Source organism: Phoenix dactylifera, chromosome 7 (assembly GCF_051530095.1).
Source record: "Phoenix dactylifera cultivar Ajwa chromosome 7, Ajwa_hap1_PhDact_Kaust_v1.1, whole genome shotgun sequence".
Classification (NCBI taxonomy): domain Eukaryota; kingdom Viridiplantae; phylum Streptophyta; class Magnoliopsida; order Arecales; family Arecaceae; genus Phoenix; species Phoenix dactylifera.
The window spans coordinates 23493122-23564655 of NC_143196.1; the positions used below are offsets into that span (position 1 = coordinate 23493122).

Genomic DNA, 71534 nt, shown 5'->3' on the forward strand with positions numbered 1-71534 from the left:
TTAAAGTTTGGGGGTCTCCAGCCTACGTCCGTCGTTTGAAAGCAGATAAACTGGAAGCTAGGTCGGAAGAATGTCTTTTTGTCGGCTACCCAAAAGAAACCAAAGGGTATTATTTCTACCAGGTTAATGAACAAAGGTTGTTCGTCAGCAATAGAGCTGTCTTCTTGGAGAAGAAATTTCTTGGTGAAAGAACGAACAGCTCTAAGGTTGAGCTTGATAAAGTTCAACAGGTAGAGGATCAGACAACTAGAACTGAACCGTTAGAGTCTGATTTGATTGGATCAAACTCAGAACCCATTAAGGTTGCACCCGTTAGGCGATCCGGTAGAGTACCGCATCAACCAGATAGATACTATGGTTTTCTTGTCCGGGACGATGATCCCATTGGTCTCGATGAGAACGATGAGGATCCCGTCACCTATATGGATGCCATGCAAAAGTCTGACTCTGATAAATGGCTTGGAGCCATGAAATCTGAAATGGAGTCCATGAAGGTCAATGATGTATGGACATTGGTTGACCCACCCGAAGGATTTAAACCCATAGGGTGTAAGTGGATTTTCAAACGGAAAAGAGGCGCAGACGGAAAGGTGGAAACCTATAAAGCTCGTCTGGTTGCCCAGGGATTTCGTCAGCGTTATGGTATTGACTATGACGAAACGTTTTCGCCTGTGGCAATGCTGAAATCCATTCGGATCATGCTTGCGATTGCGGCCCATCTGGACTTTGAGATCTGGCAGATGGATGTTAAAACCGCTTTTCTAAATGGAGATTTAGAGGAACAGGTGTATATGATACAGCCTGAAGGTTTTATTTCTGCAGATGAGTCTAAGGTATGTAGGCTGCAAAAGTCCATATATGGACTAAAGCAGGCATCTCGGAGTTGGAACATTCGTTTTGACAGGGTTATCAAAACTTATGGCTTCGTTAAGAACGAAGAGGAACCTTGCATATACAAATGGGCTAATGGTACGGTAGTCTTATTTCTTGTACTGTATGTGGATGATATTCTCCTAATAGGGAATGACATTGCTGCACTACAGGGAGTAAAAATATGGCTTTCATCACAATTCTCCATGAAGGATTTGGGAGAAGCATCCTACATCCTTGGGATGAAGATCTATAGAGATAGATTTAGGAGGTTGCTCGGTCTGTCCCAATCTATGTACATAAATACTGTGCTGAAACGTTTCAGCATGGAAAATTCCAAGAAAGGCTATCTTTCGATAGGTCATGGAATTACTCTTTCTAAAGGAGATTGCCCCACAACTCCCCAAGAAAGAGAGCGTATGAGTAGAATTCCATATGCCTCTGCTGTGGGATCTATTATGTATGCTATGACATGTACTAGACCAGATGTGGCGTATTCACTAGGAGTAGTGAGTAGGTATCAATCTGACCCAGGAGAAAGCCACTGGAAAGTTGTAAAGACTATCCTCAAGTATTTGAGAAATACTAAGGATAAGTGGCTTGTTTATGGAGATACTGAGTTGAGACTTGTCGGTTATACCGATTCAAGTTTTCAATCAGACCGTGATGATAGCAAGTCTGTGTCTGGTTATGTTTTTACCCTGTATGGTGGGGCTGTCTGTTGGAAGAGTTCCAAGCAGACTACTATAGCGGACTCTGTGTGCGAGGCGGAGTACATTGCGGCATCGGATGCGGCAAAGGAAGCTGTGTGGCTGCGGAAGTTCATTGCTGAGCTCGGAGTTGCACCCTCCCTTAGTGAACCAGTCCTTGTCTATTCGGAAAGCATTGGTGCCATCGCTCAGGCCAAGGAACCAAGAGCTCACCAGCGCACCAAGCACATTCTGCGCAGATATCGCCTGGTTCGTGAGATAGTAGAACGAGGTGACGTTGATCTTCAAAAGATTGACAGAAAGGATAACTTAGCCGACCCCTTCACTAAGGCCCTCAGTGTAAAGGAGTTTGACTATCATTACTTGAAGATGGGTATACGATACTGTACTGATTGGCTTTAGTTCAAGTGGGAGTTGTTGGAAATTATGTCCTAAATCCAATCAATTGTTGATTGTAAATGTATTTGAATCAATTATAAATAACATGGTATTTATTCATCACCAGAACATCTTCACAAACTCCGATGTGATGAAGTCCTTAGGACTGCTTTGTGTAATGAAATATGATTTTGTCACACAGGTCCTTAAATGTTCATGACCGTATGATATACTATTAATAGGACGATAGTATTATCGGGCGTAGGTCATTGTGTATCATATTTGTTGGTTGTCTTCCAAACCAAAGAGTATAGAGATACTAGTATGGTATACAGGTGAATGGTAGTGTACGTTCACTGAACGTGACCAATTGACGGACTCTCTCTTGTCAAGAGTTGTTCCGAGTGGATATGGGTATATGTATCCTTTAGACCTGAGATTGCAACCGGTGGCTTGCAAGCAACTCACTGTACTTTGGTGCCGGACTACCTGAATTTCTAATCCAGCGACGAAAGGTTTCTGGGTCCAGTCAAGTACTTGTGGTAGTCAGTTGCAGATCAAGATGGGATTGACCTCCCTTAGAAATAAGGGTGAATGCCTTGTGTTTTCAATTAAGTAGTACCCTGGCCAGGGAAAGTCAAATCACTATCACTTGACTTATTGAATTGAAACATATTTCCGGATGGATCGTTTCAGGGTAGACAGACTCTAAACCCATCCTGGGCATTTTCTGGTCAAGAGGATGAATTATGCAGTAACCATAGTCCATAGGTTCTAGAATGTTGCTTTGCATCTATTCGGCCTATCCGGTCGTCGGGTCCCATTGCTAGATGGTTACTTCGATTAGTGCAGGAAGTGTTCTTGTACTACCGGCTTAGGTTCGAACCTGTGAGGTCACACGCTTAGAAGTTTCTGGATTGATCAAATGGCTGATTGACGATTGAGAATCGTCTAGAGGTAAAATAGTCAATGTGATTGACTGATTGCCCTAAGCAATTGTTGCTTGGAGAAGTTAATTGGTGATTAGATCACTGATTAGACTCAATTTGATTGAGTAATAGAGATTGGGCTTGACCAAATTCAAATATGATTTGAAGTTGGTAAAACCGTAATTGACACCAAAATTGGTTTGGTGAAAATGTCTAATTTGTCCCAACCAAATCAGATTTGGCTTGAGTCAAATTGGATTAAAATCAATTATGATCCTAGTATGACTAGGACTTCCTTCCCTATGTGGGACCCACATACTGTATGTGGGACCCACGTCCTGCCTAGGTGGGACCCACATACTGTATGTGGGACCCACGTCCTGCTTAGGTGGGACCCACATACTGTATGTGGGACCCACATCCCGGCCACCTCACCCCTTTGCATGCATGACACGTGGCGGAGCAGGACACCTCTTTTGCTTGCATGCGTGACACGTGGCGGAGCAGGACACCTCTTTTGCTTGCATGTGTGACATGTGGCGGGCCTGGACACCTCACACTCCTCCTGATGTCATCCATGACCTCATCTGCCTCATGAGGTCATCCATGACATCGCCCTCCAGGCCACCTCACCCCTTTGCATGCGTGACACGTGGCGGAGCAGGACATCTCTCTTCCTTGCATGTGTGACATGTGTCCTGGCAGGACACCTCACAGGACACCTCATAGGGACACCTCACCTTCTTCTTGGCCTATAAATAGGCCACCCCTCTTCCTTCTTCAAAACAGATGGAGAGCACCAGAGAAAGAGAGTGAGAGGAGAGAGTAGTTCTGAAGGTGAAAGCTCAAGAAGGAGTTCTTGAGCTGTGAAGGTCCATCTTCTTCCTTCTCCATTTCAGCCAACCTTCTGCCTCCCTGCGAGCTAGCACTCCCTGGGAAGTTGATCATTCCGGAGCTTCGCGTGGACGAGTCATCGAGGCCGGACGCTTGTGCGGCTGCGAAGCATCCTTGAAGGAACCTCCTTCTAAAGGTAAGAGATCTGATCTCTTTTATGGTTGAGATATGATCTCAATCTTCAAATCACAAGAAGTTGTGATTTATGCATATTTATTTGAATCACACAATCCTTGGGATCTGAGGGCTTTGTGATATTTGGTGTCAAAGCAAAGGATTAGTGGAGACTATCCGATTCCCGGAAACTCTCACGCGTGATCGTGTGACGAAGCGTGGCTCTCCACCCGGGGGCTCATATGATGAGTGCTTTGATAGGCACGCGCGGGTGTCACCCTATGTATTGGGACTGAGCCTGCGCCACATGTGATGTGCAGTTGAAGACTGTCTTCGACTGGTACCAGAGTTAAAATATCTAAAATATCAAGCATGTTTTGGGTTAAAATGTTTAACCCGTTCCTTCCGCATAAAAATTTTCTGAAATTCATGCTTAGCCCTCTGCATGCACACCATCAAAAACATCCATGTTGTCTCGCAGGAAGTTGACGAGGCGACCCCTCTCGTGCTTGCTAAGGCCGGAGCCGACCTGCACGGTTAGCTCGGGAGAGTTCTCACGTAGAGGAACCTGAATTAATAACTCACCGGGCTCTACCCGCTCTTTCTGGGGGTTGGCCCGTGCCTCCATAACCTCGGTTGAGGGCTGGTCAGTCGCTGGGGCAGGCACCTCGGCGGGTCGCTTTGCCTCGTGGGTCGCCAGGTAGCATCGCCTTGCCACCATTTGGTCTCCTCGGACTTCGCCGACCCCCTGGCTGGTGGGGAATCGCATCAGCAGGTGGTGAGTTGAGACCGCTGCTCGGAGGGCGTTGAGTCCTGGCCTTCCAAGGATGGCGTTGTAAACCGAGGGCAGGCGTATCACAAGGAAGCTCATGCCCACGGTACTTTCACGAGGGGCGAGCCCGGCTGTGACCAGAAGGTCGATCTCGCCCTCTACTGGGACTGAATCTCCAGTGAATCCAACTAGCGGAGCATTCATCCTCCGTAGCTGTTCCTTTGTCATCCCCATTTTATAATAAGCATCAAAATACAAAACATTCGCCGAGCTTCCATTATCAACCAGGATGCGTTTTACATCAAATTTATTTATGATCATGGAGATGACCATGGCATCATCATGGGGAGTTTCGACTCCTTCTAGATCGTCGTCTGAGAAGGAGATAGCTTCAAATGTGCGCGGGCGCTTCGAGGAGGTTCCTTCCCCTGAGGCTTCTCCAGCCGAGGTCCCTCCTCGGATAGTGTTGATGACGCCGGCGATGGGCCTGTTGGCATTGGAACCTTCAGGCTGTGCTGCTCCTTCGGCTGGCTTCTTCCCTTCGCGCCGGCCTTGCACAAACCGATCGAGCACCCCTCGGCGAATGAGTGCTTCGATCTCATTTCGGAGCTGATAACAATCCTCGGTATCATGGCCGTGATCCCGGTGAAAACGGCAATACTTCCGGAGATCACGCCGGATTCTGGTGTCTGGCTTTGGAGGGGGGAGCCGGATGCAATCCCGATTCTCAATCTCCATGAGGATTTCAGCCCGAGGAGCATTGAGGGGAGTATACTTTTCATACCTCCCTTCAGGTGCACGGGCCTGCAGCGGGAACCTCGGGCGGAGTGACCTCTGCTGCGGCGGTCCTCTCAACCGGGGTGGACTCTTCGGGCGGGGCGGATTCTTAGCTCGTCGTGGAGACGAGCTTCTGGGTCGGCCGCGTTCCTCGCGGCGCCTCTTCTTGGGATTCTGCTCGGTTCCACCCCGCCTAACTGCCACGGCCTCTTCCGCCTTGGCATACTTCCGTGCCCGAGCGAACATTTCGGTGAGGTCCGCTGGGAAATTCTTCTCAATCGAGAAGAGGAATCTGTAGGACCGGGCTCCAGTCTTCAGCGCCGACATGGCGATTGACTGGTCAAGCTCTCGGACTTCCCATGTTGCGGCGGTGAATCGGTCCAGATATTCCTTGAAGGACTCTCCCTCCTTTTGTTTGATGTCGAGGAGGGAGTCGGATGTCCGCCGCTGGGGCTGGCTGGCGGCGAAGTTGCCGGCAAACTGTCTGCCGAGCTGCTCAAAGGAGGAGACAGTACTTGGCTTCAGCCCGGTGAACCAAAGCCGGGCTGGTCCTCGAAGTGTCGCCGGGAAAGCCTTGCACATCATGGCTTCCGAGGCTCCTTGTAGGGCCATCAAGACCCGGTAACTCTCCAGGTGGTCAAAGGGATCAGCCTTGCCGTTGTAAGGCTCCACCTGGGGCATTTTGAACCGGAGGGGAACCGGTTCATCTTCAATCTCCTGGGAGAAGGGCGACTTCGTATTGAACTCGAAGTCGCCGTTACGTCCCGATTTTCTCCCGTGGAGTGCCTGGATTTGGCGCTCCAGCTTTTCGACCTTCTTGTCGAGTTCATCATTCTGGAGGATCGCTACAGCGGTTCCTCTGGGTGCAGGTTGCCCTGGAACCGACTCGGCTTCTGAAGGCTGTGGCCAGCCTCCGTGATCTCTGACTGGGTGCTCTCTCCAGAGGGAGGCCTGGACTTGAGAGTCCTGACCTCGAGGAGGAAGCCCGCTAGTAGGGGGCCCCAGTTGAACTGGAGCCGGGGGAGGCGATGCTGCTGGGATGCCCCTGGGTTGCAAGTTTTGAACGGCGGTAGCCAACGCCTGCACTTGCTGCACCAGGGCATCAAATTGTTCCGGTCGAACTTGAGGTGCTGGCTCAACCGGGGGTGATGAGTTCCGAACGGAACATTCTGGGCTTGGTGGAGGACGTCGAGAGGCGTTGGAAGCCCCTTTGCTTCTTAGCTTCATGGTGGCAAACTCGGGCCCTTCCTCTAGCGCCAACTGTTGCTGAAAATTGGACCCGGGGGCCGCCGCGAAGCCGGGGAAGGAGGAGCTCCGCTGCTGCAGGGGGCGGACGGCGGTGCGCCGGCTGGCTGCGTCCTCCGCCGCGGGGGGTGTGCAAGTCCGAAGAGGGGTGGTGCGTCCAGTCCTGTCCTGTCCTGCAAAAAAGCCGGTGGCCGGGCTCCCCGGCGCCGGCCCTCCGATGCCTAAGTCAGAGGGGGCAAGTATGTGGAGAGAGCAGGGAAGAGAGTCTGTGGAGAAGACAGAGAGAGCTTCGGGTTTTTCCTCCCGTTCTTTCCTCCCTCTTCCCCCCAGGTTTCCTTTTATAGGAGGATTTTGGTTACCTGGGAGGTGACAGGAGGTTTGTCCTGTTTTGTAATAATTGGGCACGATTTAGCCCATTAATGGCGTAATGGAGAATGGGACCGGATCAGACCGGAATCAGAGAGTTGTCACGGTCGATCGGACCTGTTGGAGTGGTTGAACCGCCGGCCGTAGCGGGCCTGGGGTCTGTGGATGGTAAGTGCATTTATTACCGAATGAACCGGCGGTCAGGTAGAGCCATGCGCTCTGATGGTTCAGTGATCCGGAGATCGTCTTGGGCCGTGTTCATTAAATGCCTGAGTGCATATTAAATGCCTGAGTGCATCGGAGACTTGAGGGAGTCTCATGCATTAATGGCAGGTCGTGCCGAACGCCTGCGGAGATCTTATGCCTTGATGGCTTGAAGATAGTGGCAGGTCGCAAGCCGTAGGAGTTGTCAGTCCCTTGGACTTTAGGCGGAGGTTGAACATTTGGTTAAGGCATCGGCTCGGCACCCTTGCCGAGCCAAGCTGGTCGCCCGATGGGGCACCCTGTGGCGGGGCTGCTTTGAGTACTCCTGGTCGGCGCCCTTTAGGCGAGCACCTTCTAGCAGAGCGCCTCGGCGCTGTCTCTGGTCGGCACTTTCTAACCGAGCAGCTTATTTTGGTTGGGCACCTCTTGGCGCGCACTCTGGTCGGCGCCCTCTAGTCGAGCGCCTTCCTGGTCGGCATTCCTTGGCCGAGCAGCTTTCCGGTCGGCGTACTTCGGCCGAGCGCCTCCGTGGATGTATGACTTGGGGTCTTTCCCCCAACATGAGGAATCAAGTTCGGAGGACGAAGATCATCAAGACACGGCCCAAATATGTCATATGGCCAATGACGATGAGGTGTGTCTTGCAGCTGACAAAGTTGAAAAACGTTGGTATCTAGATAGCGGCTGTTCAAGACACATGACTGGTGACGAAGATCAATTTGTCACCTTGGAACCAAAGAATGGTGGAGTAGTAACCTATGGAGACAATGGTAAAGGGTATATCATTGGAAAGGGTAAAATTTTCATTGCTCCATCTGTTTTTATAGAAAATGTCTTATTAGTTAAAGGTTTGAAACATAATCTTCTTAGCATAAGTCAGTTTTGTGATAAAGGATTTAAAGTTACATTTGAAGCATCTGTATGTATAATCACAAATTCTAAAGATAATAGTATTGTACTTGTAGGACAAAGGCAAAGGAATATTTATTTAGTAGATCTTCAAGAATTAGGCAAGAAAAATGGTTTATGCTTAATTACTAATGAAGAAAAGAAAAATGAAACTAGTTGGCTTTGGCATCGAAGACTAGGACATGCTAGTATGGAATTAATATCAAAACTAGTTAAGAAGGAGTTAATAAAAGATGTGCCAAAATTGACTTTTGAAAAAGACAAAATATGTGGACCATGTTCATTGGGAAAACAAACTAAGTCATCCTTCAAATCGAAAAATGTAGTCTCAACAACTAGACCATTTGAACTCATACATATGGATTTATTTGGACCTACTAGAACTACAAGTCTAGGAGGGAAGAAGTATGGACTAGTTATTGTAGATAATTTTTCAAGGTACACATGGATTTTATTTTTGGCACATAAGAATGAAGCATTTTCAGAATTTTTGAAACTATACAATAAAATCATAAATGAAAAGAAACTCACATTGGTAGCAATTCGAAGTGATCATGGCACGGAATTTGAAAATCAACACTTCGAGGAATTCTGCACTAAAAATGGAATATCACATCAATTTTCAGCACCTAGAACGCCTCAACAAAATGGGGTTGTTGAAAGGAAAAATAGGACATTGGCAGAAATGGCACGCACAATGTTGTGCGAGTCAAATCTTCCAAAGTACTTTTGGGCTGAAGCTATAAACACTTCTTGCCATATTCTAAATCGAGTCTTAATACGACCTATAACTAAGAAAACTCCTTATGAACTTTGGAACAATAGGAAACCAACTGCAAAATATTTTAAAATATTTGGATGTAGATGTTTTATCTTAAATAATGGCAAGGAGGACTTAAGTAAATTTGATGCCAAGTCAGATGAAGGTATCTTCTTAGGATACTCCACATCTAGCAAGGCATACAGAGTATTCAACAAAAGAACCTTAGTAGTGGAAGAGTCGGTCAATATTATATTTGATGAGTCTGATAGTGAGTCTGCTAGGAAAGAAAGTATTGTTGATGATGATACAGGAATTATAGACTTTGAAAAGTTGAATATAGATGACGTGCCAAATCAAGATAAGGGAGAAGATTGCGTGCCACCACAACCCCAAGACGTGCCAAAAGAATGGAGGTATGCACATGGACATCCCAAAGACTTAATTATTGGTGATCCATCTCAAGGGGTAAGAACTCGATCTTCTCTTAGGAATTTAAATGATTATCTTGCTTTTGTTTCACAATTAGAACCTAAAACTTATGAAGAAGCTGAAAAAGATACTAACTGGATAAATGCCATGCAAGAGGAATTAAATCAATTTAAAAGAAGTAATGTATGGACATTAACTGAAAGACCAAAGCATAATTCAGTAATTGGAACAAAATGGGTATTTAGAAATAAATTAGATGAAAATGGAGTAGTTATACGAAATAAGGCTAGACTTGTAGCTAAAGGATACAATCAGGAAGAAGGAATAGATTATGATGAGACATTTGCTCCTGTAGCTAGATTAGAAGCTATAAGATTACTTCTAGCATTTGCATGCTTTATGAACTTTAAATTATATCAAATGGATGTGAAGAGTGCATTTTTAAATGGTATTATTGAAGAGGAAGTATATGTAGAACAACCTCCAGGATTTGAAAATCATGAATTGCCAAATCATGTGTTTAAATTGCATAAGGCATTATATGGATTAAAGCAAGCACCTAGGGCTTGGTATGATAGACTAAGTAAGTTTCTCATTGATAATGACTTTTGTAGAGGAAATGTAGATAAAACTCTATTTCTCAAAAGAAAGGACAAAAATCTACTAGTGGTACAAATATATGTAGATGACATAATCTTTGGTGCCACTAACGATACTCTATGCAAAAAATTTGCTGATTTAATGCATGGAGAATTTGAGATGAGTTTGATGGGAGAATTAAGCTTCTTTTTAGGATTACAAATCAAACAAACCAAAGAAGGTATTTTCATTCATCAAACTAAGTATACAAGGGAAATACTGAAGAAGTTTGGTAATGAAAATCATAAGAGAATTGGCACTCCAATGAATCCCACTAATAAGCTAGACAAGGATGAAAAAGGGAAAAGTGTAGATATTAAGCTCTATAGAGGACTAATTGGATCCTTGCTCTATCTTACGGCTAGTAGACCCGACATTGTATTTAGTGTAGGGATATGTGCTAGATATCAATCGGATCCTAAGGAGTCACATTTAAGTGCAGTTAAGAGGATCCTTAGATATTTAAGAGGAACCACCACCATTGGATTATGGTACTCGAGAGACTCATGTCTAGATTTGCTTGCATACTCAGATGCAGATTTTGCCGGATGCAAATTAGATAGAAAGAGCACAAGTGGCACATGCCAATTCTTAGGAAACAATTTAGTATCATGGTTTAGTAAAAAGCAGAATTCAGTAGCACTATCCACAGCCGAAGCTGAATACATAGCTGCTGGTAGTTGTTGTGCTCAAGTATTATGGCTCAAGCAACAACTAGAGGACTATGGTGTTAAACTAGAAAATATTCCTATTAAGTGTGACAATACGAGTGCTGTCAATCTCACTAAAAATTCAGTTCAGCACTCTAAGGCCAAACACATAGAAATAAGGTACCATTTCATTAGGGATCATGTGCAAAATGGAAATGTATGCATTGAGCATATATGCACGGAAAAACAATTGGCCGATATATTCACAAAACCACTGAGTGAAGATAGATTCTGTATGCTCAGAAGGGAATTAGGTATATGTGATCCTTTTATTGAATGAATATGAAAGGAAGTTAGTAGTCTCATGATACATTCTTCTAACTTCAAAAATCCCATGAAACATGAGTCAAATTTGTTGTCTATAAATTTCTTACTCATGTATCAATGTCCCATAAGGAGCTTATAAGGATTAAAAGCGAGGAAAACTTTTTAGAAGCAAAAAAGGAGAGAAAACCAAGTTCTGCACTTGGGTCGACCCAACCCAGAACAAGGGTCGACCCAACGTTGAGTCGACCCAAGAAAATTCTTGAGTCGACCCAACGTCGGGACCCCACTGTTAAAAGGGGGCCCGAGAGCTCATCTAGGGCACTGTTTGCCCTTTGTCTTCTTTCGAAAATCCTTGTCCCCACTCTCCAATCTCCACTAGACTCCTCCAAACAGTAGATTTCTTTAAGATCTTAGAGAAATGGGTCCCAAACGAGCCGTAGCCAAAAGATCCGGAAGAGTGAGCCGAGTCCAACAAGAGGAAAGGCGCCCTACCGAGCCTTCTCCCGTGTCTCCACCACGTGAGGCACGTGCGGAGGTCCCTCCTCCTCCTTCCCCCTCAGTGCTCCTTGCAAGATTTGCGGGGAGGCCGGTTACTACCGGAAGAAAGATCCATTCGGAGTTTTTCAACCAAGAAGGATTTCGAATTTGGGAATGGATCCAAAGACAAGGATGGGAGTATCTTTGCTCCCTTGATGTGGTGATATACCCCGGGTTAGTCCAAGAGTTCTACGCCTTCCTCAAGACTGGTATGGGAGGACTTGTTTCAGATGTTAGAGGGGTTCGGATCCGTGTATCCGAGGAGAGCTTGAGTGAGCTTCTACACCTACCTTGCACGGGAGCTATTCCGGAAAGATCAGATAACAAAATGAGAGCTCTTCAGCTGATCATGGAAAATGAGAACTTCGATTTCTCTCAGAAGGTAATAGCTAGTTCTCTTTCCGCCGAGATGAGGTTGTTGCTTAATATGATAAATAGAATTTTATTTCCGAAGACCGGGAGATTCGATCTCATCTCAGAACGAGATCTTGCAGTTATGGAGTGCATGATTAGGGGGATTCTCCTAAATCTTCCGGCCATGATATTGAGGCAAATGAGAAAGGTAATAAGCAGCAACAGGGTATCATTGCCTTATGGCATGATACTTACATTGATCTTCCGTCAGCATGGGTTACCTCTCGAGGAGGAAGCATTCAAGAATCTGCAACCCACGGACACGTACACTGCACGGTCACTCATACGCATGGGTTATGAGAAAGTGAACGGGCAGTGGATACATACTGGTGCAGGCATTCAGGGTGAAGCACCAGAGGGAGAGGCACCAGAGGGTGAGGATGAGGAGCCTATGGATCATCCTACTGCACCCTCAGAGGCTGGACCATCGTCATCTGCTCCTCCGACAGATACGGATGACTTCTGGAGCAGGATGACAGAGCTCATGTCAGCTCAGGCGAGGACTATTACTGACGGGCTCACGAGCCGATTGGACGCCCGCTTGGATGTCATGTCTGCTGATATCAGTGATCTGAGGCAGCAGATTGGAGCACTCAGGAGAGAGAGAGAGACACATGGACCTTCTGTGCCACAGGCTGCTGAGTCAGAGATATCGGCACAGAGTCATCCAGCTCGACGTGCTCCACGCCAGACCCAGTCTCACCAGGCTCGACCTCCCCTCGCCACTTATGCTAGGCGGATGAGGACTAGATCCCAGCCATTAGATTCTCCCTAGGCTGATTTTAGCATTTATGTTTAGAGCCTAGGCTAGAAATCTAGTTCTCGTATGTATCTTGCCTTTTCTTATATGTATCTTGCTTTTTCCCTTATGTATCTTGTCTTTTCCTTATACCTTTAAATCTTGATTGTGGAACATTGTACTTTTCATCGTTTTGAGCATTAATATATGAAAATGTTCCTATTTTGATCAATGAAGTTTGAAGTTTGTTCGTTATTGCATCTTTTCTCATATCTATGTTTTTGATGATGACAAAAAGGGGGAGAAGAGAAGAGGAAAGAGTATATAAAAGAAGTTATGAAGGAAAGGGTATATAAAGGGAGAAGAGGAAAGAGTATATAAAGGAGAAGAGAAGGAAAGAGTATATAAAGGGGGAGACGAAAAGATAAAGTATTCACTCTAAGAAAAGAAAGAGTATTTCATTTGAGAAGAAAGAGTATTACTTTTGTGAGAAAGAGTGAGTAAAGAAGTTATGAAAAGAAAAGAGAAATAAATGGGCAAACAAATTGAAAATCATATAAGGAAGCTTATATATCTAATGGGGAGCAATTTGCAACAATAAAAATCACAAAATCAAAAATTTCTATCAAGTTTCAGAATTTGGCACATATAAATTCAGAATTTGGCACGCTCCTCTCGCACCCCGATACATAAGCTGAAACTCATAAATTTTTGAAGTTTCATTGCTAATGAATTATAAATGAATGGAGGAGCCATTCAAAAAGTCAAATTGACAACTTTTGGATGATAAAGGGGGAGATTTCACAAGTATATATGAAAAGCTGAAATTCAGAAATTTAATCCCTCTTATAAACTGATTTTAAAGACAAGTATCAATAGGCTTATACTTTTTATTTTGTAATCATCAAAAAGGGGGAGATTGAGGATGATAGTGTTATTTTGATGATTAACAAACAATTATCCAAAGCATGCTATAAGTTAAATTGATACTTCATTTATAAGTTCATTACTCTCAGTACATATGCTTAATTGAAAATATATATATGGTCTTGTTCATTTGGATGGATCTAATCTTGAGAATGCAGCAAAGTGTGAATTGAGTCGACCCATAGGTTGATTGGGTCGACCCCGGGACTTAAAGGAATCATCTGGCACACTCCTGCAAAAACAGCACAAATGAACAGTGAGTTGGGTCGACCCAAGGTAGGCATGAGTCGACCCAACCTCCAAAGAACCTCAAAATGCAAAGAAAAAATGCTCTCTGGATTTACTGAGAGGGTCGACCCACACAGTGGTTGAGTCGACCCAAGCTTGAGTCGACCCAAACCCTGAGAGGGTCGACCCAAAGGCAAGACAGAAAGACAGACAGAAAATGGTTCTCTGGAATTACTGAGAGGGTCGACCCAAGAAGAAGTTGAGTCGACCCAAGTGAACTTTGAGTCGACCCAAACCCTGAGAGGGTCGACCCAAATGGAAGACAGAAAGACAGACAGAAAATGGCTCTCTGGAATTACTGAGAGGGTCGACCCAAGAAGAAGTTGAGTCGACCCAAGTGAACTTTGAGTCGACCCAAAGAATGGTTGGGTCGACCCAAGTGAAGGAAGTTTGAAATTCATGTTTCTGTGTTCTCTGAGAGGGTCGACCCAAGGAATGTTTGAGTCGACCCAAGGCCAAGTTGGGTCGACCCAAGGACAGGTTGAGCCGACCCAAACACGGGCTGAACAGTAACGGATAGTTCTGCAGATGTACTTTTTGTCCTTCCCAAGGTCAGTAACGGCTAGTTTTTGAATTCTAACCATTGGGGCTTGACCAAAGAAGGTGGGAGGCTATTTAAAGGGGCACTATTCATCAGAGAGTAATATCTTTTGAGAGGTCTATCAAAGAATACACAAGAATACAAAAGTGCCCTAATCTTCTTCATCAAGAGCTTCATTCAAAAATCAAAGAAAGGGATTGAGCAGATTCAAAGAGGCATCAAGAGCTCCTTCCCCCATTGAAGAGTGAAGCTTCCTTGACAAAGAAGAGCCAAGCGACTTCAAAGCGATAATTTCTTTCTAACTCTTCTTCATTGCTCATATTGTTCTATATGCTCATTTAGGAGTTTAAATCTTTTCTTTTCATTTGTTTGAATACTTTGTAAAGGTTCGTTGGTGAGCCCGCAAAACCAACAAAGGTTTTTGGTAAACCCGGAAAACCAAAGTTGTAAAGGTTCGTTGGTGAGCCCGCAAAACCAACAAGGTTTTTGGTGAACCCGGAAAACCAAAGTTGTATAGGTTCGTTGGTGATCCCGTAAAACCAACAAGATTTTTGGATTGTGAGCCCGGAAAACAATCCAACTGTAATCCGCGAGATTATAGTGAATTCCCAAGGGTACGCTTGGGGAGTGGACGTAGGTGCTAAGGAGAGCACCGAACCACTATATATTGTTGTGTTTGGATTGTGTTTGTGCTTTCATTCTCTCTTGCTTTACTTTCTATTCTTGCATTAGTTTAACTCACTCTAATAACCTAAGAAAGCATCCATCGCATTTAACTAAGAAAGTTTTAAAAGCACTAAAGTAAGAAGAAACCAATTCACCCCCCCTCTTGGCTTGTCACCTTGGGCAACAGGTCCGCTCTGATACTATTTGTAACAATCCAAGACCTCACCCAAAATGATTAGTCGAAAGGTATTATTTAGGTTTCTTGATTATTTATAAGTACCCAAGATCTATCCAGTGAATAACCAATGTGGGACTAAACATATGCCCGCATGGGTCCTCACTTACTCTTTTCCTTTAAGCCCTGACGTCATCGTTAGGCTAAAGGTTCAAACCTATTCAAATCTAATCACAAGCACCACGACCAACCCATGGTCAGCTCCAATGAATCTGTGCTATAATGTCCCCTAGTCCACATAGGTTATAGGTTAGGTCCACTTTGATACCCTTTGTAACAATTCAGGACTTAATCCAAAAAAGCTAACCATAATGTATTATTTATGTTCTTTAGTCCCGTATAAGAACCCAAAATTTTTTCGGCGAATAATCTATATAGGACTAAACACACGCCCATATGGATCCTCACATTTGGTGTGGCAGCAAGACTCAATTTCTGTCAGTTTTAAATCACCATCCATCCATGTAATAATGAACAATTGTGATAGAGTGATCGCGACATTCTGCAATACATGGAACCAGTTCTGCTTAGTCATTGGTCGTTGCGCAATACATGGGCAAAGGTAGGTGATTTAATTAAAATCATGACTCTTCGGTTTAACCCCAAATAGAGTAGGACCTTGACATGGATCATGTCACACCCCGAATTCGGTTCATGACACGGCCATGTTATTGCCAAGTAAAGCATACAATAACACGCAGCCACTTTAAAACTTCAAATTGTAAACAACTATATTCATGAAAGTCATTAGATGTTCATGTATTAAAATTCATACAAAACTTCTAAAAATAATATCAACATTTAACATTTGTCTTTTCCATAACCCTGGAGCATGTTACGCTCCTTGTTCCTAGCATCTTCTATTCATCTGTAAAGACATAAATAAAATGGTGTGAACTATAAAAGCTCAGTAAGTAAACAAGCATAATCTTATCGGATCAAGCATAATATTTTGTATGCTAATGTAATATTTGAAGAACAGACAATTGTAATAAAGAAAGCATTTTCTATAATCAAACCAGTCATAAAAACTATACATGCCATTTCATAAATATGATCATGCATCATAAAACTTTTGCCATTATTCCATGCTTTGAAATCCGTACTCTCAGATAGTAGTGCAGCTATGGCCGCTCTTATTCCCACGGCAAGGCCTTTACCACTGCAGGGTCATCTTTCAGTTACTATTACCCATTGGCGGGGGTCGTAAAGCCAAGTTACTTTTACCCACTGGCGGGGGTCATACATAGCGATCTGAGAGTACTTAAAACATATCATGCTTTTCATAAATCTCATTTCATAGAAACATTGGAAAATGGATAATGGCATCATGATAAATAAAATTGATGTTCATGCTGAAACCTTTGGTTTTCGTGCATCTTTCTATATCATCATAATCATGCGTACATATAATAATAAACATGATGGATGCTATATATCCAAAATCATGCAACTATTGCTAACACATGCTTGATCCTAATTTTTGTATAAACATAAATAATCATATACAATTTCATAAACAAATATTTGATAAACCATAAGATTATATCAGGGTTACTTACCTTATTTCGCCCACCAACCTTAGGTTTGAGTGCCAATTCTTCAAGTACCTAGCAACATCATTAAATTACTTATTAATTACACATTCGACTTCATTTAATTACAATCTTTCTTAATTACCCAGTTTACCATTTATCCATAGGACTCAATTTCATTCTTAGGTCTCTAACCTGGTTCAATTTCTAATTTGGGTCTATTCAATTTCTCAATTTGGATTTGACCCAATGTCTGATTTTTGGTCTAACAATTTTCTGGTTCAGGACTGACCCAAGTTTATGATTCAGATCTGACCCAAGTTTCTGGTTCGAGTTTCTGGTTCAGGTCTGACCCAAGTTTCTGGTTCAAGTTTCTGATTCAGGTCTGACCCAAGTTTCTGGTTCAGGTCTGAGCCAATTGTATACTGGTTCAGGTCTGACCTAATTACTGGTTCAGGTCTGAATTAAATATATACTGGTTCAGGTCTGGCCCAATTACTGGGTTTAAGATTATTGGGCTCAGACCAGGGCTTAGCCTGGTTTTGGGCTCCCAGAGCCAACTTTAGTTTGAAGCCCAACTTGAAATCAGGCCCAATTCGGCCCACTGAATTTTTATTCTATTTTTATTTTTATTATATTTTTCTTTTCTTTTCTTTTCTTTCTTCTTTTTCTTTTCTTTTCTTTTTTTTTTTCTTTTCTTTTCTTTCTTCTCCTCCCTTCCCGAACCTTCTCTTCCCCCTTTCTCCCTTCTTCCCTTCCCGAGCTCCTCTCCCTCTTTTCCCCTTCCCCCCATGAGGCAAGGCTCGTCGGAGCTCGGGAGGCGCTCGGGAGAAGACCGGCCCAAAGCCAGCGGTGCTGCGGCCAGCCCGCGGCGGCTGCGGCAGCCGCGGCCCGACCGGCCGCTCTCCGTCTCCACCACCGGTGGAGGAGATGGGGCACGGGCAACCCTCGAGAAGCAAGGAAACCGGCCGAAGCCGGTGGTGCCTGTATAACGTGCGGCCGCTGTCCTTGGTCGGCCCGATGGCGCCCACGGTGGCCCGAGCCGGCGGCGTCCACGGCCAAAACAGGGAGATCCCCTTCGGCTCTTCCGCTCCGACCACCTCCGGCCTAGATCAAGCCGGTTCCACCCATGGGAACCAAATCTGTCCGAGCCGAGGGCCCTTCCGTGCATCAAAGGTAGGTTGATTTCTTTACATCTTTAGATCTAGGGTTTAATGCATTGAAGTTGATTGAAAGGGTAAGGCGTGACCGAGTGAGGGAAGGGGATCCACGGCCTGGACCGGCTGTGATCTTCAACCACTTGAACCGGTTCAGATCAAGGACCGACTAGGCTAGATTCTCCCCTTCTTCTCTTTGTTTTCAATCCTTCATTCTCTGTTTGTTATTTTATCGATGCCCTAGCTCTAAGCCAAATCATGAAAAGGGGAGAGGTTATGGGTTTACCTAGCTCCGAGAAGCTGTGAGGCGTCCGGCGAGCTGCTATGTCTGCTCCGACAGTGTAGTACGGCGTCGAACTGGCGATCCTTCCTCCTCCGGCGCCACTGCTCCCGATCCAGCTCCTTGCATAGAGGAAAAGAGTGAGGAAGGTAAGGATGGATGATGGAGTCCTCTGTGACTCCATGGGCTTTTATAGCCCTCCATCAACCTCAGAGGGGTGGGGGACCGCGGCTGTTAGGCAGTTTTAACTGCCTCAACAGCTGCCGCTCTCCACCTCTTATTTTCGGAATCACCAGATGGACCGCCGACTTTGGTCCATGCCGGTCCATCTGGTCCGGGGTTTACATTCTTCCCTCCTTAAAAGAAATTTCGTCCTCGAAATTTTACATACCTGAGCCTGCAAAAAGCTATGGATACCTCGTACGCATTTCATCTTCTAGTTCCCAAGTTGCTTCCCTTTCCGAATGGTTACTCCACTGGACCTTCACATAGGAAATGGTGCGCCGTCTCAAAACTTGCTCCTTGTGATCAATGATGCGTAGAGGAAACTCTTCATAAGTTAGATCCTTTTCAACCAGTAATGGCTCATACTCTACTACATGACTAGGATCTGTAATATACTTTCGTAGTAGAGAAACATGGAAGACATTATGTACACTCGATAGCTCTGGTGGTAAGGCTAATCTGTAAGCAACCTCTCCTACTTTGTTCAGAATTTTAAAGGGACCAATGTAGCGAGGACTTAGCTTACTATGTCTTCCAAATCTCATAACTCCCTTCGAGGGGGATACCTTCAAGAAAACAAAGTCACCCTCTTGGAATTCCAATTCTCTTCTTCTTTTGTCTGCCCAACTCTTCTGTCTGTCCTGAGCTGCTCTGAGCCTTTCTCTGATCAATAAAATCTTCTCTCTGGTAACCTGCACTAACTCAGGACCCAGCAACTTTTTCTCTCCTACCTCATCCCAATGTACAGGAGATCTGCATTTTCTTCCATAAAGGGCTTCGTAAGGTGCCATCTGGATGCTAGAATGATAGCTGTTATTATAAGCAAATTCTACCAGGGCTATATGATCATCCCAGCAGCCTCCAAGATCAACAGTACATGACCTCAGCATATCCTCCAAAGTCTGAATCGTCCGCTCTGACTGACCATCCGTCTGAGGATGATAAGCAGTACTGAGCCTCAATTCAATTCCCATAGCATTCTGAAAGCTCCTCCAGAATCTAGATACAAATCGTGGGTCCCGATCAGATACAATACTAACCAGTATGCCATGTAGGCGCACAACTTCCTCAATATATCTCAGTGCCAGCTTTTCAAGAGGAGTGCCAACCCTAAAGGGTAAGAAGTGAGCTGACTTTGTGAGACGATCAACAATCACCCACACTGCATCATTCTTCTTAACTGTCTTGGAAAGTCCAATAACAAAATCTATAGTGATATGTTCCCACTTCCATTCTGGTATCTCCAACGGTTCCAACAAACCTGCAGGCCTTTGATGTTCAGCTTTTACTTGTTGGCATACCAAGCATCGAGCCACAAAGTCGGCTATTTCTCTTTTCATGCCATTCCACCAAAAATGTTCCCTCAAATCTCTGTACATTTTAGTGCTACCTGGATGGACGGAGAAGCGGGATTGGTGAGCTTCCTCCATAATGTTCCTCTTCAATTCGATATCATCTGGTACACATAAACGGCTACCAAATCGAAGAGTACCATCCTGATGAATACTGATCTCGGGTCGCAACCCCGTTTTCACATCTTCTCTTAGCTGGCATAAGTGAGCATTAGTCTGTTGGGCAGCCTTAATTCTTTCAAGTAATGTTGGTTGCACCATCAAATAAGCTAGCATACCCCCAGTACTCGTAGTAATCACCTCGATATTCATCATATCGAGATCTCTTACAATCTGCTTCTGAGTGGTGAGCAGGGCTATTGTGCCTACTGTAGACTTTCTACCGAGAGCGTCAGCCACTACATTAGCCTTTCCTGGATGGTATTTAATACTTAGATCATAATCCTTCAGCAGTTCAAGCCATCTCCTTTGTCTCATATTAAGCTCCTTCTGTGTAAATATATACTTCAAGCTTTTATGATCAGTGAAGACTTCACATGGTTCTCCATACAAGTAATGCCTCCAAATCTTCAGGGCAAAGACTACCGCAGCCAGTGCAGGTCATGTGTTGGATAGTTCTGCTCATAGGGCTTCAACTGTCTAGAGGCGTAAGCCACCACTTTATCATTTTGCATTAAAACACAACCCAGGCCTTTCTTGGAAGCATCACTAAAGACGGTGAATCCTCCAAAACTAGGTAGAGTGAGGACAGGAGCAGATACTAATCTCTGCTTCAACTCCTGAAAACTTTGCTCACATTCTCCACTCCAGATGTACTTTGCTCATTTCTGTGTCAAACGAGTCAAAGGGGTGGCTATCTTTGAAAATCCCTCCACAAACCTCCTGTAGTATCCAGCTAGACCCAAGAAGCTTCTGATCTCCGTCACATTAGTCGGACGAGGCCAGTTCACTACTGCTTCAATCTTCCTTGGGTCCACTGAAATTCCGTTCCTGGAGATCACATGCCCAAGAAATCCAATGCTATCCAGCCAGAATTCACATTTGCTCAGCTTAGCATATAACTTCTTTTCTTGCAGAGTTTGCAACACTAACCTCAAATGGTGTTCATGCTCTTCCTTGCTTTTGGAATAAATCAGGATGTCATCAATAAACACAATAACAAACTGATCCAGAAATTCCTTGAAGACCCTGTTCATCAGGTCCATAAAGGCAGCAGGAGCATTGGTTAATCCAAAAGGCATAACCAAAAATTAATAATGACCATACCTAGTCCGAAATGCTGTTTTGGGCACATCCTCTATTTGGATTTTCAGTTGGTGATACCCGGACCGTAGGTCTATCTTCGAGAACACTTGAGCCCCTTGCAACTGATCAAATAGGTCATCAATCCGAGGCAATGGGTACTTGTTCTTTATAGTTACTTTATTCAACTCCCTATAGTCAATACACATCCTCATGCTCCCATCCTTCTTCTTTACAAATAACACCGGAGCCCCCCATGGGGAAACACTAGGCCGGATGAACTTCTTCTCTAAGAGTTCTTGTAGCTGAGCTTTCAGTTCTCTCAACTCTGCCGGTGCCATCCGATAAGGAGGCTTGGAGATCGGTCCAACTCCCGGTACAAGATCAATCTTAAAATCAATCTCCCGATCAGGGGGCAGTCCAGGTAAGTCATTAGGGAAAACATCAGGGTATTCTCCCACAATAGGAATATCATCTAGTCTTGTCTCAGTTTGAGTATCTATGACATAGGCTAGATAGGCTTGACACCCTTTTCTTAATGCTTTGCGTGCACACATAGCAGAAATAATATGTAAAGAAGACTTACATTGCATGAGTGCATCGCCTTGAAAGAAAAATTCCAGCTCCCCTGATATCCGGAACACTACTCTCTTTCTGAAGCAGTCTATATGAGCATGGTACTTGGACAGCCAATCCATTTCTAAGATGATGTCAAAATCTTGCATGTCTAGCTGTATTAAGTCTGTCACTAACTTCCTTTCTCCTAACTGAATTATGCAGTTCTTGAAGATAATGTCAGCAATTACTATTTTCTATAGGGGAGTAGCAACATATAATGGCTCTACTAATTTCTCAGGTATACAGTGCAAGGAGCTAGAGAATTTGGCAGATACAAAAGAATGTGTGGAGCCAGAATCAAATAATATAGATGCATCAACTGAATTGATGGTAATAGTACCTGTCACCACACTGTCACTTGCACTAACATCCTGCTGAGTCAATGCAAAGACCCGAGCAGTCCCCTTCTGCTTCTGATCCCCTGATCCAGTAGGCCTAGGGTCATTCTTCTTCTGCTGACAATCACGTGCAATATGCCCAATCTGACCACAGTTAAAGCAAGCTCCCATCTTCTTAAAGCAAGGTCCACCATGTGACTTGTTACAGAATTTGCAGACCCCGAATTTCTTCTTCTTATTTGCATTTTCTCCAGAATTTCTTGGCCTTGCATTCTGATCCCCAGTTCCCCTGAACCTCTTCAAATCATCTCTCTCCTTTTCTGCCCTGTTCAATTCAGCTTCTAATTTCAAAGCCCTTTCCAACACATCCTGGTAACTAGTGAAAAGCAGAACAGCCAACCTTGACCTGATCCCATATCTCAGGCCTTGTTCAAACCTATTAGCTTTACTTATCTCCTCCTCCATAAACTGAGGACAAAACCTGCCCAACTCATTAAATTTGCTAGCATATTCCAATACTGTCATATTCTCGGTCTGTTTCAGGGCCAAGAATTCGTTCTGCTTCACCAATCTTACTGACTGAGGAAAGTATTGGTTGTAGAATTTACCTTTAAATTCCTCCCATGTCAGTTGTTCACCATTTCCTTGAATAGCAGCCTTCATAGCTATCCACCAGAACTTAGCGTTTCCTCTGAGCATAGGAACCGCCAATTTGACCTTGACCTCCTCGGGAAATTGTAGGGCATCATACATCTCCTCTATCTCCCGAATCCAGGCCTCCGCAACCAAGTAATCAGCACCTCCCTCAAACATTGGAGGGTGCAGCCTCCGAAATTTCTCATAATAGGTATCGGTAGACGACACAGGTCGGAAGGAGAGCTGCGTCTGCTGCTGCTGCTGAAGAAGCTGTGCCACCACTTGGCATACCCCAGCAAGATCTGCCTGAGTAGCTACAGCATTTGGGGCTGGCCTAGCTGGCATGTTGGTAGCTTCTTGGGTTGATGCTTTTACTCCTTTCCTTTTATAGTTAGCCAGAACTTCATTCTCGCTATCACTCATCGTCACCTATCAAAATATAGTGTTAATCATTATCCATTTCATCACATTATATATATATGTATTTAAATATATATATAGAAATTTTCTCTTATTATTATTATTATTGCTATTATTTTTATTTAGGTATTATTTAAAATGTCATTATTGTTCTACTGTGACTCCAATTATGTAAAAGCTAACTTAGCTACCCATCTCCATGATTAATTTAAAATTTTGTAAATCATGGTTAAACTTATGCTCTGATACCACTAAATGTCACACCCCGAATTCGGTTCATGACACGGCCATGTTATTGCCAAGTAAAGCATACAATAACATGCAGCCACTTTAAAACTTCAAATTATAAACAACTATATTCATGAAAGTCATTAGATGTTCATGTATTAAAATTCATACAAAACTTCTAAAAACAATATCAACATTTAACATTTGTCTTTACCATAATCCTGGAGCATGTTACGCTCCTTGTTCCTAGCATCTTCTATTCATCTGTAAAGACATAAATAAAATGGTGTGAGCTATAAAAGCTCAGTAAGTAAACAAGCATAATCTTATCGGATCAAGCATAATATTTTGTATGCTAATGCAATATTTGAAGAACAGACAATTGTAATAAAGAAAGCATTTTCTATAATCAAACCAGTCATAAAAACTATACATGCCATTTCATAAATATGATCATGCATCATAAAACTTTTGCCATTATTCCATGCTTTGAAATCCGTACTCTCAGATAGTAGTGCAGCTATGGCCGCTCTTATTCCCACGGCAAAGCCTTTACCACTGCAGGGTCATCTTCCAGTTACTATTACCCACTGGCGGGGGTCGTAAAGCCAAGTTACTGTTACCCACTGGCGGGGGTCAGACATAGCGATCTGAGAGTACTTAAAACATATCATGCTTTTCATAAATCTCATTTCATAGAAACATTGGAAAATGGATAATGGCATCATGATAAATAAAATTGATGTTCATGCTGAAACCTTTGGTTTTCGTGCATCTTTCTATATCATCATAATCATGCGTACATATAATAATAAACATGATGGATGCTATATATCCAAAATCATGCAACTATTGCTAACACATGCTTGATCCTAATTTTTGTATAAACATAAATAATCATATACAATTTCATAAACAAATATTTGATAAACCATAAGATTATATCAGGGCTACTTACCTTATTTCGCCCACCAACCTTAGGTTTGAGTGCCAATTCTTCAAGTACCTAGCAACATCATTAAATTACTTATTAATTACACATTCGACTTCATTTAATTACAATCTTTCTTAATTACCCAGTTTACCATTTATCCATAGGACTCAATTTCATTCTTAGGTCTCTAACCTGGTTCAATTTCTAATTTGGGTCTATTCAATTTCTCAATTTGGATTTGACCCAATGTCTGATTTTTGGTCTAACAATTTTTTGGTTCAGGACTGACCCAAGTTTATGATTCAGATCTGACCCAAGTTTCTGGTTCAGGTCTGACCCAAGTTTCTGGTTCAAGTTTCTGGTTCAGGTCTGACCCAAGTTTCTGGTTCAGGTCTGAGCCAATTGTATACTGGTTCAGATCTGACCTAATTACTGGTTCAGGTCTGAATTAAATATATACTGGTTCAGGTCTGGCCCAATTGCTGGGTTTAAGATTATTGGGCTCAGACCAGGGCTTAGCCTGGTTTCGGGCTCCCAGAGCCAACTTTAGTTTGAAGCCCAACTTGAAATCAGGCCCAATTCGGCCCACTGAATTTTTATTCTATTTTTATTTTATTATATTTTTCTTTTCTTTTATTTTCTTTCTTCTTTTTCTTTTCTTTTCTTTTTTTTTTCTTTTCTTTTCTTTCTTCTCCTCCCTTCCCGAACCTTCTCTTCCCCCTTTCTCCCTTCTTCCCTTCCCGAGCTCCTCTCCCTCTTTTCCCCTTCCCCCCATAAGGCAAGGCTCGTCGGAGCTCGGGAGGCGCTCGGGAGAAGACCGGCCCGAAGCCGGCGGTGCTGCGGCCAGCCCGCGGCGGCTGCGGCAGCCGCGGCCCCACCTGCAGCAGCCGCGGCCCGACCGGCCGCTCTCCGTCTCCACCACCGGTGGAGGAGATGGGGCACGGGCAACCCTCGAGAAGCAAGGAAACCGGCCGAAGCCGGTGGTGCCTGTATAACGTGCGGCCGCTGTCCTTGGTCGGCCCGATGGCGCCCACGGTGGCCCGAGCCGGCGGCGTCCATGGCCAAAATAGGGAGATCCCCTTCGGCTCTTCCGCTCCGACCACCTCCGGCCTAGATCAAGCCGGTTCCACCCATGGGAACCATATCTGTCCGAGCCGAGGGCCCTTCCGTGCATCAAAGGTAGGTTGATTTCTTTACATCTTTAGATCTAGGGTTTAATGCATTGAAGTTGATTGAAAGGGTAAGGCGTGACCGAGTGAGGGAAGGGGATCCACGGCCTGGACCGGCTGTGATCTTCAACCACTTGAACCGGTCTCAGATCAAGGACCGACTAGGCTAGATTCTCCCCTTCTTCTCTTTGTTTTCAATCCTTCATTCTCTGTTTGTTATTTTACCGATGCCCTAGCTCTAAGCCAAATCATGAAAAGGGGAGAGGTTATGGGTTTACCTAGCTCCGAGAAGCTGTGAGGCGTCCGGCGAGCTGCTATGTCTGCTCCGGCAGTGTAGTACGGCGTCGAACTGGCGATCCTTCCTCCTCCGGCGCCACTGCTCCCGATCCAGCTCCTTGCACAGAGGAAAAGAGTGAGGAAGGTAAGGATGGATGATGGAGTCCTCTGTGACTCCATGGGCTTTTATAGCCCTCCATCAACCTCGGAGGGGTGGGGGACCGCGGCTGTTAGGCAGTTTTAACTGCCTCAACAGCTGCCGCTCTCCACCTCCTATTTCCGGAATCACCAGATGGACCGCCGACTTTGGTCCATGCCGGTCCATCTGGTCCGGGGTTTACAGATCAGCTATACCTGCCTCATCTCACCAACTATACCTTTGTTCTGCATTCTCTCATCCCCACTTCTTTGCATCTAGGCTGGCATATATGATAGTCTACAAATCAAGAGTGGGTGCTAATATGAAGGAGATGATGTATAGAAGAAAGCAAAGGACATGCTCTCCACACACGCTTCCACGCAATGAATTCGGCGCCCAACCAAAGGCAAAGAGAGATGGCCGCGTGCTTTCATTTTTCCAAAGCATTGAATCCTATTTATCCTCCTCCAAGGCATCATTGCACACCATCAAATGCCCACATTCTTGTCAGCCCACTAGTGTTCTCCATGCCACCTTTTTCTCCATGGTGCTAATCAATTCGTTTGGTGGACCCTTTCCAAATCTCTTTTGCGGCAGTAATATTGTCTTATCTTAAGAGATGTTAGCATTAATTGAATCATATAAATAGAAAATTATTTTTAGATTTGCTTATTAATATAATAGTTAAAATCGCTAGACCTTTTTCTTTTTCTTTTTTTTTTATTATTCCAATTCACCTTAGGGCTCATTTGGTTGGAGGAAATCTAGGGCGCAAAAATAAATTATATATCAAATTACCATATTTGGTACAAAAAGAGTATGAGACATATGATCAAATAAATGATAAGTCCCATGCCAATTTATAGAGAAAGATCGTAAAATAAATACGATTAGGGAGGTGGTATTTTTCTCTCATGTTGTCATTGCTTGATGGGATATTATATAAATTAAATACATAACTAATATAGTAATTATATCAATATATATTTATTATATATTGATTATAATAAATATTAATATACATATATATCATTAAATATATTGTTTATATCAATATTATATATAGTTAAAATATATAAATAATATATTATAATTATATAATATATTAATATTTATGTTACTCATTAATATATTAATAAACAAACTAATTTTAATATATATATATATTAATTATATATTATTTTCTATAACTAATATATTTATAAATAATATATTTATTAATATACAATAAATATTTATTAATAAATCTAAAATATAATAAGGAATATATTTTTTATTATATGTATAATTAATTAAAAAATATTTATTAACTTATGTAAATATATTTTAATATTCGAAATGGCCTATATTAATAGCTTTTATGTAAGTGGGCTATAAATAGCTAACAAGTGGATTGAACCACAAAAATGTCATTACCTCAATTGTTTATTCAAGAGTGTTGTTGTAACTTTAGCAATTTTCTTATATCAAGTTATCTCTAACTGAATATAGTAAAAAAAAATTTGGTGTTATTTTTTAACTAATTTTTCTACCAACTAAATATAGTAAAATTTATTTCCCCCATAAACATTTTTCTACATAAATGATTCGTAGAAATCATGATATTATCCCATAATCTGATGGCATGCCCTAACAAATCAAACTCTTAAAGTACATGCAATAAAGCTACAAAAAGAATTTCAACGTCGACATATAAAATGTCAGAATATAAAATTCTTTAGCTTTTATGCATTAGATATCAAAGTAACAAAAGTGCAAAAGAAAAGTTTGCATGAGTCATATTGCTACTTCTGATCATAAGTTGGATTAAGAATTTTTTTCATTTCACCAACTGAAACCATACCCAATCTTCCAAGGACTTAAAGTACTAAATGCTAAGGTTACTTTGATTAAAGACAATTATGCCTCAAGTACATGCGACATTACAGCAGAACAAAACCAAGTAGCACGAAACAACACTAATCTGCAAACACTAAATAGAGAGAGAATTGTGCTAACCCTACCCCTCCATGCTATTTACTTGTAGGAAATGGTGCTTTTCTTACCACCTAGCATTAACTTGGATGATATTATCTCTCGCCTCTTAAAAGAAAGATCGGGAGGTTCGATTCTAATTTCCAAGGGATGTTGGTCCTCATTTTGGCCTGTTTGCATGAGTCCTAGTTCCACAAACTTAGGCTCTGTCCTCCCACGGGTCTGGGTTCTTGCTTAGATAAGGTTGGGTGGGTCAAGGAATGGAGTACCTCTAGTCTCCTCTATTTTGGAAAAAAGGAAAAGGAGGACAATGCTTTTCTTGGATTATTATCATGTTGAAATCTTAGTTTGAAAATTTTCAATATAACAAGATTTTAATGTTATGTATTATATCTTAGTTTGTCTCCTTACTGATTAGTTTACCAACAATTGGTGCATTACAAATTAAGCCCTCCAGGGCTCCAACCCTAAGGGCTCGTTTGGTTCGCGGGAAGCATTTTCCTTCCTAGGAATATGATTCCTGGGAAACAAATTCCTAGGAAGAGGATGCCTAGGAAAGTACTTTTGGCATGTTTGGTTGACCATGGGAAAGTGACAAATTTCCAAGATGCTTATGTTTGGTTGGCCATCCACTTTCCTAGGAAAGTTATATATAATTCCTATTATGCCCTTAATAAAAATTAGGTTTTTAATGCCTCTTTAATGCTTCTTTAATGCTGAAGGGACTTTTTGGGAAAAAGTAAAAATGGAGTGATTCCCGCCTCATGGGAAAGTAACTTTCCCATGTTTCTCATGGGAAAGACTTTCCCATGAAATGTGGGAATCACATTCCCATGGGAATACAACTTTCCCTTCTCTCTCCTTTGAAAACTCCAACCAAACAAGAGGCATCTCATTACTTTCCCGTTGACCACACTTTCTCCCCTTCTTTTCCCGCGAACCAAACGAGCCCTAAGTGTGAGCTCACTTGTACCATCCCTTGGCTGGTTCCAATTGGAGGGACTCTTGATTCAAATGTCATGAGAATAATCTGACGAGGCTCTAACTAAAACCAATAGCAAATACAGTTCCAACGTCCCTATAAATGTGTACCAAAGCTGCAGGATGGAGTAATCTTTTGTTTTCTTAGGTACTGAAGGTGAAGTTTCCTTTTCATTCCCTGCAAAAAGCAAGCTGATGATTCTTGTTAAGTTTGGCCTGAAAGCAGACTTCTTGTCTTTCTCAAGAGTCCACTGTATTAACTTTTTAGTTTCAAATTATTCGCCGTATCATACCACCACAGCAAACTCATCCTCATTCAGTAGTAAAGTTCTTGATAGTCTGTTGGTTCCCGTACGAGAGAGCTTAACTCCCCTCAAGTGATATATATTTGCCAAATTTTGCCTTCCCATGGAGTCACGATTTCTCTAAACGTCATTAAGCCCATAATTAAACCAACCTAATTCTTCTAGAAAGAGAACATGGAAATATTTTCTTTGTTCATATCATCCCCACCATCACCATGGTTCTCTTGTAATTTGATCAAGAATATTGTACACCATTTGCAAGCATTATTTGGCTATTTAATGAGGCTTCTTATACCATGATCTAGGTTCTAGATTTAGGGATATTGGTAGTCAAAGGGCCACTGGACTGGTTGACATACTGTCGTCTGGAAAATGTTTAGCCTACACTAATCAATTACACTAAATAATAAAAAAACATAAGAACAAGTTTAATAATATGAAAATGTACAATCTAATGAATGGATTAAGAATATTTTCACTTATAATGACTTAATGATTAAAGGCATCTCCTACACCAATATTGTAGTCTTTGTGAGCTGCTACAACATTGACTAGGTCAAAGTCTAGTAGAATTATAATAATCCTTCCCCTATCTATTGTAATTGGGACATCCTTGGTGTCATAGAGATGGTCTCTTAGCGATTAGCATCGGCATTTACTGCAGATTCTTAGGGCAAGCATCATATTTACTAATGTTCTTGGCATTTGGTGAGTTCCTTGTCTTGAGTGCAACCACTGTGGGGCTCACAAGCATAGCAGGGATACTAGAGAGACCTAGCAATTTTATAGGCAATAAGATTAGCCAGGGTGTAAGCATTAGGAGTTAATTATATGGTAGTCATCTCCCTCCTCTACTATGCAGTGCAGCTTTATTTAAGGTGGAATATCATAGCATATTAGCCATTATAAAAATGGACATTGTCTGCATAACACTGACATGTTTCTAGATTAGTTACATGAACACAGTTCAATCACATGCCCATATATTGAAAAAACCATCATATCCTCTTTCCCATCAAGATCCTAATACATTTAACTTCCCAAAATTTGATATGAAATCTACAAATACATATCTTTATCATTAGGAACGTGACAAGGAACAGTTTAATAGGGTACGGTGTCCACCTATGTTCATTCAAACTTCAAAGATTAGCTAAAAAATGGCTACTTGCGGTGTAGAATATATGATGCCATGGATGAATGCTTCTCTTCTTCCTCTTATGGTACTTATTTTATTGCCCTTTGAGCAAAGGAAGCCAAGGCTATGCTACTAGATACTTATGGTGTTCTTGGTACCTTTCTTGAAAAAGGGCAGGGAAATAATATTTTGTTCTCACAAAAATAAGCAAGGGAATGGAGTACGACTTGTCTTCTATTACAAATTTAAAAAGAGTGCTCTAATTCTTTTAGAGCTTTTTTGTTTGACACCAAACAATTTTAATGTGCTTACATTTTCTTTTCCGAGTCATCTTGAAGCTGCATAGGAACAGAGATGATGGAGCCCTAGACAACACTGTGTGATTTGAAATATGAGTGGCTGCTCAATCCATTGCCATATTAAAACAAGAGCAGCATTAATCTTGCAAATGCCAAAAAAAACAATGGATGAATACCAATAGCTCAGTCGTCCGATTTGGTTATATAGTTGAATACAATTTTTGAGTTTGTTGAAATCACCATTTATTCTAAAAGCTTAAGCTAATAAAATGAGGTAGATTTATTTATATATTTTATATTTTCTTACACTCCTCCTCATATGTGGACTGGACTTTTCTTTAATGAATGAGCCCAACATGTAAAATTTTTAATAATAAGGCTAAAGAGTGCAAAGACAAAGTTTGAACTCAGAACCTCTGCTTTGATACCATCTTGAAATCACCACTTGTCCAAAAAACTTAAACTAATAAAATGAGGTAGATTTATTTACATATTTTATATTTTTTTACAGTCTCTTTCTAATACAAAGTGAGTGAGTCACTCGCAAGATAGTAGCAGCATAAATGAGACCTTCCCATACCTCTCAGCTCTTCCTTAAGAACTGAAGTATCATATGGATAGGAATCACAGCCACAAAGGAAGCATTAGGGCTTTCGATGACGAAGCCTACTAGTTCTTTTGGGGCTTGGAGAAAGTTGCTGTCCTTTGCCTCGTCCTTGATTCCGAGAAGCCTCAATTTATTAAATCTTCTTAAGTTTTGCCGTCTATTACTACCATTGCATACATATGATATTGGCATAGCCTCCTCATTATTTATCACTGTCTGCAACTTGTCATCAATTCCACTTTATGCTGCAATCTCGTGGATTTTAACTCCAAACCCTAGAAGTAAACTGGCCAATCACATAGTATGAATGCCCTCATATGAAGAAAGAGAGAGAGACATGGGGAACAAACTTTTGGAGGTCCCTTGCTGGGGACATGCATGCCTGATAAGTGGTCCATGATCCTCGAATGCATTCCACTGCGTCCATGCAATACTAATTTGAAGAGATTGTCCTGCAATACCTCAATTTGAATAGGAGATTGGCACCTGAATAAGAATACATAGAGGTTGGAGATTTCCCCCTCCAATAAAATTTGGAACATGAGTTCTTTCAATTTGACTTGTAGGGAATCCAAATCTGGCTTTGGTCACAATAGCTTGGACAGTGTGGTTAGTTAAGCTGTTCCTTCCCACGTCTCTGTTTTTGTATCTATGAAAGAAAAGGTGGGACTAATTTGGACTCACTAAGCACGTTGGCTGAGTGCATGAGTTAACTTTGGATCCAATGCAAGCCATTGCACTTAGCCATATCCATACTAGAGACGGCGGCTCGAGCCAAGTAAAATAAGGCCCGGCTGGGAGAGGGATTGGGGGATGTTATCCTTGCCTAGGTTGCAATTTGAGTTTTGAGTAAAGAAGGCATTTGGATTGGATCATACCATATATGGGTTGGATCGAATACAAGAAAGATCAAAAATCTATCAAGTTGAATCCCATCTATTTATTAAACGAGCCAAAAATTCGGATCTGAACTCAATCATTTTATTAAATAGGTAATCTAATCTGATCTTAATATGTTGAATCAAGTTAAACATGTAAGATGGTTAAACATTTTAGATAGAATTTAAAAAAAAAAATAGTTTCCGAAAAATGACTGGTAGTTTTTCATTACCCTTGCTCCCTCATTTTGCTCGCCTCTTCTTTACTCAGAGTCCGCCACAACCATCCTCTATTTATAATCCATCCAAATACCATTTGCTTATCTTTAAAGAGCATTTATATTAAAGAATAATAAATTGTAATTATTATATGGAATAAAAGCTTTAATCCTAAATAAAAATAAGGGTCAATCTCAACTAAACCCATTTTTTTATTAAATGCTACCCCGAATAAATTCTATTCGTATAATTCTGTCTCCAAACTAGCCTTAGGGATTCTATCAGGCTATCAGTGGGAACCAGATGCCAAGATGATTTGTGGTCTTTTTCTTAGAAAAGACGATTTATGGGTTTTATATATATCAAAAAAGATTATTTGCGGGTTCCAGTGGTAACTTGATGACTACCTCAAATACTGGGAGCAGCTCATTTGTTCTGCTCCATATTGCAACAAAATTGATATGTCTGGTCCCAAGTGACAGATTGGGTGGATTAACTTGGACAGAAGAAATGGCACGCCCCTTTAGGTCCCGGAGTTATACGAACCTCACTTGACAAAGCCTAAGGGCCCCACACCTTGCATTCCAATTAAGATCAATCAGTTCAACATAGAATGGTTGTTTCATGCCCCACGCATGCATACCATGTCTAATCTCAGCCACCCCAAACATGGTAGGAGCTTCTTGTTGATCAGTGAGTACAATGATGACTTACATGTAGTTCACATGGTAAACATCCTTAATAGATTTTGATACATTTCGGCCTTTGCCTAATCTAATTGACCAATGAAGGTGCGCCGCGTAGCCTCCATTAGAGAGTCCATAAAGCCCGTTAAAGCTCGTTTAATGGTTGACCATCATAGCTTGGCCTAGGAAAGTATGTCCCGTATAGTTAAGCTCAGCGACGTGCGCAACATGTCGGTGATTATCAACCAGTTAAGGCACACATTCTTATTTCTTCGCAGCAGACATCAAGTCTCATCCTATATAAACAACATCCGAGAGACCTTCAGGTATGCACATTCTTATGTTGACTTCTGCTTTCTCTCAGGCTTTCACTATTTCTTAAAATTCTTGTCTGACTTAGAAATCGAAAGTTTCTTTATCGGATAAAGCTAGGCAACCTTCGATATTTTCTTTTTTTATTTTCAAGTCGGTTTCATAGCTCTAAGCAGATCAGTTCATTTGAGCAGGTCAATCCGAACACTCCGAGCAGAAATAACCAATCATCGTTCATTCGTGCATTCAGTTTGGTTAGTCTGACTCTGACAGATGTATTTAGCTGAAAATGAGTACTTTTTTTTTTTTAATTTCTTGCTCGGAGAAAAACATTGATTGATCCTCTTTGCCATGTTTTTGAGCAATCATTTTAACTTGGGCAATTGCTTCCGTTGTGGTTTCAGTCCATGATGCTTCGAGTCTCTTGAGATACATATACTACTAAGCCTAGCTTTCTAACACAACATTTCTTCATTTGCCGAGAAGATTGTTCCGGTATGATCCAACACATCCTTTTTCTTTGACAAAAAATAATAGAAGTACCATATTTCGTATTTGAACTTGGATTTTTTTGCCCTAATGAAGGAACATTCCAACTAATAAGTCCAAGTCTAATAAGCCACGCTTTGGACAATAATGCATGTATATATATGCTCATAAGGCCTAGCAAGTACTTGCACTGGAAACCTTGCTATAAAATATAATGCGAGGAATCGCAAGTGTTAGAATCCAATAAGAATTATTTTCATAATGAATCCAATAGAAGCCCTCTCAAATCAAATTTGAAAGCATAGCAACATTAACAATGTTACATAATGTTTGTTATGCTGAATTATAATATTCAAATGTGTCCATGTCGCGTGGACAGTAGTCGGATCTCAAAGTAAATAAGAAGTCTCTTTCCATAGCTGGCCTGGAAAGCGAGCTTTGATCACGTGTCTCCTCGGTCATGCACATGTGCATGCGATCCATTCTCTCTCTCTGTCTCTCGCCTCGCTTACAGCACTAAAGGATTGAAGAAAAAAAATAGGGAAAAAGAAGGCTCTAAACTAGGGGTGGTAATCGGGATTGGGTTGGTTACTGCATGGATCAAAAATTCCTAAATTCGGACAAGATCTTTTTATTAAATAGATTAAAAATTTAATTTTGAATTTAACATATTTATTAAATAGATAATTTTATCTAACTCATATAATTTTTTTATTAAACGGATCAAATCAGACTAGATAGATTAAATAGATTAAATTAATTTTTAATGAATTAAATAAATTAAATAAATTAAACAGGTTAAGTGGATTGTTTAATTAAATATGTCAGAAATAAATTAAGTAGATTTTAAACAGATTAAATAAGTTTTATATAGATTAAATAGGTTGGATAATGATCCGACCTGATTATTAAAAATATTAAAAATAGATTAAATGAGAAAAAAATATAAATTTGAATTCAATATATTTAATAAATAGATCTAGATTAGTTGATCCGTTCACCACTAAAATCAGTTTATCTCAAATCAAAATCTACTTAAGATGGATTGTTCGTGCGTGGGTCAGCCTGTCGGTTGGGTCTCTTACACGCAAAAGAGCTACAAAGCTGATTTGAAATTATTATTGTTTCTGTAATGCCCCCTGCTCTTCCAAGAATGCCCTTCTCCTCTGAGCTGGTCTCCTTTATTCTTTTCTTTTCCAAAATCGTAGCTTCCAATGACTGGCTTTTGTAAAGGTGGGAGAGGAATCTGTTGGCATAGCTTAGCAAAGGTTTTCATGTGGCCGGTAGGTGTCTTAGGCATTTGATTACCAAAATGCCCCTATTTCTTTCCAAAGATAGGAAAATTTATAGGGACAAGGCAAATCTCCTCTAATTGACCCAGAGTTCACGCTCTAGGATCATTTCTACTCTTGCAGGGCCTGCACAAATGGCTAACATTAATCAACGACCAATTAATATTTCTCACCGACGTCGAACTGTAATTCTATGTTGGTTATGTTATGGGAAGACAGAGAAAAAAAATACCAAGAACTATAGAGCAATAGAATAAAGGGCTAAGAAAGGTATAGTCAAAAGAGAATCATGGATAAAATATTTTTTTTTTTTTGAAGTGCTCCCGTTTGCATAGTAGTACTCATTTTTTATATAAGTTTGTAACATATAATGATTTAATCATCTAATTAAAGAACAATAAGCAACTTGATTGAAGAAAATTATAACCAAAATCGATTGTAATTGCATAATTCAGCTAGTGTGGCTACTATCTTCATTGATATCTATATTGTAGCCAAGCCATAGAAACTGCTAGTGTTAGTTTAGCCATGGTATTACTAATACAATTTCAATTTTTTAAATTTGTGTATTTTTATCTATAATGACTTTGTAACAATAGAATGATTTTATAAGGATAATGCAAGACAGTTAAGCAACATTTAATGGGTTTGCTTTTTCTATTATGATATAAACATAGGGATTGGAAGGTATATTCAATCTTTCCAAAAATATAAAAAGGTATATTCAAAATGGAATCATGAATCAAATAATTATTTATCATGCATGACCATTGTTGTGGTTTGACTTATTTCTATGTGGAAGTTTATATAATCATCTAACATCTAATTAAAAAATAATAAACAAGTTGGTCGAAAAAAAATTATAACCATAACTCATTTTTTATTATAATTGTATAATTGAGCTAAAATTGACACTGTCTTTACTGATATCTATGCTATAAAAAAATTATAGAAATGGAAAGTATAAGGTTGGTTATGGTGATACCGATATAATTTCAATTTCTTAAATTTATATATTTTTATCCATAATGCCTCTTTGTAATCAAATTAATCCATTGGAAACTTTTTAGTAGAAATTCACAAAATAAAACAAACAAAAAATTTTCTAATTAAAAAGAAAAGAAACCAACCAAATTAAATGAAATTTTTAAATTTTAAGTAAAAATATAAATATATTATTTCTGTTAACAAATTGAATCTAAATTCTAAGCAATTATTCCAATTGGATTCCCCACAATTTTTAGAGGTAAGGTATCTATTATATCTCCCTCCATATAAATTTTCTCCTTCCCTGATCAAATATATTGCAATGATTTATCACTACAAAATGTTTTTCAAATTATCAAAATATTGTTGAATCACTCATAATTGAGCAACGATCATATAAATAAGCATAGATTTTACTTTGTACATGAAAAAAAGGTCTGTACTTGTTCATCGAATGCTTGTATAATTGTGACCAAATAATTTCAACAAATTCATTTCAGCCAAAACTCCATCGTAGGAACTTGAAATTTTTTTTATTTTAAATAATTGGTATAGATTCTTGCCAAATGAAAATATGCGCATGTTGAAGGGCATGTTGGTCATTTTATCCAATGTGATGACAGCTTGATACGGGGGTGGTTCTATATACACCCCCCTGTTGCTTAGGACACCCCCCAAAAATTAAAAAAAAATTAAATACTCTCTACACCCCCCCCATTTGCTAAGGACACCCCTAAAAAATTAAAAATTCCTAAATTACCCCCCACCCTCCCCACCCCCTCACCTAAATTGCTCTCTACACCCCCCAAACCCCCCCCACCCCGCTCTTCCCCTCCAAAACACCCGCCGGCTTCTCCCTTCCGCCCAAAAAACCTCGCCTCAAGCACCTCGCCGGCGGCCAAACCCCCTCCGTCTCCCTTTGAACTGTTCCGCCCAAAGCACCTCGCCAACGCCCAAAACCCCCCCGTTCCCCCTTCTCCCTCTCGTCGCCGGCATTCTGTTCGGCTGCACAGAGCCGGACAGAACCCTTCTGTTCGGCTGCACAGTGCCGGACAGAAGCCTTCTGTTCGGCACTGTGTAGCCGAACAGAAGAGTTCGGTTGAGGGTTGCCGAACAGAAGGCTTCTGTTCGGCACTGTTCAGCCGAACAGAAGCCTTTTGTTCGGCGATCCAGTGCCGAACGGAGCACGAACCGTGAAAAAAAAAAAATTTCGAAACAAGGTGGAACACGTACCTTTGCGGCCGATTCTTCGTCCCAAATCACTAGTTGCTTGTCCATGCTTCGAATGGGGCTTAAATCTCCTTCAAAGATCGCCTAAACGATGTAAATGGATCGAGGGGTTTCAGGGGGGTTTGAGGGGTGTTTTTTTTTTTTTTTTTTTTCAAAACGAAACGGAGGAGGAGGAAGGGGGGGGGGGGGGTACTGAGAAAATTTCAAGGGCAATATGGTAATTACACTAAAGGTTAGTTTGGGTATTTTTTTTTGGTTTTTGGGGGGTGTCCTTAGCAATAGGGGGGGTGTATATAGAACCACCCTTGATACGGCCAGGAGCTGGAAAGGAGCTGCGGGGAACGCGCACGTTAGCTCATGATGAATCATTGGGGCGCTGGCCCAGGCTCTCTGGACCGCGAGCCACGCTACAGTGCGCCGCCGCGAGTAACTTTAACTCCATCCCCCCTCCCCCCGCGCTCCGGTCCTTCGCGGTAAGAATAAAAAATGAAAAAAAAGAGAAAGATTACAATTCAGCGCGAGAGCTCGCTTGCTCGAGAGCAAGAGAGAAGAGAGAGAGAGAGAGAGAGAGAGAGAGAGAGAGAGAGAGAGAGAAAAGCGCAGCGTTTTCCGATGGACGAGACTGTCGCATCCCCCTCCCCTGTCCCCTTCGCCATTGTCTCTTATGAGATTGTAGAAGAAGAGCACTAGAAGAGCAAACCCGTTAAGCTTTCCTGAATCTTTCTCTATTCTCTGTCTCTCTTCTTCTTCCTTCAATGGATTCTGGAGTTTAAGATGGTACCTTTGAAATCCTCTTCGCCATTGCATTAAATTTTCCGGCTCCCATGAGGGAATGAATGAGTTCGAGACCTGTCTCCAGGTTAACTATTTCACAGCTCTTTCTTTAATACTTTGTGCGCTTTATATATATATATATATATATATATATATATATATAGTTTCTGTGGCATTGGAGGGTGGGCATGGGGTTGTTAAGGTTTGCAGCCTTTTTACGCTTTCTCTTTTTCAGAGAGGATTTAGCGATAAGCGGTGGAGACTGGACATAGAGAGGAGCGAGGAAGAGGAGGAGATGAATACTAGAGTTCGGACTGCGGTGCAGGGCATGAGAGCTCCTCCGAAGCACGATAAAGTAGGCTTCTTTGGCGCTAATCCGAGTTGGTCTGTCTTTTCTTTGGGTTTTGTGGCGTTTTGTCTCGGAAAAAAGTGGCTTCTTTCATGCAATCGAGGGACGTCCCCTGGGTTTTTTCTCGGTCACCGATGGTTCTTTTCTGAAAGGAAGATTGGATTTCTTTAATGGTTTGTGGAATATAGATTGTAAGCATCTCTTTCCGAAGTACGAACCCAGAAAAAAAAAGATTTTGTCGTTGGAACTGTGAAAAAATGTTTTTTCTTTTTCCCTGAAGAATTTGGTTATGAACCGATGGAAGTGGCCCTGTTTTTCTTTGGATGTTTCAGAAGTTGGCGGTTTTGATCAAAATTCGAAATGGGTTCGGTGATTTCGATCGCAAAGTCCACTCCTTTGAGGAATGAAATGGCCTCAGATTGGAATTCGAAATTGGTATCTTTTAATTTCTCGAAAAAAATGCCGTTTTCCCCCCCTTGCGTAGATTCCCTGTTAAGCTGGAAAATTCAGTCAGAACTTCTAGTTTTTTGACTCTCCAATTCTTTTTTTTTTTTTTGTTGAGAAAACTCTCCAATTCATTAATTTGATTCCTTCTTTCTTATATGAATCTTCCACTGGTGAAGGAGATGGAGAAGGAGAAGAAGACTGAGGTGCAGGGAAGTAGATTGATGGATGCAAGGAAGGGGCTCAATCAATGCCAGTCCAGAAGAGAAAGGAAGATTGCATTGCAGCAAGATGTATCTTTTCTTAGTGCATTTCATCTATAAAGAGATCTCTTTGATATAATTATGTTGTATTTAAATTTGATTTAGTTGTTTCTCTATGTTGCTGGTGTTCATGTTCCTCTTCTCACTTTATTTGCAGGTTGATAAGCTAAAAAAGAAGCTTAGACATGAAGAGAATGTCCACAGAGCTCTGGAGAGGGCTTTCACTCGACCTTTGGGTGCTCTTCCTCGACTTCCGCCATATCTCCCTTCATATGTAATTATCCTTTCCTCTCCCTCACTCTGTTCTGGTTTCCTATGTGTATCTATCAAACTATCAGTTTTAATAGATGTATCAAGGTTCAATTTTGAATTGGTTTTCTTTTCCCATTCAATCAAGACTCTAGAGCTGCTGGCTGAAGTAGCTGTTTTGGAGGAAGAGGTGGTTCGGCTTGAAGAACAGGTGGTGAATTTCCGGCAAGGCCTCTATCAGGAGGCCATTTACATCTCATCCTCCAAGAAAACCAGGGAAAGCAATTCTGATTCGTATTGTGATCGAAACCCATATCAGAATTCCAAAACCATGGAGCAGGCGAAACCTTTTGCCCGCTTAGCTTATGCTGAAGATTCAAACATCAGCAAGACTTCGGTCTCGATGAGGTGGTCTTTGGATGCGGATTCAAATCGGCCTTCCTCTAATCGGTTTGCCGATGGCAAAAAGGCACCCAAGAAACCAAAGTCTTCTTTGGCCTTGCCAGAGGATTGCCGTGGAAAAGAGAACCAGTTGAATACCAACTCTGCTGGGAATTGCAAGCAATCACCAGTAAAGAAAGTTTCAAAAATAACAATGCCTGCACCGGTGGAAAAGCATTCAGATGCCAAGGTGAATAGCTTTATGAATTCTAAATTCTTCCAGAGCTGGTCTGATAGTATTCCTTCATAATTTTTTTGGTGAATCTGATATCTGTATTGACTATTATGCCATTGCTTGGTTCCAGACAGGCTGCCAAGTGATGACTAGAGAAGGAGTTGAAGAGGGCTTTCGTGCTGCTTCTGATAAGGCAGCATCAGATGATTCCAGCGGCCCGAACAAATTATCTGAGGATATCCTAAACTGTATTGTAAATATTTTCTCACGGATGAGTTCGCCAAAGAACACAATGGAAGACCTGGAGATGTCTCCATCTGTTTCTGGTTCTTCTGTAAGTTCAGAGGAGACCGACTTTCGAGATCCTTATGGTATCTGTTTGGAATTTGGAAGAAGGGATATTGGCCCATATAAACATTGCCGTGCAGTTGAAGCAAGCTCAGTCGAACCGAATGTTATCACGAGTGCTCCATTACTTACTCGTAGACTAAAGTGAGTTTTCTGCACTTAATTTGATTCAACAGTCATTTTATTAAATTTGATGGCATATATATGTGATATTTACTTCTTAATTTGTTTGAATTCAGTCATTTACTCAGAAAGCTTGCATTGGTGGATTTGTCGAGGCTTACACACCAGCAGAGGCTTGCTTTCTGGATCAACACTTATAATTCATGCATGATGAATGTAAGCTGTTAATAAAAATCCTTTTGGAAACTGGAAGTAACCTTGCAATTTTTGTATAATTTCTACTAATATTTAAGGTTCAAGGCTTGTTGCGTTTTGGGGTGGTACATATAGAAATTTATAATTGCTTGACAGTCTTTAGCTATATTATGATTTATAGCTCAGATTACATGGTTTGGTGGTTGAGGTCTAGGAGTAAATTTTCTTTTCTAAAAAGACGTTTCTGCACATTGTACCATCCATTTAACAAATCATGTCATCGGATGCTAGCCGCTTCCGTACAGCTAGCAAAAGAATATATCAATATTATCTATGCCTTCAATTAGATATTTGACCATCTGCTAATCTCTGTTAATGAATTATATAGGAGCTCTGTAGCCATCAGAAGGAAAAAAAGTGTCTGATAGATAGTTTTCTGCTTTTCATTATTATTTTGTTACAGGCATTTCTAGAGCAAGGGATACCTACTAATCCTCAGATGGTTGTCACTCTGATGCAGAAGGTGTGACTTCTTCACTGTTTTCTTTTCCTCCCTCTTTTTTGTTTCTGAAATCCATACTTGGGATAGGTATTTCAATACAGTTGATTAGCTTGGAATGCCCCTAAAAAGTGATGAACAACTCTGTTATCCATCTGCCTGTATTATTATCTCAGGCTCTGATTAATGTGGGTGGCCACTTGCTCAGTGCAATGACAATCGAGCATTTCATTTTGAGGTTTCCCCATCACTCAAAACATGTAAGTGGTTCTCTTCTTCTGTTTCCCCGAAGGGCTGAGTACTCTATTTTTAACCGATGCTTGCATAAATTCAACAGGCCCACCCAAAAGGATCAAAAAGTGACGACATTACAACAAGAGGCATATTTGGTTTGGAGTGGCCTGAACCCTTGGTAACATTTGCGCTCTCATGTGGAAGTTGGTCCTCCCCTGCTGTAAGTTTTTTAACCACATTGAATTGTTATAAATTGCGCAAGGTTTTTTTGTTGTTTCTGCAGCTTTTTTCATTGAATGGTGTTGCTGCTAAGAGTGACAGCATGCCCTTTGTGTGTATATTGTTCAGTTCATTAAACACATTTCGACATGCATTGTACTTTCAACTTGATATAAGTGGTTGACATAATATTTAGTATAATAAATTGCAAGTAAATAACAACACGATGTGCTGTACATTATTCTATTTTGGGCTGGTGCAGACTGTTTTCAGTGGTTTTTCTTGTTGGTCCCATTGTGTTCTATATTCTTTCTCGCAACACTTGATGAAGAATGCAATGACAAAGGTAATCCAAGAGAGTAAAATGGGAAAATGATAAACTAATATGATTTATGTTGTGCCATTACACATAATCAGTTCCTTTGTAGTATTTTGGAACAGCTTAGCACTTGATTAGTCCTATTCCAGTGACACTTTCGATTTATGTTTTCAGTGGCTTCTCCTGGTGGCCTAAATTTGTTTCTTTCTCTTTAAATGTAATAAAACAAAATGCAACGGCAAGGGTAATTGAAGATAGGCAAAATGGAAGAGTAATAAATTAATATGCTGTTGTGCCAGTGCATTAGTTTGTACAGTGTTTTGGAGCAGTTTAGCACTGTGATTAGTCTTATTCCAATGACACTTTTGATTTATGTTTTCCGTGGCTTCTCCTGGTGACCCCAATGTATGTTATTCTCTCTCTCTCTCTCTCTCTAAACTTACTAAAATAAAATGCAGTGACAAGTGTAATCCAAGATAATAAACAGGAAAAGATAATAAACTAATATGCTTCCTGTTATGTCAATACATGCAATCAGTTTTTTTGTAGGATTTTGGAACAGTTTAGCATTGCGATTAGTCCTATTCTGGTGGCACTAATGTTGTTTTAATATAGGTAAGAGTTTACACCGCGTCTCAGGTCGAGAATGAGTTGGAAACAGCCAAAAGGGATTACTTACAAGCAGCAGTTGGTATATCCACACCAAACAAGTTGGCGATTCCAAAGCTGCTAGATTGGTACCTGCTTGATTTCGCAAAGGATGTGGAGTCACTGATGGACTGGATTTGCTTACAACTACCAAGTGAATTGAGGAATGATGCAGTTAAATGCCTTGAGATGGGAAGAAGAAGTGCAATTCCACAGCCTATACAAGTCCTTCCATATGAGTTCAAGTTCAGGTACCTATTGGCCCCATAGAGTATTCTCTCTGCGTCCTCCATAGTTCATGGACTGAAGGTTTTTGTACACATCTTTATAATAAAACAGGTTGAAAATGCAGAGCTTATTTATTTGTCCGATTTGGCAAATGTTTTTTTTACCGGTAAATCAGAATGGGGTTTTAGCTCTTCAGATTTCACTGTGCACACCCATTTTGGGAATGCTACCTTTGTAAAAAAATGTGGATATATCATCAATGCGGTTAAATTATTGCTGAATAGAAATTCAGTTAATTGTCAGAAAAATCCTTTTTGCCCATTTTGATCCGATTGGGAAGAACAAAGAATTTTTTCAACCCGCTCAACTCAAATCTCTCAAAAGAAAATTAGAAGACGATAGAAGAATTATAGGGTTTAAGTCCTCTTTTCTTTTATTGATCATCAAAAAAAATAAGGTATACAACCTCTATTTATAATAGTGAGACCCGTTCTTACATAATTCATATCACATTCCTCTTTTCTTTTATTGCTCATAAAAAAAAAAGGTATACAACCTTTATTTATAATAGTGAGATCCATCCTTACATAATTCTGGTCACATTCCTCTTCATAATTCTAATAGAATTCTGTTTGCTAAAATAGTCATAATTCTAATAGAATTCTGTTTGCTAAAATAGATATTACAGTGGAAATAAACTTGAAAAAAGCTAAAATTTTTTAAGAGGTAGATTTCGACTTCTACATTTTCTGACTTTTATCGCTTCATCTAATTCTTCTCGAATGGAGAGATACATCCGGTCAAAGTCTTATTTGAGAAGAAAATTTTTAGTTTGACTGATCCATTTCAGGCTTCAAATGATGAAATTTGGGCTCGATTGCCAGGGGTACCACCTTTAAAGAGTGGGGCATCACGATCTCAAAAAAAAATATCCGGTTTAAGAAAAAAATCATCTCAATCGGACGTCGTATGATTTGTCATGGCTTCTGGAAGTTTAGCCTGTGATCTGACTTTTCGATGTGGTAGATCTTGCTCTTGGAGCCTGTCCAACCTTACTTGTAGTGGCCAAAATGATCTACATCGAGGCTAGGTTCACCACCTTTTTTTTGGTAAACAACAGCAATTGTAGTTCTTTTGTTAGCTTCATTATTGTGTAAGATAACATGTCAAAAATGAAGCAAATATAATTGGTTTCATGGAAGTACTTTGACTTAATCATGCAATAAGTACTTATGGTTCAGAGGTAAATTATCATCAATCATAATTATCTTATAAAACACCATGGAAATATTGAAAGAAAATGTTATGCTGACAATTAGGATACATAAATCATATTAGATGTTGTCAACAGACAACTAATTATGCTCTACTCTTAAAATATTCATCTAGATATATCAGGTGCTTTGGAACTAAGCAAAATCATGGGCAAATATTGGCTAATTATTGTTACTGCTTCAGCTAGATCACAGAAGCAAGTAATAAACTACAAGGTTTGGAAGTTTGCTCTCCTGCGCATACTTAACCTCTAGCAATTCCTATGCGGTGTCCATGATCTGGTGGTTCAAAAATCACAAGCACTAAGGAAATAATTGAAGGGAAGGGTCCACGTCATCTTAAAAAGTATAACGACACCAACCAGATTCCATACCAGTTCACTGAGTACCTTGGGAGGACTTAATTGATTTTGGCAACTAGTAAACTCGCAGTCTATGGACTCTTTAATCTTAGCTCTGCTTTACACTAGAGACAGTCCTTTTCACTGGGGTCACTCATATGGTTCAGGGCTGGATATTAGCTGTGGAACACTCAATTTTGTACTCTATCTGATTGAGGGAAACCACTGGGTTTCTGCTGTCTTTCATGTTGTCTTGTTATTGAATGGTCAAATGGGAGGTGTGTTGCCTCCTTGGTCTTTGTAAAGCTTCTATAGGACAGGTTGTAATGGGCATCCATGCCACATACTGGTCCATCCTTGTTGACCTTCATTAACTGTGCTTCTAAATGATTGCTTGTGATAATTTTTCCTTAGGATCCTTGCTACCTCTGAACAGTATAATGGGTTAGATATCTTTTTGGACTCTTTGCCAACTTAAAAGAAGTTAGATATCAGCAGAAAAAATTGATATTTTCATTTACCATTCCGACAATCAATTCATAATTAGGACAACCAACCATCTTAGCTAAGCTAGTTGGCATCCCTCTCCATATTGCAGCGGTCCAGGGTTTGAACCCCGGGACCGACATCAATAATATATTATTCAAACAAATATCTAGCGAACTTCATAATAGCCTTCAAATTTATAAATGCCTATACTTTTATTCTCGAAATATTGATTTTATTGAGGGTGTTCGAACTGCTAAATTGATGGTTAGCTTGATAACTTGCAGTAGTGCAATTTCCATTGGTGCCTGCAAGTAAGTTTCGGCTTAGTGCACAAGGTGCAAGAATAGTTGGTGAAGGGGCCATATGCTTGGTTCTATAACTCAAATTCCTTGACGAGCTTGCTTCAGGCCAGGGACCTGCTCGGATGTGTAAGAAAAAGAATTACCATAAATTAAAAAGCATGCAGTAAAGAAGTAATACATTAGGAGAAAATTACAAGAAGAATTTACCATCCCTTTCATTGTTCGAGATTCTACATGAAATTCTACAAAAGAAAAGGTCATCAGAATTATTTGTGCCGAATAGCAACTATGTGGAAGTTTGAATATTTCTGTTGCAAAACAATCATTAGCTATTATCGTCATAAAGACATCCACATACGACTATTAGGAGTGAGCTGTGATTTACTTTTAGTTAGCTTTTAGAAAAGTGTGAACCAGAAATTTACAGGGTGCACCTGAGTGCATATATGGAATGCCTCTAATACTGATCCATCATTGCTTTATTTTATATATGTATATATGTGTATATATATATATATGTATATATGTATGTATGTATATATGTATATATGTATGTATGTATATATCTATATATGTATATATGTATGTATATATCTATATATGTATATATCTATATATGTATATATACATATATGTATATATCTATATATGTATATATACATATATGTATATATAGATGAGGTCTCTCAATATGCTAGTCCGCTATGAACAGAGTATATAACATGGATATATAACATGATATATTATATTTTACATGGGATTATCACGACATCTATGAAAATTTAAGAGAGCAACTTATCAATCTAAAATGTCAAAAATATCTATATTAGAAGGTACAAATATGTACTTTATCAAAACTCTACCACTTTCCATATCCTAATTAGATGCTCTTGAAAGAAAATTATATTTCTATCACTCCTTTTTGTTTTTTTGAAAGATACTCATTTAAGAAGTGAAGAAAATAATGTTAATTAAAATCAATTAAATTTAGGAAGAATAAACTAAAAGATTCGGCTATGAAGAGAAGAAATTTATAATGAGATGAAAATAAGAGAGTAACTTAAGAGAGAAAAAAATCAAAGAATAACCCTCTACAATCATACCCTCCAAAAAATCACACATTAGTATACTAGGCCTTGTAATTTGTTAAAGGATTTATCTGAAATATTCACAATATAACTTGGAAGGCGTTTCAAATATCATGTATAAGTCACTGTTCATGCGAGTTTTGATGTTTTATGAACTAGGATTGCCTCAGTTTTCACACCCCTCCATCTAAAGATTCTTTGTTTAGGTCCTGAGTAGTGTGTTTTCAAAAAGTTGAACCTAGGTAACTATAAAATAGGTAGGTCGCCCTTATTTTCTCTCTAGAAAAAAAAAGGAGAAAAGAATGATGAGATTTGGTAAAACATCATTTGTCAAACTAGTTGGTCAATCTATGATCGCTCATACTATGGGCTGCTTCAACAACTCTCGACATCTGTGTCGGATGAACTCAATGCTATGGAGAGTAGGTTTTTATGGGGTTCGTTGGTTCAGATGGCAAAAATTATGTAAAGCAAAAAAAAAAAAAACAGGAGGATGAAACTTTCCAGATCCAAAAGTCCTTAATTATGCTTTTCTAGCTAAGCATGGTTGGCATCTACCGCAAATTAATGCTTTACTGAGCATTCAAGTCGAAGTATTTGATTTAAGTTCTCTTCTTGAGGCTTAGCTAGGTGCTTATCTTTTGTACGCTTGAAAAGGCATATGGGAAGTCAAATTAATTTTAAAAGTATCTTGTAACAACCGAGGGTCTCATCCAAAATAACTAGCCGGAAGGTATTTTTTTAAGCTCCTTAGTCCTGTATAAGTATCTAAGATCTTCTCAGCAAATAACTGATGCGGGACTAAACATACGCCAGCACGGATCCTCACATACTCTCCCTATTCAAACTCTGACGTTCTTGTCAGACTAAGGGTTCTAATCTATTCAAATCTAATCACAAGCACCACGTCCCCTAGTCTATATAGGTAATGGGCCGAGTTTGCTCTAATACCATTTGTAACAATACAGGACTTCATCTAAAATGGCTAGCCGGAAGGTATATTTTTGGGCTCCTTAGTCCTGTATAAGTACCCAAGATCTTCTTGGCGAATAACCGATGTGGGACTAACACACACCTGCACGGATCCTCAAATGCCTATTCTATAGAAATAGGCAATGGGGAATCAACAAGGATTTAGGGTGAGGGACGGTTATTAATTAAGTCCAACCACTTCTAATGCAACCTATTCTCCCAGTGTATTACCAAGAGACGCCCAAAGTAAGTGCTCTGATTGACATGATACAAATGTGTAGAAGCAGCAGTTTAATCAGCTGCATTGCTCAAACTAGCCGTTTTTCTACTGTTTGCAATGCATATTATATGGCTCTTTTTTTTGTACTTAAACTAAAATGTCTAAGATATTTTCTAGTTAGGTAGCAAGTAACACAATTTGGTTCAATTGCAGAGTAAGATTTAGAGCACTAAATCTCGGACAAAATAAAACTATTTATATGAAAGGTAGCAAATGACATCCTACTTGTCTTTTTGAAGATAAATGACATCCTTCTTGTCAAGAACAACCTTCTAAGAGAATAAATAACTAGAGATCTGATTTATATGACAGGGAAAATAAACTACAGTGCATGCATCAAAGGATTGTGATCTTGTACGGAAGATTTGGTTCCTCTCCTAAAGCTGCATTTGGAAGTCAAACAAGTGGGTGTAAGTCATTTAACCTACTTATTCCACCCTTTTTCAGTTCAATACTCCTTTGATTACCTGGATTAAATCACTTTTCAAAAATAGCAAAATGGGTATTTCTAGTAAGTTGGAATACAAGCTTTTGCCTTCCAAATGCATCATTACTACATATAAAATGGAGTAACTTATTATCTAGTAAAGAAGAGTAGGGGTAACTTAACTCATTTATTTGAGGCTAAAGTATTTTGCTTCCAAACACAGCCTCAAAGAATTAGGACTCTTTGAATTAAGGCTCCACCATTTGTGAGTTGGAATGAGGAAATGGTTAAGCCTAGCATTATTATTATTTGTTTTTTGATAAGTTTATAGACACCAAGTAAATGCATTACACAATGCAAGGAATTTTGTCTGAGTTTAAAGAGGACCAAGAGCAACTCCCTTAGATTTTCTCCTTATACTCTAATAGGAAGTGATGTGTGGTAGAAGGTAGGTGTACATGGATAGATTTTCTATCATTATGAGATTAGAATTGTTGTTATAGATAGGCATGGTGATTTATGGTTGAAGCATCAATCTAAAATTTCAGTGAGAACATTGTCAAGCAGAAGCTTTAAATGCTTTGTCATGGATTGAGTTTTTTCCCAAGAAAGCTTCTTCTTTGGATGAACTCAAAAAGATTTATTGGTTGGTTAACATATGTAGCATAATACACACACACACACACACACGCATGCGTGCACACGCACACAAAGAGAGAGGGTTAGTGAGTGAGTGAGAGAGAGAGAGAGAGAGGGAACTATGTTCATAAAGATAATAACAAACTGTATCATAGCAAAGTAATCATATATGCATAAATCATGCAAGTTCGTAAAGTTGAACATGCAATTTAAAATATTCATTATCATCAAATGTTTGCCATTTATCCATACTTTTATTCAAAACAATGCTCACAGATTTTTTGCGCTACGGCCACTACCCATGACAGGGCCATCTTCGTAATCGACAAGATATTATAGTTTATATCCATTACCAACTATAACCCTTTGGTAGATGGTCATTTTCGTTGGATGCTAGCTCCATAGTGTTGATTGGTCTCCATTTCTAGAGGCGGTCATAGCTATTTGAGAGCTCGTAAACTATTTCATATTTTTATAAATCATACCTTTATAAATAGGATGAAAATGCTAAATGGCATCACAAAAGTTTAAAATACATAATTATATATATCATTTTCATGCATTTTTTTATAATCATATTTTATACATAAATCATTTACAATAAAGTATTCAATAAGCATGATATTTAGCCTAAAATATAGAACATTTGCAATTATATGCTTGATCCTAAATTTTTAAGAAATTATAGGATCAATCATATCAAATATAATTCATAATTTTATACCTAAATTTGATCGATAATTTAAAATTAATAAGGTTTGTACCAAGGTCACTTACCTCTGTTCTTTTAAAAATCATTAAGTTTAGATGGGTAAATTCGCTGCACCTAAAAATCGTTTAAAAAGAATAAATTACTTGCTATTCACTATTTAAAGTTTAAATATAAATTAAAAATCTCTAAGCAACTCAAAATAGACTCGAGCAGGCTTCAAGTTCCGACTAGGTAAATAAGACTAGTATATACAAATCAGGTAGAGAGATGGTTGGTTGCACCAAGGGTGAAACCTTTCTCTCATTTTTTATATATTTATTTATTTATTTAATTTTTTTCTCTATCTTTTTTTTTTTGTTTTCTCTCTTTCTTTTTTTTTCTTCTTTTTTTTTTTCTCTTTTTTTTTTCTTTCCTCTTTTTTTTTTCCTTTCTTCGTCATCGCCCTTTCCTTCTTTTCTTTAGCAGAGAGAGGGGCAAGTCTGAAGCCACCCCACCAAAAAACAAGAAAGGGGAGGAAGGGACCTCCGGCTCGACGACGAGGGTGGCTGAGGACCGGCAGCATGGTGGAACGACCACCATGTATGGGGTCTTCCTCTTTTTCTTTTTTTTTTCCTTATCCTAGTGACTTTGCCGAATTCCAGCCATATTTTGCTGGATTCCAGCCATTGCCGGGTTGATCGGGAGGAGGGAGAGACAGTGGAGGAGATGGAGACCTTACTTTGCTCCAAGGAGGCGTTGCGACCGTGATTCCGGTGGCACGAAGACAGGGCACGGTGAGCCGAAGAAAGACAAGAAAGAGGAGACTATTTCAACAAGGCTAAGCAAAGGAAAGAAGAGGAAGGAAGAAAGGGAGGGATAGGAGAAGGGAGAAAGATGGAGGAGGAAGAAGGGCTTGGCGGCCTTGGCAAACAGGGAAGGTAAGAAAGAGAGGGAGGAGACCGCAGATTTCGTGATCTCCTCGCGCTATCCTTCCAAAAATTGGAGGTTCGCTAGCGAGGAGAATCCGCTGAAAAGGAAAGAAGAGGGGTGGGGTTCCGGCAATATCACGCGGCCCTACCTTCCCTTCTAGTGAGGATCATGGCCAACTGGGTTGATTGCCCCCCAGCTAGCCCATTCCAAAATAGGGTGCCACATTTATGTGAGGAAAAATATGTGAGAACCTATGCAGGTGCATTTCACATCGGTTATTTTCTGGGTAGATCATGGGTACTTATATTAGATCAAGAAACGCAAATAATATCTTCTTGTCAGCCTTTTTAGGTTAGGAACTGCATTGTTACAAATGGTATTAGAGCAGACTTGGCCCATAACCTATATGGAGTAGGAGACACTATAACACGGATTCTTTGGAGCTAACCATGGGTCGATTATGGTACTTACGATTAGATTTGATAGATTTGAATTCTTAGCCTGACGAGAATGTCAGGATTTAAACAAAGCGTAGTTCTTTTGACAGGGATATCTTCAGCTGTGAAGGAGCTGGATTTATCCACAATTGAGCTGGATACCTTCTCTGGGTTATCCGCTTGGAGAGCCGTTATACCATCACATTACAAAGGTCAAAGTTTTTGGTACAAATGGAGGTTTTGGTCCAGGGCACGGACGGACTGATGCAGGCCGGACCCCACCAGTTCGGAGCCGGGATCGATTGGGTCCAAAACCTAATCGATGGTGAGCCATAAACCATCCACCGTGACGGTGAATGAGAGCTAGGAGAAGCAAAGCATGGAGTTTGATGCTTAGGAGACCCAAGGGATCAGGTGACGGGCCTATTTAACAGCAGACATGTCACTGTCAGTACGTTATTCTTCTTGAAGGCCTAGGGCTATGTACTTAGTTTAGGTGAACAGTGAGGCAATAGCAAGGAGAGTAGACCGTGCCAACTAGTACAATGAGGACAGATTTGTAGAAGCACCGAGCAAGAGGGTCATGGTGTGCCAAACCAAAGGGACCTCAGTTAGGTTCTCTTAGCCAAATGGTTTTGGAGGATTGATGATGTTTATTATGAAGATGCACGCCTTGGGCTTTTTCTATTCATCAATCTTCTAGAATGCCATTGTTTTTTGTAAATTGGATGATGTCAACCTTAAAGGATGAATTTTGATAATTACAAAACACTTGAGATAATGTTGTGTACTAATGATGTTGGCTTAATTGTGAAGTTTCATAAGTCAGAAAAATCAGAAGAAATGAAGCACTGCAAAATCCTTATCCTTAATTCTTCATAAACACTTTATTTGATATGTTCTAAAACAAAAATGGTCTTAATCCAATTCATGGAGATCAAAGATAAAGACTAAAGAACTCTGTTTGAGATACTTGAGTCGACCCCTAAGCAAAAAGGACAAGTTTGAGTTGACTCTGGCACGTTTTCTTCAAGTGGCATAGTCAATGAGTCGACCCCCACAAAACATGAGTCGACCCTTGTGTAGTTCAAATTAAACAGAGAGCTTTTACCATCTGAGACAAGATTTAAAGAGTCGACCCTTGTTCCAAATAAGTCGACCTCCGACTTTGAAGAGTCGATCCCAGTTCAGTCTCAGCGTTGGCCAAAAAATTTATTGGATGAGTCGACCCTTGTGGTTAAAGAGGCAACTCCTGAAGAAGATGAGTCAACCCTTAAGTTTAAAGAGTCGACCCTTTGAAGTTACAACAGCAAGAGCCATCTCAATATTTTGAAGTGCCGACCCAGGATAAACATGAGTCGACTCCTGAGTTACATGAGTCGATCCCTGCACTGTTGGGACCACAATGGGAACCTTGTAACAACTTTTGTCTTTTCTGTAACAGAAAAAAATTTCTATTAGAATGGCAAAAAAGGAATTTGAATCCCTCTGAAGAACTTGTCTATAAATTCAAGGAAACCTTAGAAGGGAAACAATAAGGAAAGAGAAAAATATTCTATCAAAAAAGAGAAGTTTCCACAAAGAAAGGAGAAGGAAAAAGCTAGAAAGTGCATCATCCTCATCGGTATTCTTCTGAAACTTGCTCCTGTGAGGAAAACAGTCAAAACCTCTCATCCATTGCAGCAAGAAGAGTTGGTGCTCGGCATTAAGATTCACATCATCGGCCAACCTCTTCATTGGCTTTAGCATTACTACTATTGATTTATTTTATATGTTATGAAGCTTTAGTTTTCTGGTTGCAGCAATTTTTTATTTGGATTATTTGTTGCTGTAACAGTTTCATCATCTAAAACTTGTAAAGACACTTCCAAGCCTTGATTGGAAGTTACTGAATTGAGAGTATTCAGCAAGGAGAAAGTTTCTGGTTGGTTTGTCTGAAAACCAACTGGGTTGTTTGTGAGCCCGGAAAAATAAACAGTGTAAAGTTTTTGGTTGGTTTGTCTGAAAACCAACTGGATTGTTTGTAAGCCCGGAAAAAAACACGGTGATAGATTTTTGGTTGGTTGCCTAGAAAAACCGACTGGATTTTGATTGTGCGCCCGGAAAACAATCAAGCTGTAATTTACTAGGTTATAGTGAAATCTCAAGCGTGGCTTGGGGAGTGGATGTAGGTGCTGGGGTGCACCGAACCACTATAAATTCTTGTGTTTGCTTGTGGCTTGCCTCTCTTCTTCCACCACATGTTTCTAACTGTTTTTCTCACCTTATTTACTGCTTTATTTGTGCTACTTTAATTCCACTGCCAGATCTTCGAGTTATCAAAAGTTTTTAGTAATTCATTCACTTCACATTATTAATTTTTAAAAAATCCAATTCATCCCCCTCTCTTGTGCTGCACCTTTGGGCAACAGATGATTTAATTTAAACGAAAAAAACATCCATGAAAGTTAAAAAAATAAAATATTATAAATCTGAAAAAAAAGAGATCAACCATAGACACCCATAAAGTAGATCCCATATGATTTGCCACATATGTTACTATTCAAATATCAACATTGTTCGCTTCTCTACAAATATGCAAAATCTCAACTAAAATTTTGCTTGACTTTTGCCTAGGCATTAGGAGAGAGATGGAGGCAATCTTTTGGACTAATAAACAGTGTATATTTAGATCAGGTCTTGCTCTTGCCTTGTATACTTTGATTAGGTCCAACATAAGAAAAACAAGCCTAAAGAATACCTAAATATAATTGATATAGCTCGAACTTTTCATCCTTAAAATCTCGCCTGACAGCTCAGCCCATCAACCAGACAATGATATATATCCAGCGCAATTAATGACCAATCAAATCTTCCAACAATTATCATAATCGGTTACAACTTGGCATGATCTTAATACGCTCGAAAAGAAATATCATGACCAGCCAGTAAATAATAAAAACGCCCGATCCCAGCATACCTGAAAAGAAATGTCTTAACCGCTCCGATCAATGGATATAGAAAGAGATCCATTCCGCAATCCTAATCATGTAGATTCATCCTCTCCTCTATAAATACCAGGCATGAGGATCCTTCCAGTATGAAAAATCCGAATACTACAGTCTCATACTTCTATCTCCCCTATTTTCTCTTGAAATTTTATATAATTTAAGCATCGTAGGGTCCCCAGCCGGACACGTTTTGAGACCCCCTGATCATTTTCTATGGTTGTAGAATAGCTCCACCATCGTACTATGCTTTTCCAGCTCAACTAAATAGATCGGCACATCCACCTGTCAGGTCGGATTTTGAGCAGTAACAATAACCTATAGATCTATGATAGATTCCTATTGACCAAATTAGGTTTAGTCTTAGGACACAGCTTTAAAAGCTTAGAAAATAAAACTCAAATTGAAAGCTCGACCTATGGAGAATCCATAATGATGAATTTAAGTTCACATATTGGATGGAGTCAATCTCTAGGAAATGGGATAAACACATGAGGCCTTCTTAGGGTGTTCTGTGCCTTGAAGTAGAACAAGCTCACATGATGTTGCTGACAATTGGATGGAACAAATCTTTAGGGAATGGGATAAACAACATGAGGCACTCTTAAGGTGTTCTGCACCTCGAACAAACTCGCTTGATTTTGGTGACAAGGCCCAATTCATGTCCCACTGGAGCATTATCCACACACCTAAACCAATCCCAAGTTATCTGCATATAAGCACAGCCAGGCCTTCCTATGCAATGCTCTATAGTTAGATCTCTATCTAGTGGTCCCAGATTGAATACTGCTCACTTTAATGCTAGTGATTTGTGATACACTTCCGATGAACCAGAAGACTTAAATGACAATAGTTTCTGTTGCTGGAAACTGGACCCGGGGGCGACCACTGGCTGAGAAGGAGGAGCTCTGGCAGGTGGTGCGTCGGCGGGCTGTGCCTCCGGAGGACTTGCAAGAAGCCGGTGGCCGGGGTTTCCGGCACCAGCCCTCCGATGCTTAAGTCAGAGGGGAGGCTCTTGTGGAGAAAGAGAGAGATTGCATGTCGAAATCAAAAGCCAGAAGCCTCCCTTTTATAGGAGGGGTGTCAGGATTACCGTGATGTGACTGTGCGAATTAATGAGTTACTGTCATGATTGGGCGTGATCGTGTGAATTAATGAGTTGCCGTGGATGACTGGACGTGATTGAGTGAGTCAATGGGTTGCCGTGGATGGTTTGAGACTTTGAGCTGGCCGGAGGTCCGTGGAGATCGTGCGCATTTAATTGTTGACAGTCGCTCAGGCGGAAATCGCAGGATTGGATCTCGGATGAGGAGGAGAGGGGCTTGATTTCCGGTGAGGTGGAGAAGTCTGCTTTGTCCTTTGACTGGATCTTCTTCGGACTTGAGGTCGATCGGGTTCAGCTTAGCTGAGACCAAGGCCGCAAGGCTGCGAGCTCTGGGGTCGGGCATGCTGAGGTCGGACTTGAGGTCGGGCGCGCTGAGGTCGGGCGCCTCGAGGTCGGACTTCTTGAGGTCGGGCGCCTCGAGGGTTGCTGCCACTGCGCCCGTCATCATGTGCCAGCGATGTACCCATGTGTTCTGGGCAATCCATGTTTCCCCCAACAGTCTCAGGTACAAATCGGTGCAAAGTTCAACTCAAACAACCCTAACTGCACACTTGAGGACTTTGGTTGGTACACCACCTAAAGAAAGGAATACCGTATATGAGATCTATTCATTATCAGGTCATCCTTCATCAATTCTCTTGCCACATCAAACCCGTCCCGACAGATGGACTTATTCGTGATTGGGCTCTTTTCTTATCTGCTGATTGATTACGATATCTTTTCAGGTGCATTGAGATTGCGTCAAGCTGTAACTGATCACGTTAAAAGATTTCATTGGACACATGTTGTCGTCTTGTTGGCGGACTGAGCTGGTGAATATATATAGCTTTTTCTGCTTGGAGGATATTTGTCTTCATTGACGGATAATAATCAAGCTTATATTTGGTTAAATTTTTGGGCAGCAAATATATAATTGAACTCCCACTTGTCTTCCACTCTTGGAGTGCTTTCTGAGCTGCTAAACCATTATCCCCACCATGCAAAAATAGCGTCTCAGCTCCAACCATTTCGCAGCTAATTCCCTCTACACTTATCCAGCATAAAACCCTTTAGTTTTGATCTAAATAATATGAACGAAACGCTTATTGGTAACAAGTAAATTTTTAGTTTCCACTAAGTTCAGGCAAAACAGCTACATCGATTCATCTATGCATTTGATTGAAAAGATGGACTAGAGAAGTACGATCAAGGATCGGGAAAAACTTCTATAATGTAAAAAAAATTGGACATAACGAGGACCTTGAATAATCTTATGTCACAAATCCACATCCTATACTACCTGGTCCATATCTTTATCAAACCTCTCGCTCTAAATTTCCTGACACTCTATCTATCACTGTATCTTATCCATATCTCCATCACGTATATAGGCATGCATACAGACACGCATGGACATGCGTGCGCAAGCACACGCGCACGTGTAGACACGTCATTGTGCACAAAAAAAAGGGGGGAAAACATAAGGAGATTTCTCATTGATCTAAATTATTCTTTTTGTTGATTAGGAGCACATTTAAAAAAGTCTAACTAAAAGTCGTTATTTAGGTTGTTTGGTCTTGAATAAGTATCCAATATCTTTCCAATGCACAACTATTATGGGCTTAAACATATGCTCATATGGATCCTTACACTGCTTTTCTTTAAATCCTAACATCTTTATCAGGCTAAGAGTCTAAATCCAATCAAATCCAATTAGACATACTACTAGCATCCCATGGTCAGCTCCAAATAAGCTTATGATATTGTATCCTCTAGTCACATCTGGGCGATTAGCCTGATCAATTATGATACTATTTGTAGCAATTTAAGACCTCACCAAAGAGTAGCAGAAGTTATTGTTTTGATTCTTTGGTCTTGTACAACATAAGATCTTCCCAGCACATAATCTATGTGATATTAAATGTAGGTTGCACAGGACCTCATATTTTTAAAAAAGAAAATGATAATCCTTAAACTCTTCATGGCATACTTTTGCTTTATAATTTCAATAAAGATAGCATGATGTGGCAAACCAATTTATTTGTTGAGTAAAGAGGGATTTATTTATTTTCTAAATAAAGATGAAAAACTAAAGCTCAAATATGATGCAGATAAAGTGATATTACATGGGAAAAAAATATCATAAGAGTAATTTAAGTAGGCGAAAAAAGGATCAGGTATTGTGACAAAAAGCAAATTTTATTGAAAAGAGATCTGAATTACTTATTGCATCAAAGTTGCGTTCCTCATGTTGATCATATTTGAAACCTAATGGGAACACATGCAATTTGTTCATCTGCAAGGAATAAGTACACGAGACCTTTTTCTTCAGAATTATTCATATGTTTTCTCTTACTGTTCTTTCATTTGTTTCTCATCTCACTCATGCCTATGGGTTTCTTAATAAGCTTACTGCTCCCAGCATTAACTCTTATGTAATGCTTGGATGCTTTTTCATGGGAAGAAACACTTGATCAGACTCACTACCTTCTAGCATGAGAGGCTTCATTGTTTTTTTTTTTTCTTTTTTGCTAAGAAATATTTCGAATAAAACTACATGGTATTAATGGACTACTATGTTTTCAATAACAAGCTATTAATAATGTAGTAAACCTGTTAGCACCTCATTAATATTATTTATTCAGTATCCATGCCTATGTTCTTGCTACATGGCATTGAAAAGTGACATATAATTAAAAGAAACATGAGGCATCTATGGAACTTTTTTCTACTTCTTCTCACCTCTGTCATTGATCTTTTAATAATAATTAGTCCAGGCCTCGTCCAGTGCAAAATGATCAAACAACTCAAGCCCAAATTTGTTTTTTTTTTTTTTTTGATAGGACTTTAACAAATCATAGGCCGGCATCAAGGTATTAATGCAAATTACATGGTCAATCAGGACTCATAAAGCCAATCTCAAATGGTTGGGAAAAGCTCAAAAGGGATTGCATTCCCTTGACATGGTGCCTTGACAAAAATTTGTTGCCGTGAATGACTTGGATTGCATTCCCTCAATTTTTATTACTTGAATCTTACTGAAGTATGCTGCGGATTAGGCACCACGAGGGAGGCTTGAGACAGAATTCAATAGCAAATTTATGGTGCCCACAACATTACTCAGCTTAAATTGATGTTATACATTGCACTTTATTAGCGCAAAAGGGATGTTTGGGTGGGAGGAGTTGGACTCTCAAATGGGAATAGAAATGAGTGAGTCTCATTCCAGCCATTTAGTTCGAGGAGGCAATTCTGACTCTCCTCTAGTATTTGAATTCTATTTCAATTCCAGTCATAAACCAAGCATATTTAGGAATATGACTATTTTAATTTTTATTCCAATCCATTGTGATTCTAATGACAATTTCAATTCCGATTCCGATTCCAATTCGGTCACGAACCAAACGCACCCTAAAGTTTTTCTATTCTACTATATAAATGCTGAGGAACAACAGCTTCATGATTGAAATCTTAGCAATACCAGCTCTGTACCGGCTGAGTGCAGGTACCTGGCTGGTACACCTTGGTTTAGCTTGAATTGGGCTCAAGCTCCCGATCATGCCAAGTGAGGGAAGAGTGGGCCCAAACTGGTATTTTCTCCTGTTTGAAGGTGGAACGATCTAGAGAGTAAGGGTGAAAATGGATCGGATAATATTTATCCAGATCCACTTTCGTATTCAAATCAATCTAGATATAGATAAAAATTTGAGTATTCGACTAATATTCGTATTTATATCCATATCTGTCAGAAAAAAAAGGATATGGATATGGATAGATAATTATCTGACCTGTATCCAATTCCATTTGTAACCCTATTTAATTTAATATAGCACTTATGGACTTTTAAGAAAAATAAATGACTATATTGACATGTTATTAACTTGATTTATTATCCACTTAGTAATATATATTTAATTATATGGTTATAAAGTTTAATTGTCCGATTTATATCTATATTTATATTCATACTTTTAGTATACGATTTGTATTTATATCCGTTTAAAACAAATGTAGCTATAAATTTTTGCATTCGACTAACATCCATCTCTATATCTGTCAAATAAAATAAATATTAATATGGATATACTAGTATCCGATCCGATTTCAGTCCTACCAAAGAAGAACTATGGAGGTGAGAAAAATGAGGAATCACGAAATTGGAACTCGACCAAACAAGCTTTAGCTAGGTAAAGGCCTCCCCTTTTTTCTTTTCTTTTTTTGTCCGAAAAAATCAATGATGGGACTAACCCTACCAATGAACTTGCCAAGCACTCCAAGCAATCCTTTTCGTATTGACATGAGGGACTACATTACCATCACAGATCATGCTTATTCTTGTTCAAAAATATGACGAATGTAAACTTTCTTTAGTTCACTCGTCCAATGAGCCCTAGTAGTAAGACTTTCATCTGAATCTTGATAATAGTTGCTATCCTTTATTAGCCCCATGACTTCTAGTAACTTAATTATGTTTCAATTGTTAATGCATGTACTTTTGATTGCAAGTTATGTGACATTATGTAATAAACAGGCAAAAAAAAAAAAAATCAGAACATGTGACCATGGCATCCTAGTCAAGAATCCAATATACTTGGCAAAACAAATAGCATTGAAACAATAAAAGACAAGAAAAAAAAACAAAAACAAAAAACAAAAATGGATGCCAAAATATGCTGTACAGGCACAAATTGGCTGCACCATGGCATAGGAATCGATATCCCTTGTTGCTATGGTGTGATATGGTGTGGATGGCCAACTATACTCCCCCAGTACCTAAAAACATTTGAATTCTTCAGGTAAATCTGAATATTTTGTCAAAAGAGGACAAAAAAAGCATTGCAAGTTACCATGCAAACATTTTCACAACATATATCGTCATTCAGAATAAATGTATTCTCCTTAAGAAACATAGACAAAACACATTTAAGAGAAATATAAATGCAATGCAAGTTTTAACATAACTGGAAAAGTCATCATACACTTCTGATCAGCTTCATCAAGGAGAATAGGTCAATATTATTTTGAGGGCATACTTTCGATTCACTCTAATAAGTATTAACAGGTATTTTCCCGCACCAGCAAATCAGTATGACCTATAAAGGCCCAATAACGGTGCCTCCCTTTTCTCCACTCTCTGTCTTGCAGCCTCCCTTGCTTTAAGAGCAGCTTCTTCCTCTTTGGTCATCGCCTTTGTCTTCTCATCCCCTCTTTTTCTCTTATTAATAGCAAGTGACGATGGAGCACCTTTAACGGTTCGCATAGGATTTAGAGATGTTGAAATGACCGGTCCTGGAGCTGGGCCACCTTTATATTTGGAAGCAGCACCATCTTCAGCAACAGGTTTAGTCTGTGATGTCTTTGAAGTAAGTTTGTCACTTTTAGATTCATATAAATGGCCCATATCAGGTCTTGAAACTTGAGAAGATTTAAATGCCTCTTCCTGTGTAACCCACTTCCCTTTTTCCGCAACATCATTGCAACAAAAATTATCGTTAGAGTTAAGAGAAAAAAACAGTATTTAGGTCAAGGATTAAAATGATAATGAAAAAAAATGAACCTTCAAATATTTAAAGAAAATTGAAAGCAAGCTCAGTTGTGATTTTAATACCCAAATTACTAGAATAATATAAACCCGAGTTTGGATCATGGTGAAACCCATTAGCTTCGTTGTAGTAATATCCTGAAGTAGCATCATACTCCCACTCTGCAACCAGAAAACCTGTTTTAAGTGTATTACTGCCAATAGCAAGCCAGCAGGACAAGTGTCACTTACGAGATTGGTTTTGCAAATATATCATCACTACTGATATCTACTTAATAACATGAAGGGAAGATAATAAGTTGTTTGTAACATCTACTAGCAGCAGCTTTAACTAGGAAGTAATATAACTAAAGCCTTGAAACTTATCTAATTGATATGGCTTTAATGGATGAAACTATAAATAATAAAAATTTATAGAGTCAACAGCCTCTAACTGAACTAAAGTCAACAATATAGAGTGGTGCCAATACACAGCAACATAACTCTGGGGAGGAGAACAGCCGACCATGAAATAAAAAGACAGTTGGGAGGTAGGAAAACCTACCATGTAATGATTTAAGCTCGTGAAGGAGAAACCCCTAAGATACCCTACAATAATGGTGGGCGTTAAGAGAAGAAGGCAAGCTTTTTTTCCCATTACGTGCTGTGCAAGTGGTAGTGATCTGTGTTTTAAAACAATAAACTCCCCCCAATATGTCATGGTAAATTACTAGGGCTTTAACTTATTATTAGAAATAGACAAAAAACAAATGGTTACATTACCATCTCTAGTTGCTGCTGAACATGCAGCATCATTGGACTCTAATGCATGGTTAGCAGATTTCGCAGCTTCCTTGAAAGTTGCTAAATCCTTCTGATAACTGCGTTTAGCTTTCTGCAGAAAATTTTCAGACAAGAAAAGAAAATAGCAATAGCATTTCAAACAATTGCTCTATTCTGAATGTTCTACATAAAAATAATTGCAGTAGTTAATGATGGATCTTTAAGCAAAAATTTGCACTTGGAACATTATTATAACTTTCTTTTTGTTCCGCAACAAGCAAGCTACTTTACATAACTAAACACGCAATATTTTCTCTGACCAATCAAAAGCATGCAATCTAATGCAATCTAAGAAGAACTCAAAAAGCTCTCTCTTATGGATCACCCAAAGCTTACAGCTTCTATTTGCTCAAGGGCTCGGGCAGCTTCTTTCTGTTCCTTCTCTTTGGCAGCACTTTCCTTTCTCATAGAAGCCAGCCTCTTAGCGACATTGTCCTTATGACGTTGACCAAGTTCATGGGTTCTGATGGTCAAGGGATTGTTGGATATATAGATCTTGCAGAAGTCGCACCATTTATTTCCCTGACTCACCCAATACTGTAATATGCATACAAAAGGAACAGTTAATAGGGAAGAACTCCCTCTCTAAAGCTGACTCAGACAGAAGCATAAAAATATAAAGTTGAAGACATTACATGGAATTTAGTAGTTAGCTCAAGCTACGAAATAGAAGTCAAAAATAATTGACAGGAAATACTAGCCAGAAAACTGATCACATATGATGATGAAGAAGCAAGAATCAAATAAGTAAAATTACATTATTAGTAGATTAAGAGCCTAAAACCATCCGAGGAAAAGGTTAAACAAGAAGCAAAGACAGGCAATGAAAAGCATCAGTGAAGAACATCAAGGATGAACTCACCATAAATGTCCTAGCAAAATTAAAATCACAAGCTAACAACAGAAATAAAAGTGAAGTCACAAAAGAAATCTGTAAAGGGAGCGAAAAATACTTTGTGTTGCTCAATGAATGGGAGCAAAAGGAGCAACGATGAAGTTATGAAACAGGTCCGACACCATAAATTAGCAATCACTACTTCCAAGGACTAAAGAACCATGATTGAACCAGGATATAGATGGACAAGAAAGACCATCACAAAACTACAAATGAGGAACCTAATCTAGCAGACTATTAAGGCTTTTTAATAACAACCATAGCATAAAACTAAAGCAACGTATACCTATTAACAATAATAAATGGTTCCAAAGTATTACTTTAAATGTAAGCATGCCTCTATCATATATGATGATGTGTCAATTGATATGTAGATTATTAAGGGAAAAAAATGACAAGATGAAGTTTGTTATCATCAAGGATGATAGAGAAACAAATGGCAGAAATACTTGACAAGATTACGAACCCAAGCAGTACCAGTGTAAGTATGAACTAGAATAAAATGAATGATAAAGATGGGAGATAAAAACTAATGAAGATGCAAAGTTTACAAACTGGACAACTCATGAGCAGGTAATTGATGAAAATATATTGTGGACATTTAAAAACAATGTTCAGCTAAAAGATAGTTAACTAAAAAGGACCAGCATAGAATGAAACCTCACTTAGAGTCTGATCAAGGTAACAGGGATAAACAAAAGAAATAGACAAACATGGAATCTATGGTGATAGGAAGTACCTCCATAGAAAGAAATCTTCACGGCAAAAATTAGAAAGAGCACATCAAATAAAAATGCTGTTAGGGACGAGCGAGGATCATATCAACAAGACAAATGCAAAACAATAACAATGCATAAAAAACACCAATTAAGGAGAGTACAACAATGGTTCTAGATAAACTTAAGACATAGGACGGTGCTTTGGATGTGCTAAACAAAACATAAAGGACCTGTTTAAGCCCATGGAACTACAGTAGGTGCAACAGGAACAACAGGAATAGTGTAAAGGCCAAAAGTTGCGTGTAGACTTCAAATAGAACACCAAAAAGATGACTGTTCACATCCACCTCCTACGGAAACTAATCACAAGTAGCACCAGTACTGCTGCATGAATAGTAGTTGTTGCTGAAAATTGGACCCGGGGGCTGCCGCGAACCTAGAGGGGAGGAGCTCCGCTGCCGGGGTGGCGGTAGGTCGACGGGCGGCGTCCTCCTGGAGAGTCCTGCAAGAAAGCCGGTGGCCGGGCTTTCCGGCGCCGGCCCTCCGAAGCTTAAGTCAGAGGGGGCTAATCTGGGGAGGGGTAAAGGAGGAGAATGTTTTTGTGTTTTTTTTCTCCCTCCGTCCCTCCCCCAGGTTCCCTTTTTATAGAGGGATATTATGTTACCTGGGAGGTGACGGAAATTTGTCTCCTTTTGTAATAATTGGGCACGATCATGCTCATTAATGGCGTTGTGGAGAATAAGGCCGGATCAGACTGGAGTCAGGGAGCTGTCATGGTTGATCGGACCCGTTGGAGGTGGTTGAACCGCCGGCCGTGGCAGGCCTGGGGTTCGTAGATGGTAAGTGCATTAATTGCTGAGTGAACCGGTGGTCAGGGTGAACCACACGCTTTGACGGTTCAGTGATTCGGAGATCGTTTTGAGCTGTGTTCATTTAATGACTGAGTGCATCGGAGGCCTGAGGGGGTCTTATGCATTAATGATAGGTCGTGCCGAGTTCCTGTGGAGATCTCGTGCCTTGATGACTTAGGGATGGTGGCAGATTGTAGTGGAGTCATGTACTTAGTCATCAGATCTTTTGGAGGATTAGGCGGGATTGGGTATTCGGCTAAGGCATGGGCCTGGCAAAGGTGCCGAGCCGAGCAGGTCGCCTAGCGGAGTGTCCTGTGGCGGGGTTGCTTCTGGTCGGCGCTTTCTAATCGAGCGCTTCTCTGGTCGGCGTTTTCTAGTCGAGTGCCTCTAAAATGACTCGATTTGGGTTTTCCCCCCAACACTACCCCCGACTTCCGAGTTCCAGCTGGCTACCAGCTTGAGCGCGGGAAGTAGCTTTAGTTGGGTCATTATGGATTCCGAAATTTCCAAATTATTGCGCGTTTCAAATTATTGGGTGCTTCGAGACGCCTTAATAGGCGGCGTCTCTTCTTTCCCGAAAATGTCTCATTATTGGGACGCTCTCTCCGAAGTGTCCTCGCGTCGTGGGCTCATGATGGGACCGTATGATTTGATGGGGCTCTTCTGTGTTCGAAGCGTCAGCCCGAAATAAATGTGGCGTTCCGTCTTTTGGGTCGACACGTGTTGTGATCCGGACGGAGAGCAGCGTTTTTTCTCGCTGATCTGGGCCGTTGGAAGGATTTATATAAATCCTCACCTGGCTTCCTCCTATTTTCTTACTGTCTTCTTCCTTCAGCTTTTCTCAGTCCGAAGTTTCTTATCCCCGGCGTCTCGCAGGTCCCTTTCCCCCTTCTTTTTCTTTTTCTTCCAGAACCCCTTTTTTCTTTTTGATGGGTTCCGGTCCGAATAAAGTCGAGTCCACCATGAGTGCACTGGAGGTGGAAATGACCGAGGAATGGTTTTTTCCTCTACAAGGGTTCCGGTTGGAGCCCGCCAGGCGGGGGGATCGGGTAACCGACCCTCCGGTAGGCCGGATTGGGGTGTATTTGGAATCACTCTGGGCTGGCCTGCGGTTTCCTCTTCACGGCTTCGTGAATAAGTTACTGTCGGTATACCAATTGGTTCCGGCGCAACTTGCTCCGAACGCCTGGAGGACAGTGGTCGGTTTCCTGTCGCTGTGTTTACTGCACGGGATTCCGACCTCTGTTAACGTCTTCCGGCGACTTTTTGTGCTGAAGTCGAATCCAGGAGACGGAGAGTGGCTCTACATCGCCCTTCGGGCGGGTCGGCCACTTTTTCAGGGTGCTCCTTCGTCCATTCATGACTGGAAGAAGAAGTTCTTCTTCCTAGGTTCCGAACAGACATGGGGATTTGACCCTAGGTGGGGGCCGACCCAGCTCAGGTCCGTCAACAAAGCCCCCAAGCTTTCTCCACGTGAGCAGGGGATCACCGACACTATCCGCAGCCTCGGGGACGGGATCTTACTGAGCGGCCTCATAAGTGAGGACGCCCTAGTGAACGTTGGCCTGAGCTCGGCGCGTCCCCATGGTAAGAGTAACAGTAGGGTGTCTTCTTCATTTTGTTATAGTTCCAAGTTTTAACCCTGCTCGTCCGTGCAGATATCGCAAAGATGGTGACCAAGAGCGAGGTCCTATACGCCCGGTTTCAAAAGAGGGCGGCCGAGCTCTCGGGAGAACCAACCGAGCCGAGGAAGAAGGCGAAGACCTCGGCGAAGACCTCGACGACCACAACAGTTGAGGTGCGCGCTCCTCGCCCCGTGCGCTCTGAAGCTGGTCGGGGAGAGGGCGTGGGCTCTGGCGGAGCTACGATGGCACTCCCATGCCCGGTGCCGATTTCGCAAATCCCTGGTCGGCAGGAAGCTCCAAATTCCGACCAGGGAGGGAGGACTTCGGCGGATTTGGCACTTGCACGCCCCGCCTCTACTTTGCGGCAGTCAGGTCGGCCGCCTATCCGACCCCAACTCCCCAGTCCCGAGCCGGGGAATAGTCAAGAAGCCACGGGGTCGGCTGCACCCAGGCCGGCTGAGGCCGGCCTTGCGGGTTCGTCGGGTCCCCGGGAGCGGGTGCCTTACGCTCCTGGATGGGCCGTTTTCGAGGGCGACTCGGCCCTCGATAACCCACAAGTGGCGCGCAAAGTTCTTCGGGTCACACTGCTCCCGGCCGACCAGGCCAAAATCCGGTCCCTGAACTACGGCACGTTCATGGACTCCGCCATTTGCTCTTCCATCCGAGTAAGTCGACCTTCATTTCCGTGTAAGTTGTGTTTCGGATTGAACCTATTTCTTACGTCTCCCTCTTGCAGCGCCTCCACGAAACCGAAACAATGATACACATAATTCAAGACTATCGGGACCGAGCCCGAAGGCATCAGAGGGGGCGTGAGGAGGCCGAAGCGAAGTTCCTCGCGTCCGAGGCCGAACAGAAAGTGCTTCAAGCGAAGTTAGAGGCGGCCGAGGACGAGGTTCGGGCTCTAGTCGCCGAACCTAAAGAGGAGAAGGGCGCGCACGCTTTGGCCAGATCTGAAGTGCGCGCCGCTGAGGCTCGTCGGTCGGAGGCCGAGTCGTCGCTCGCTATACGCGAGCAGGAGGTGGGGGAGGCTCACCTAAAGGTCCAAGAGCTCGAAGTCCGTCTGCTCGACGCGCAATCTCTGCTCGTCGACCGCGAACGGGAAATAAAAAATTTGGAGCGAAAGGCCACCTACCACGAGGCTCGGGAGAAGGAGGCTCGGGAGCAGGCCCAAGACGCTGTCAAACTCTTCCGTGACTCGGAAGAGTTTCGCGACTTAATGGAAGAGGAGGGCGTCAACGGGCTCATCCAGGGTTTCAAGGACTTCCGCAACCAGCTGCGGCGACTTCTTCCAGACTTTGACCTTAGCCTGCTTCAACCAGGAGCAGGGGTCGAAGATTCAGGGGTGGAGGCAGAAACTCCGCCCGGCGGGGCCGACCAGGAAGGTCCAGCCGAAGTAGGCGAGAGTGCTCTTGAGGTCGCCGAGGCGGCTCCCGAAGCTGCTGGGGCCACCGGAGAAGAGGCCTCGACCGCAGAGGAGCCAACTGCTCCTGAAGTCGCCGAGCCCGAGCCCTAGTGTGGTTTTTTCTTCTTTTTTTGTGTAGGCCGGAGTGGCCTCTACTTGTTAAGGTCGAGTCCGAGCTTTGTACTTAGCCTACGGGCCTTTTTTGAAATGAATATACGTATTCGTTATAACTTGCGACTTGTGCTTTGGTTTGATTTTCGGTTAACTTATTTCTTTCGTTTGGATCCGCTTTTAGGCTCCTAGGAATTAGGCTCTACGGCTCCAACCTCGTCCGCCACATAGCTAGTGCTCGGCACAGCTGAACTTGGGTCCTAAGACCAGTAATATAGCGATGCTTATGTCTAGGACGTGCTTGGGCTCGGGAGGGGGTCTTTTCGAGCTCGGCTCAGAATTCGACCGAGCCCTAGGACTGGGTCACTAGACTTGAAATTCTTTAGTGAACTTTGAGCCCGGACCTCGAGTTGCTGAGGCGGGTGGTCGAATTAATTAACCAAGAATGAAAATAAATGAAATAATGTAAATATTAATTAAACGGGTACCTGGTACCGTGAGCGCTCTTATGCCGAGGCTAAAAACTTCGCCTGGCGGCTGAAGACGCTCTTCGGCTCGGGGTCCGTTCTTTGGGGATGCCGATAAGAGGAATCCGGTTGTCAATCACGGACTTTTCGTTGATCACGAACAGGTTGGGTCGAGCTCTGTGATCGATGGAGAACGAGCCGAGCTCGTTGGCCGATGGAGAACACATCCCGCTGTATCGGGGCATCCCGACCGCGGTCGGGGTAGGAGAACGAGCCGAGCTCGTTGGCCGATGGAGAACGAGCCGAGCTCGTTGGTCGGTGGAGAACACATCCCGTTGTATCGGGGCATCCCGACCGCGGTCGGGGTAGGAGAACGAGCCGAGCTCGTTGGCCGATGGAGAACGAGCCGAGCTCGTTGGTCGGTGGAGAACACATCCCGCTGTATCGGGGCATCCCGACCGCGGTCGGGGTAGAAGAACGAGCCGAGCTCGTTGGCCGATGGAGAACGAGCCGAGCTCGTTGGTCGGTGGAGAACACATCCCGCTGTATCGGGGCATCCCGACCGCGGTCGGGGTAGGAGAACGAGCCGAGCTCGTTGGTCGGTGGAGAACACATCCCGCTGTATCGGGGCATCCCGACCGCGGTCGGGATAGGAGAACGAGCCGAGCTCGTTGGCCGATGGAGAACGAGCCGAGCTCGTTGGTCGGTGGAGAACACATCCCGCTGTATCGGGGCATCCCGACCGCGGTCGGGGTAGGAGAACGAGCCGAGCTCGTTGGCCGATGGAGAACGAGCCGAGCTCGTTGGTCGGTGGAGAACACATCCCGCTGTATCGGGGCATCCCGACCGCGGTCGGGGTAGGAGAATGAGCCGAGCTCGTTGGCCGATGGAGAATGAGCCGAGCTCGTTGGTCGGTGGAGAACACATCCCGCTGTATCGGGGCATTCCGACCGCAGTCGGGGTAGGAGAACGAGCTGGGCACCATGAGACAACATAGGAGAATTGGTGAGTTCGAACAAGCGCATAAGCCGTTCATAAAATGAAATTTATGGTTAGATAGTGGGGGACCCCTCGGGGTTCTATTGGTAGTACACGCGGAGATTTTCAGAACTCCAGCTTCGTGGAATGGGAGTCCCATCTAGAAACTCTAGCTTGTAAGTTCCGGGCCGACGGATGCGCGTGATTCGGTAAGGTCCTTCCCAGTTTGGAGCCAGTTTCCCCTGCTCGGTTGGTCGGGAGGCCTCGGCTCTTCTGAGGACCAGGCCCCCTGCTTTGAAGGATTTGATTTTGACCCTGGCGTTGTAATACTGAGCTGTCTTTTGCTGGTACCTTGCCATGCGAACTCGGGCGGCCTCCCTTGTTTCCTCGATCAGGTCGAGGTTGTTCCTGAGCTGTGAGGAGTTGGAGCTGGCATCATGATGCTCTACCCTCGGAGATGGGAGTCCGATCTCCAACGGGATGACAGCTTCCGTTCCGTATGTTAGGTTGAAGGGAGTCTCGCCGGTGGGGACACGGAATGTAGTCTGGTAAGCCCACAGGACATTGTATAGGTCTTCGACCCATTGTCCTTTGAATTTGTCGAGCCTGGCTTTGAGCCCCTGCAAAATAGTACGATTTGTTACCTCGGTTTCTCCATTCGTCTGAGGGTGCGCGACCGAGGTGAAGCGGTGGTCGATGCCAAGCTCGGAGCAGAATCCTCTGAAATGGAGGTTGTCGAACTGGCGGCCGTTGTCGGATATGAGGATGCGGGGGAGCCCGAATCTGCAGATTATTGACTTCCAGACAAAATCCCGCATCTTCTGCTCGGTGATCCGGGCAAGTGGCTCGGCTTCCACCCATTTTGTAAAATAGTCGATGGAGACGACCAGGAATTTTCTTTGCCCGGTAGCCCGAGGAAATGGCCCTAGAATGTCAATTCCCCACTGGGCAAAAGGCCAAGGAGAGCTGATAGAGGTTAAGGGAGCCGAGGGTCGGCGTTGGACATTGGCGTTTCTCTGGCATCGGTCGCATCTTCGGACGAAATCCGTGGTATCCTTCTGGAGTGTCGGCCAATAGTATCCTTGGCGCAAAATTTTATAGGCCAATGCTCGTCCTCCCAGATGATTTCCGAAGATCCCTTCATGGACTTCGCGCATTGCATAATCAGCCTCTGTCGGGCGAAGGCATCTGAGGAGGGGAGAGGTGAAGGATCTCCGATAAAGTTTTCTCTCATACAATATGTACCGGGTGGCGGAGCGCTTTATTCGGCGAGCCTCTTGTTCATCATTGGGGAGGACTTCATCTTGCAGGTAGCTGACGAGCTCGTCCATCCAGCTTGGCTCGAACTCAACACAGAGAGCCTGCTCGGGCTCCTCCGTGCTGGATTTTTGGAGATACTCCAATGCCGTTGTTTTAGGGAGCTCGCTCATGCGAGAAGACGCCAGCTTTGACAGCTGGTCGGCCCTGAGATTCTCCGACCTGGCGACATGTTGAATGCAGAAAGAACCCAAGGACGAGGCGAGATCTCGTACCTTCTGAAGATACCTTTGCATTGTGGGGTCTCTGGCTTCGAAGTCACCCAGGATTTGGTTGACGACGAGCTGAGAATCACTGAAGGCCTCCAGGTCCTTCACTCCTAGCTCTTTGGCTAGCTTGAGCCCGGCGACGAGTGCTTCGTACTCCGCCATGTTGTTGGAAGCAGGAAACTCGAGGCGTAGGGCCTGCTCAGCGACCACCCCCTCCGGGCCGGTGAGGATGAGACCTGCTCCGCTACCTCCCGAGTTTGAGGAGCCGTCGACATGTAATGTCCATGCCAAACTCGGGTTCTGCTCCGTTGGCGTAAACTTGGGTTCGGGCTCGACCTCGCCCGGTATAGTGCACTCGACTATGAAGTCGGCGAGTGCTTGCGCTTTGATCGCCGGTCTGGGTCGGTACTCGAGGTCAAATTCCCCGAGCTCGATGGCCCATTTAGTTATCCGGCCCGTGCGGTCCGATCTTTGCAGGATCTGCTTTACTGGCTGGTCGGTCAGCACGGCCATTGTGTGGGCTTGGAAATAAGGCCGGAGTCTTCGTGCTGAGACGACCAAGGCATAGACAGTCTTCTCCAGCATAGAGTATCGGGTCTCTGCATCCCTCAAGACCCGGCTAGTGTAATACACTGGTTTTTGGAGCTTGCCCTCCTCTCGGACCAGGACCGAGCTCAATGCTACAGGGGAAACAGCTAGATACAGGTAGAGGAGTTTACCCTGTTGAGGCTTTGTGAGCAGGGAAGGGGAGGCCAGAAGGTGCTTGAGTTCTTCAAAAGACTGCTGGCACTCGTCCGACCACAGAAAATTTTTCGGCTTCTTTAGAGCTGCAAAGAATGGAAGGCAGCGCTCGGCCGAGCGGGAGATGAATCTCCCGAGGGCTGCAACTCGGCCTGTAAGCCGTTGTACCTCCTTGACTGTCTTCGGGGGCGTCATTTTCTGGAGTGCTCGGATCTTTTCAGGGTTGGCCTCGATTCCTCGTTGTGTAATGATGAAGCCGAGGAATTTGCCGGAGATAACTCCGAATGCACATTTGGCTGGGTTGAGCTTCATTTGGTACCTTCGGAGTGTGGAAAATGCTTCATCAAGGTCGGCCACATGGTCCTGCGCCACCTTGCTCTTCACCAGCATGTCATCAACATAGACCTCCATATTTCTACCTATTTGGTCTTTAAAGATCCGGCTAACCAGTCTTTGATAAGTTGCCCCGGCGTTCTTTAAGCCGAATGGCATTACTTTGTAGCAGTAAGTACCCCCGTCGGTGATGAAGGCCGTTTTTTCCTCATCTTCTGGCGCCATGCGGATCTGGTTGTATCCGGAAAAGGCATCCATGAACGCCAACAGCTCGTGCCCCGAGGTGGAGTCCACGAGCTGGTCGATGCTGGGGAGTGGAAAGCTGTCCTTTGGGCAGGCTTTATTCAAGTCGGTGTAGTCCACGCACATGCGCCATTTTCCGCTGGCTTTTTTGACGAGGACTACGTTGGCAAGCCACTCCGGGTAGGATATCTCCCGGATGAAGCCAGCCTCAAGGAGTTTGTCGACCTCCTTGGCTGCTGCTCGTTGTCGTTCAGGGGCGGCGCCTCGCTTCTTTTGTCGCACGGGCTTGCAGGTTGGCTTTACTTGGAGTCGGTGGACCATGATCTCTGGATCTATCCCCGGCATATCCGCGGGCGACCACGCGAAGACGTCCATGTTGTCTCGCAAGAAGTTGACGAGGCGATCCCTTTCGCACTCATTGAGGCCAGAGCCGACCTGCACGGTTAGCTCGGAAAAATTTTCACATAAAGAAATTTGGATTAATAGCTCACCGGGCTCCACCCGCTCCTTCTGAGGGCTAACTCGTGCCTCCCGGGTTTTAGCTGAAGGCTGGTCGGT

The 71534-nt window shown here is 41.8% G+C and overlaps 3 protein-coding genes and 1 long non-coding RNA gene across 9 annotated transcripts in view; 1 reads left to right on the forward strand and 3 right to left on the reverse strand.

The window, feature by feature from the left end:
- Positions 1-20693: 20693 nt before the first annotated feature.
- On the reverse strand, positions 20694-26147 carry LOC149753185 (uncharacterized). Its single transcript, XM_089924062.1, has 5 exons — positions 26088-26147; positions 24313-24360; positions 22008-23135; positions 21139-21881; positions 20694-21060 (listed from the first exon to the last, which is right to left on the reverse strand). Exons 1-5 carry the CDS (start codon positions 26145-26147, stop codon positions 20694-20696), a joined length of 2346 nt encoding a protein of 781 aa, XP_089780188.1.
- An 11631-nt stretch (positions 26148-37778) lies between these two features.
- On the forward strand, positions 37779-43085 carry LOC103722943 (uncharacterized). Of its 4 annotated transcripts, XM_088701332.2 has the most exons (13): positions 37801-38128; positions 38279-38398; positions 38725-38827; positions 39016-39129; positions 39257-39373; positions 39497-39979; positions 40095-40456; positions 40552-40651; positions 41094-41153; positions 41306-41389; positions 41467-41583; positions 42517-42800; positions 42889-43085. In XM_088701332.2, the coding sequence occupies exons 3-13, from the start codon at positions 38753-38755 to the stop codon at positions 43013-43015; spliced, it is 1923 nt and encodes a 640-aa protein (XP_088557458.2). In that variant the 5' UTR covers positions 37801-38128; positions 38279-38398; positions 38725-38752; the 3' UTR covers positions 43016-43085. The 4 variants fall into 4 exon arrangements, with proteins under 4 accessions (XP_088557456.2, XP_088557458.2, XP_038975572.3 ...); XM_088701330.2 differs by lacking the exon at positions 38725-38827 and having other exon boundaries at positions 37779-38128; XM_088701331.2 differs by lacking the exon at positions 37801-38128 and having other exon boundaries at positions 38221-38583.
- Positions 43086-45091: 2006 nt separating this feature from the next.
- Positions 45092-50155, reverse strand: LOC148702975 (uncharacterized). Its single transcript, XR_015967401.2, has 2 exons — positions 50020-50155; positions 45092-45297 (listed from the first exon to the last, which is right to left on the reverse strand). It is a non-coding gene; the product is annotated as an uncharacterized LOC148702975 (long non-coding RNA).
- Positions 50156-59561: 9406 nt separating this feature from the next.
- Positions 59562-71534, reverse strand: part of LOC120106644 (C2H2 and C2HC zinc fingers superfamily protein) — a 22381-nt gene continuing 10408 nt past the window's right edge. The window contains exons 2-5 of one of the 3 annotated variants that reach the window (XM_039119643.3): positions 61419-61619; positions 61023-61134; positions 60327-60422; positions 59562-60175 (exon numbers count right to left, since the gene is read on the reverse strand). In XM_039119643.3, the coding sequence (XP_038975571.3) occupies positions 59802-60175; positions 60327-60422; positions 61023-61134; positions 61419-61619 (783 nt within the window). In that variant the 3' untranslated portion in view covers positions 59562-59801. Of the gene's footprint in view, positions 60176-60326; positions 60455-61022; positions 61135-61418; positions 61620-71534 lie in introns of all 3 variants that reach the window. The other 2 variants (XM_039119642.3, XM_088701333.2) reach the window with 2 other exon arrangements.

What these genes read in the sequence shown, in the direction of transcription:
- LOC149753185 (XM_089924062.1), bottom strand. Translation starts at nt 26,147, where the DNA reads ATGCAAAGAAGTGGGGATGAGAGAATGCAGAACAAAGGTATAGTTGGT. An exon ending in TAGTTGGTGAGATGAGGCAG is followed by an intron (nt 24,361 to 26,087) that starts GTATAGCTGATC and finishes TGATGTTGCTAG; the next exon opens with GTACTTGAAGAATTGGCACT. An exon ending in AAAACAGCATTTCGGACTAG is followed by an intron (nt 21,061 to 21,138) that starts GTATGGTCATTA and finishes CCTGATGAACAG; the next exon opens with GGTCTTCAAGGAATTTCTGG.
- LOC103722943 (XM_088701330.2), top strand. Translation starts at nt 38,102, where the DNA reads ATGAATGAGTTCGAGACCTGTCTCCAG. An exon ending in TTACTTACTCGTAGACTAAA is followed by an intron (nt 40,457 to 40,551) that starts GTGAGTTTTCTG and finishes GTTTGAATTCAG; the next exon opens with TCATTTACTCAGAAAGCTTG. An exon ending in ATAATTCATGCATGATGAAT is followed by an intron (nt 40,652 to 41,093) that starts GTAAGCTGTTAA and finishes ATTTTGTTACAG; the next exon opens with GCATTTCTAGAGCAAGGGAT.